Source organism: Sus scrofa, chromosome 14 (assembly GCF_054392235.1).
Source record: "Sus scrofa isolate SSC_HxYL_T2T_F1_AM1 chromosome 14, Sscrofa_HxYL_maternal_Yorkshire_Landrace_v2.0, whole genome shotgun sequence".
NCBI lineage: Eukaryota > Metazoa > Chordata > Mammalia > Artiodactyla > Suidae > Sus > Sus scrofa.
The window spans coordinates 21,872,076-21,944,164 of record NC_139396.1 but is presented as its reverse complement, the minus strand read 5'-3'; positions in this window follow the sequence as shown (position 1 = coordinate 21,944,164).

Sequence of the window (72,089 nt, the reverse complement as noted above, 5' to 3'; positions counted from 1 at the left end):
ATGGCAAGATGTCACTTTTTATGGCTGGTAGTATTCCACTGTGTAAGTATATATACCATATCTTCTTTATCCATTCTTCTGCTTATGGACACTTAGGTGTCTGTCTTATCGTGGCAACTGTAAATAAAGCTGCTGTGAACATTGGGGCTCATGTATCTTTTCAAATGAGTATTTTCTTTCTTTTTTTTTTGGATAATATATCTAGGAGTGGAAGTGCTGGGTCATATGGTAGTTCTATTTTTAGTTTTTTGAGAAAACTTTATATTGTTTTCCATAGTGGCTGCACCAATTTCAATTCCTACATGCAATGTACAAGTGTTCCCTTTTCCCCCACATCCACACCAACATTTGTTACTTGTGTTCTTTTTGATAATTAGCTGTTCTGACAGGTGTGAGATGATATCTCATTGTGGTTTGATTTGCATTTCCCTGGTGAAGAGCAGGGTTGAACACCATTTCATGTGCCCATATATGTTTCCTTTTTGGAAAAATGTCTATTCAGTTATTCTGCCCATTTTTTAATCAGTCAGTTTTTTTGATGATGAGTTATATAAGCTGTTTATATATGTGGGATAATAACTCTTTATTGATTATATAATTTGTAAATATTTTCTCCCACTCAGTAGGCTTTCTTTTTGTTTTGTGGATGGTTTTCTTTGTTGTGCAAACGTTTCCTTTTTTGTCTCAACATACTTCTAAAATTTTCCTTTAATTTCCTTTTTGAGTCATTGATTGTTTAGAAGACTGTTATTTAATTGCCATGTATTTGTGAATTTTCCAGTTTTCCTTTCTACTCCCGATTTCTGACCACCCTTGTGGTCAGAAAAAAATACTTGGTATGATTTCAATCACCTTAAATTTTCTAATTTGTGGCCTAATGTATGATTTATCCTAGAAAATATTCTTGGTGCCCCTGAGAAGACTATGCACTCTGTTGTTGTATGGAATGTTTTGTGTATGTCTGTAGAATCTGTCTGGTATATAGTGTGTTCAGATCCTCACATTGTCATCTTTAAATGCGACTGCTAAGCCTCAATAGTACCAGTCATTTTCTTAATATATTTAAAGAAATATTCCTATCTCACAATGCCAATCTAAGTTCGAGTTAACAAATATGTTATAAGAACAGTCTGTAAAATGCAATACATATCTTTCTAGGCATTGCCTCCAGGAACAGGAGTTGAAGGCCTCTCTGCCTTTCCCCCAATCTCCTTTTCACCTTTGCCAAGGGATTAAAAATACTTGAGCATGTCAGCTATCGTCACTCTCTCTTCTCTCTTCTGCTCAGCTTGAGTGGAGCACTGACATGGGTCAATATCCTTAGAGCCTGTCTATGTCTCTCAGGAGACTGGACAGGGCCTGCTTTCCCGGTAGTGGCTTATCAAGTAAGGCCAAGACTGGAGAGCCAACAAGTCCTCTTTTTCTCTGAGTTAAACATCCATGTTGATGACAGAAGACCATGGAATTCAACCTTTTCTTCTATAATCATTGAGAGATCTAAGACTCGTGATTGATGAAACCAGATAGAAATTACTGGCGTAGAGAAAATGTCTGGGTCTTAGCCCAAGTTACTGCAGCTCCAAACTAGGGTTGGGCCCAAATTCTAGTTAGTGGAGCCAAATTTGACTTCTCTTTGGCATTACTGTCCATTGAACAATGTCCTTTAGTTTGAGGACTGGGGTGGGAGGAGGACAGGTCCAGTAGTGTGCTTCATTGAGAGCATGGTGCAAGACATTCCAAGGTGCCCACTGACGAGAGTATCTTATCAGATGCCAGACTCCCCATTATTTTGGTGTGTGCCCTCAATGTATATATCTTGTGCTGCGTCTCAATTTCTCAAGTTCAATGGAGATTATAGAGGATTCCTAAAAATGAGATCTACATTGCTAGGCCCATCAGTTCTTTCTGAATGCAGTGTAAGTCCCCCTGTCATTATGAGATATTCTTCTTGCAGTTATGTTATAAACTCCATTTATGGAGTTTCTGCTATGGCACAATAGGATTGGTGGCATCTTTGCAGCACCAGGATCCAAGATCAACCCTTGGCCCAGCAGAGTGGGTTAAAGGTTCTGTTGCTACAGCTGCAGAGTAGGTTGCAACTGTGGCTCAGATCTGATCCCTGGCCCCGGAACTCCATATGCCATGGGACAGCCAAAAATGAAAAAAAAAAAATTCCATTTACTCTTCCCCTTTTTTCACCCTGTCCAAAAGATAATGAATTAGACCACAATGTGCTTTAGAAAAGGAGGATGATTTTGCAATACTTGATAAGGGAAACACATTTAAGGGTTTTGTTTTTATTCATTTAAGCTTTTAAAAATTGTCTGTACTCCTGGAATTTCAAATTATCTGCACTGGATAATAAACTTGGATTCCTAGCTCCTTAGTAAAATGATACTCGTTTTCTCTGATTTACGCAAGTTCTCTGTATACAGGAAGAGGAACAGATAACAAAAGATGAAGCCTGGAGACACTTGGGGTTGAGGAGCAACATTTTGACAACCTCTCATTAAAGTTGTAGGAACAACCTGCAAGAACACCTGCAGAAAACCAAATTCAGGAGTGAAGTAAATGTCATATCCGTTTTTATGACTTATCGCTTCCTATAATATTTGTTTCAAATATCCATATCAGAAAGTATAGGAATTATGTAACTGGAAACCTAGAAGCTATCTAGATGGGCTCTGTAGGCAACAGAAATACTATGGATATGTGTTTACTGGAGTGGAAAGATGAACAAAAGAAGTTTCTGAACATTAAAAAATGAATGAATGGAAGTTCCCATTATGGCTCAGTGGTAACAAAGCTGACTAGTATCCATGGGGATGTGGGTTCAATCCCTGGCCTCGCTTAGTGGATTAAGTATCTGGTGTTGCCATGAACTGTGGTGTAGGTTGCAGACATGGCTTGGATCCTGTGTTGCTGTGGCTGTGACTGGCAGCTGAAACTCTGATTTGACTCCTAGCCTGGGAACTTCCATATGCTATTGTGTGGCCCTAAAAAGGCAAAATAAAATAAAATAAAATAATGAATGAATTATGTAAAAGAATGAATGAATGTTGAGTAAAGATTTGTATTGCCTTCTTAGGAAAAAGAGTATTTTTATTATTTTAAAAAATTTTTTTTGGCTGCACCTGCAGCATGTGGAAGTTCCAGAACCAGGGACTAAACCTGCACTGCAGTTGTAGCCTTTGCCGCAACTGAGACAATGCCAGATCCTTAACCCACTGCACCACATGAGAACTTCCGAAAAGGGTATTTTTGAGATTGAAAAAAATAATAATACATAAACTTTCACTTGTCAAAATCCTGCAGCCTATATTTCAAAGGGAACTAAACTTTGAAGATGAGAACTCCTCATTTTAGAAAGATATTTAACTTTCCAAAATGATATCATTCGCATGTTCTTAAATTCTTACAACTATTGTAAAATGAGGCATTTCAATTGTGTTAGAGGCTCTGAAATATCATCTCACATCTGTTAAAATGGCCACTCTCAAAATAACAGACTATCACAACTGTTGTTGAGCATGTCAGGAAATTGGAGCACCTGTACACTGTCGGTAACCTTGTAAAATGTCATAGTCTATACGGAAAACAGTGTGGAGTTTTCTTCAAAAGATTAAAAATAAAATTGCATGCGATCCAGCAATTACAGCTAATTTGAAAACAGGATCTCAGAGATATATTCATATACATATTCGTAACAATAACCAAGAGGTAGAAACAACCCAACTGTCCATCAACAGAGGACTAGATGAATATTGCATGTACATCCAAACAAATATTATTCAATCTTCAAAAAGAGGTGAGGGAGTTCCCGTTGTGACTCAGTGGAAACGAATCTGACCAGGAACCATGAGGTGTGGGTTCAATCCCTGGCCTCGATCAGTGGGTAAAGGATCTGGCATTGCTGTGAGCTGTGGTGTAGGTTGCAAAGGTGGCTCAGATCTGGCGTTGCTGTGGCTGTGGTGTAGGCCAGCAGCTGTAGTTTCAATTGGACCCCTAGCCTGGGAATCTCCATATGCTATGGGTGCAGCCCTAAAAAAAAAAAAAAAAAAAAAAAAAAAAAAAAAAGAGCTGAAAACTGTCAATGCTGCACCATGGGTGAATCTTGAGGACATAATGCTAAATGAAATAAGTAAATCACAGAAAGATAAAGACTACGTATCTTCTTACGTGAAGTCTCTGAATTCACTTAGAAGAGGAAAGAGGAAAGAGGAATGCTGATTGTAAGGGACTGGGTGAGGGAGGTGATGAGGTTGGTCACTCAGTGTAGAGCTTCTATTTTGAAAGATAAAATAGTTCTAGAGATCTGTTGTACAACAATGTGCATGTAGTTAACAAGGCTGCACTGTACACTTAAAAATAGTTAAGATGGTAAGAAATACACTTTATAAAACTCTAGTTTTTTAGGCATTGAAGCTTTACAAATTCATGAATTTCTATTTTTTGGAATTTTCATAGACGTGCATATTTGTTTCTATTTTACTGTAAGCTTATACATGTATGTGCCTACCTGTATACTTACGTTCATACTTATGTATGAATGATAATCTCTCCACTGGTAAAAAAATATGTATATTATATAAAATTTTATACCACAAATATGTTCTGAAATATTTTTTTGCAACTATCTCAGTAAATCTCCTGACAACTTGAGCTGATTTACACATCAAAGAGATTTTCTTTTTACAATAAATAAAATCTTTCTTTATTGTGGAAATAAAATCTTTATTTTTACAATGAATAAAATCTTTCTTTCCCACACAAAGAAAATTATGAATTAAGAGCATATCTCTTTTATCCGGAAAATGACTCTATTTTTTCCAGCCTCCCTTTAATTATAGGAAATTATACTCCTAGTTTCTGAATTTTTACTAAATGAAATGTGCAAAGTGCTAAAGAGAAGCCAACTAAAAGCTTTGGTTCCAGTTCATCAAATTTATCTTTAATTATGAGCAGTTAATCAAAATAAGGCCCTGGAGGAAAGTCTCAAGCAACTGGGATTACTTAGATAAGAACATAGAAGGCTCCGGATGGTGCGCAACCCTAGGGTGATGATGAGAAATACTGCAGAGCTTATAAGGAGGAGAAATGAACCTGGGTCAGAGAATCAGGGATTTTAAGTTAGATTTAGAAATGGTGCCTTTGGGGTTCTTACTGATTTATAAAACTGAACATATTAGTCATTAATTTACTTGAATTTGTTATTATTCCTCTTAAAGAGAGCTCTGTAAGGTAAGTGTTTTTATCTTTCAGAGGCCAGGAGAAGCTAAGGAACTGTCCTAAGATCACACAGCTTCTCCATAACTGGGCCAGGAATTTTTTCCCAGATTACCTGATGCCAAGGCCTAAGATTAATGCTTTCCACAAAATCACCCATCCCCAGGATCTCCCCAAAGGCCGGAGAATGGATTAGTGGCCTTTCTCAATGAGCGAGGCTATGTTCATTGATGTGAGTTTATCATAACCTCTCTAGGAACCTCAAGACAGTTTGCATGGTCCCGGAGAGTTGACAGATGGGGGTCAGTACATATGGCCCCCACTTTCACCTTAACCCTGTTTATACCATTTGGGAAAAGACTGATGGACATTCTCATGGTCGCAGAGAATGAGAGGAGAATGAGTGAAAAAGGAGTCAAAGTGCTAATACTTTGTAAATTTTCTGACTCCTTTAAAATGGAGAGTGATCAGTTTCCATATAATGATGAATGAGTGGATATACCATTAAAATTTAGCACTCATTATTTTAGGGTTAAAATTATGATCAACTGATTAATAGATGTAAATTAAACTCACACAGTTACAGTCAACTAAGCTGTGACAAAAGAGGCAAGAATATACAACTAATCTATGACAAAGAGGAAAAAATATACAACTAGTCTATGACAAAAGAGGCAAGTCTTTTCAATAAGTGGTGCTGGGAAAACTGGAGAGCTAGCTACATGTAAAAGACTGCAATTTAAAAGATTTTCTGACAATATACACACAAATTAAAATGGATTAAAAACCTAAATGTAAGACTGGATACTCTAAAACTCCTAGAGGAAAACAGGCAGAACACTGACATGAATTGCGCAATATACATATTTTTCTGATTCATCCTGCAGAGTGATGGAAACAAAAGCAAAAATAAACAAATGGGACCTACTTGAACTTAAAAGATTTTGCCCAGCAAAATAAACCATAAACAAAGACATTTACATGGCCTATAAAAGAAGACATACACATGGCCTATGGGCATATGAAAAGATGCTCAAAATGGCTAATTATTAGAGAAATGCAAATCAAAACTATGATAATATGTTACCACATTCCAGTCAGAATGACCATCATCAAAAAGTCTATAAATAATAAGGCTGAAGAGGCTATGGAGAAAAAGGAACCCTCTTCACTGTTGGCGGGAATGTGTTGGTGCAGTCACTAAGGAGAACAGTATGGCAGTGCTTTAAAAAATTAAAAATAGAATTACCATATGATCCTGCAATCCCATTGTAGGGCATGTGTCAGGAAAAGGCAGCTCTAATTCAAAAACATATATGCACCTGTATATTTATAACAGCACTATTTACAATAGCCATTGATACGGAAGCAACCTAAGTGTCCATCAACAAATAATTGGATAAAGAAGATGTGGTGTATTTATACAATGGAATATTAGCCATAGAAGAATGAATTAATGGACCTAGAGATTATCATATTAAATAGTGAAGTAAGTCAGACAGAGAAAGAAAAATATAATATGATATCACTGATATGTGGAATTTAAAAAAGGTGATACAAATGAATGTATTCACAAAATAGAAATAGACTCACAGACATTTAAAACAAACTTATGGTTACAAAGGGGAAAAAAGGGGAATGAATTGGGAATTTGGGATTAAAAGATACAGACTACTATGTCCAGAATAGACAAACACAACAAGGGCCTACTGTATAGCACAGGGAACTATGTAGTCAATACCTTATAATAAGCCGTAATGGAAAATAATCTGAAAAAAAAGTGTAACTGAAACACTTTGCTATACACATAAATCAACTATACTTCAATAAAAAAAATTACCTCTTAAAAAAAAAGAAATCTCATACATCATAGTTTATCTGCTATTCTATATTTATATTCACACATGTATTTATGCCTATCCCTTATGCCTATTTAAGCCTAAATAATATGCTTAAACACTACAGCAACTTCAAAAATAATTATTATACTGTAAAAATAAATTTTAAAATGATTATTATATTGTAAATCAAAGTTATTCTCAAGCTCTTGCTCCATCATTCTTCTGCATATAGTTTCTCAAATCCAAAATACTATCTTAACTGATTGCCTATGTTTTGATTTTTCCTGATGGAATTTGGTTTCATACTGTTAAATGCTGGACACAGCTTTCTTGCCTATGTAAAATCTCATTTTGATTTTCATTTAGTGAGCAATTATTAACATTGGGCTCTAAGAGCTGAAGAAATACATGATTTGTTTACAATAATATAATGGCGTTTTTCTAAATTTTCTCTAAGTGTTCTGTGAAAAATAAAGACGCAGCGGTGGGAAAGGATAGCCTGAGTTACAAAGTGAAAAAGAGCCTGGTTGGCTGAACTGCTGCTGCCTCTAGGGGGCGTTGTGGGGGCACAGCGCAGAGCGTCCTTCAGGACAGGAAGATTCATTTGCCAGCTCCCAGCTGCTCTCTTTGGAAATGACTCCTTTGGAGAAAATATCCATGCTTGTGGTCACATTCCCCTTCCAGGAGTCCTTACAGGCGCATCAAGGCCCAGTGCCCTGTCCCAGCTTGGAACAGCTCTGAGAGGCCATCACCAAGTGGCCAGCTGGGGCCTCTGTTGAGGCAGATCACATATTCCCTGAGCCTTTGTGCAATTCTGCTTATTTCTTTCTAAATATCACACCTCAAGAAACTTTCCACACTCGGACCCCTGATTTAAGGATTTCTTTCTGGAAACAAATCTGCAGCAGTTCTACAGTGCTTGCATCGTCTCCCTCCAATTGTTGCCCACATGAGGAATTGTCTTAATCCATCTGAAACTTTTGCTGAGGGTATCCTTAGTTCTTCCAAAGAGGAATACGGAGAGGAATGAGACATAACTGTTGCCAGCGCAACCCTTAAGCTGTGGGTGAAAACTCATTTACTCACGTTCACAGCTCGCTATCGTTCCCATCCCTTGGTACCCCGAGTTGCATTTTCCTTCTACTGCTTACAGTTAAGGTCGCTAAATTCTTATATGGGTGCACACATGTCTTGCAAGTCCCCACTTCCATCTTTCTCCCCGTGGCAGCCCAGTAACCAATAAACTTCATTTTCTTTCTTCCTAACCTTCATTTCAGATGTAATTCTCACAAACACTCAAAAGACAACGCAAAGGAAAGTCATGAGAATCCACATCATCAATCTTGAAGCCCCTTGAGAATCCCCTTCTGTATCTCTGCCAATATGGTTCTGCTCTTATAATTTCTATGTACATTTCCTTAAGCAAGAATAGAGAAAATAATTATTTTTTATTTAGAAATTGTTTTGCTTTTGTCTCTTACCTTTAATGCAAAACACAGTATTTCACCATCTTTATGTAACAAATTGATGATGAACTAGCCTTGGAATATTAATGTCAGACATACGTGCGTGTGTGTGTGTGTGTGTGTGTGTGTGTGTGTGTGCGCGTGCGTGTGTTTAAATAAAGCAAATGATTTTAATTTAAAGTAAAAATAGTATTCTATTATGTGTGTATATATATACTGCATCCTCTTTATTCATTCATCCATCTGTCTGTGGACATTTATGTTGTTCCCATGTCTTGGCTATTGTAAATGGTGCTACTGTGAACATAGGGGTGTGTGTATGTTTTCAAATTATGGTTTTATCTGGGTATACCCCTAGGAGTGGGATTGCCGCATCCATCTTGCTGCAATGCCATTTGCAGCAAAGTGGATGAATCTAGAGATTATCATACTACGTGAATTAAGTCAGAAAGAGACAGACAAATACTATATGATACCGCTTATATGTGGAATATAAAATATGACACAAATGAACATATCTATGAAACAGAAAAAAGACTCATAGCATGAGAACAGACTTGGGGTTGCTAAGGGGGAAAAGAAGTAGGGGAAGGAAGGATTGGGAATTTGGGATTAGCAGATGCAAACTATTGTATATAGATGGGTTAAAAACGAGGCTCTATTATAAAATGCAGGAAATGATATTCAGTAGCATGGGATAAACCATAATGGAAAGTAGTATTAAAAAGAATTATACATGTATAACTGAGTCACTGCTGCACAGCAGAAATTAACATGACATTGTGAATCAACTATACTTCAATAAAATTGAGAAAAAGAAAATGTAAGTTGGTCTCTTCTTACAAGAACACTAATCCCATCAGATCAGGACCTTACTCTTATGACTCCTTCCTTATAGGCCCGTGTTCAGATACAGTCACACTGAAGTTAGGGTTTCAACACATGAATTTTGGTGGTGGTGGGGCAAAGCGTTACGTTCCTATCAGTGGACCATTCGACATTTGATACTGGAGCTCTGAGGAGAAAGCAGGACCAAAAAGGTGTCAGTCCTCTGCAGAGTTGGAAGTTATGAGAGTGAGTAAATTCACATGGGGAGAGTTTAGAAAAAGTAGAGAAGGGGAACTAGGCTTGCACATGAAGAAAGTTCGGTATGTAGAGATTTGCAGAGGAGGTGGCAGGGGCAATGCTGCCGGTGATAGAGGCCACCAAAGAACAGAATTCCAGAGGCATCGCTCATCAGAGCACACTGTTGACCTTCCCCTCGCCCGGCTTTGCCCTGGGTCTCGCCTTTCTAACCCAGGATCATTGAATATGGCATTAAAGACTGTGAAACTTACACAGAGGGAAATCTCTGTGTCCTTTTTGAGATCCAAGAGAGTTCTCTTTTTTTTTCCCCTTTTTATTCAACAAATTTATTGTTTATCTTTATTTTTTTTTTATCTTTTTAGGGCCACACCCGTGACATATGGAAGTTCCCAGGCTAGGGATCGCATTGGAGCTACAGATGATAGCTTATGCTGTTAGCCACAGCAACTTGGGATCTGAGCTGCATCTGCAACCTACACCACAGCTCACAGCAATGCTGGTTCTTTAACCCACTAGGAGGCCGGGGTTCAAACCCTTATCCTCAGGTATCTAGTCAGGTTTGCAACCCCCTGAGCCACAACAGGAACTCCTTCAATAAATATTTTTTTTTAATTTTTTTAAAGTATAGTTAATTTACAATGTTCCTTCAAGTTCTGCTGTACAGCAAAGTGGCCCAGTCATCCATATACATATACATTCTTTTTTTCATACTCTCTTCCATCATGTTCTAATCTAAGAAATTGGACATAGTTCCCTGTGCTGTACAGTAGGACCCTGTTGTTTATTCATTCTAAATGTGGAGTTCAGTGTTGACAGGTGCACGAGAGTTCTCTTTTAAAGAATTGTCTTGTTGGTGTTGCTTTTTATGGTTGAGCAGGTATTTTTTGCCAATGGGGGAAGTTTGATTAATGCATACTGCAGATACGCAATGCACAGGAGAGGAGACCAAGGATGCCAAAGGGCAAAGTTTTTATGTTTAAATTTCCTTATCTTGCCAAAAAATAGGAATTTTATGTCACCCTCTAAAACATCACATACATAACAATATAACATAATCTATAATTATTACACCTGATATAATGAACGGTAATTTCCCAAGAGAGTCCTCTTAGCATTCTCTCTTGTTTGAGTCTGGACATCCCAGCTCTTGGTAAGAATGGTTCGTGATGAGTTGTTTTGACCCATTTCTTGTTTTTTTTTGAACATACATGTTTAGGTTTTAATGTTCATTATTCTTTTTTTTTTTTTTCTCTAATAATTTCCCATGCATTTTAAGAGAAGAAAGTGAGGGGATATATCCTGACTCTACCATCTCTTCCTTCCTCTGGGTCTTGGTATTTTCAGATGTAATCGGAAATTGATCAGAGTACACATGAGCTGGATTGCTGTAGAGAGATTAATTATATAATAGACGTGTAATAGATGTAAATTGGTTGGGGAAATACACAGTTGAGTACTCAATAAATATTAATGCCAATTTACTCCATTGTTTTGGAGAAACCCATTCTACGATAATTTCTAGGAAAACAAAGAGTACAAGAGAGGATAAATTATTTAAGCATTGACTAAATCAGTCGGGGTGTTCTAACAGAAGAGCACAGACTAGGTGGATTATAAACAACAAAATGTATTGCTTACTGTTGTGGAGGTTGCAAAGTCTAAGATAAATGTGCCGGCAGATTCATCGTTTGGTGAGAATGCACTTCCTGGTTCGTAGATGGTCATGCTCTCACTGTGAGGTAAGGGAGCCCTCTGGGGTCTCTTTTTTTTTTTTTTTTTTTTTTGTCTTTTTGTCTTTTTTGTTGCTGTTTTGTTGTTGTTGTTGTTGCTATTTCTTGGGCCGCTCCCGCGGCATATGGAGGTTCCCAGGCTAGGGGTTGAATCGGAGCTGCAGCCACCGGCCTACGCCAGAGCCACAGCAACGTGGGATCCGAGCCGCGTCTGCAACCTACACCACAGCTCACGGCAACGCCGGATCCTTAACCCACTGAGCAAGGCCAGGGACCGAACCCGCAACCTCGTGGTTCCTAGTCGGATTCGTTAACCACTGCGCCACGACGGGAACTCCTGGGGTCTCTTTTATAAGAATATTCATCTCATGCAGGAGGACTGCAACCTCATGACCCAATAGCCTCCTAAAGGACATGCCTCCCACGGCACAGGGTAGTAGTATTTAAAATATTAATTTCGAGCAGACACAAACATTCAGACCACAGCAAACACTTTGTAATTCTACCCTCACTCTTTTTTTTTTTTTTTTTTTCCTGGTCTTTTTAGAGTCACACCCATGGCTTATGGAAGTTCCCGGGCTGGGGGTAGAATCAGAGCTATCGCTGCTGGTCTACACCACAGCCACAGCAACGCGGGATCTGAGCCGTCTGTGACCTACAGCACAGGTCACAGCAATGCTGGATCTTTAACCCACTGAGCAAGGCCAGGGTTCTAACCTGCATCCTCATGAATACAAGTCAGGTTTGTTAACCACTGAGCCACGACAGAAACTCCATCTACCCTCACTCTTAATTAATGTATTGAATAGGACTGGAATTCTAGGTTAGAAATTATTTCCTCCTGTAATTTGAACACACACTGCTCTGCTATGGTCTGGTTTCCAGGGCTTTTGTTTAGCTGTTCAATGTTATTATAATTCCGGAGACTTTGTATTGAAATGTTTCCCTTCTCTGGAACTTTTCAACCTTCTTTTTGACTTTTTGACTCTAGCATTTTGGAGATGACGGTGGAGAACTCCTAAAATTCATATTGGGAGCTTCTGAACTGTTTTTTTGTTTGTTTGTTTGTTTTTTCTTTTTTCTTTTTAGGGCTGCATCCTTGGCATATGGAGGTTCCCAGGCTAGGGGTTGAATTGGAGCCATAGTTGCCAGTCTATGCCACAACCACAGCAATGTGGGATCTGCACTGCATCTGCGACCTACACCACAGCTCATGGCAATGCTGGACCCTTAACTCACTGAGTTAGGCCAGGGAACAAACCCACGTCCTCATGGACACTGGTTGGGTTTGTTACCACTGAGCCACAACAGGAACGCCACAGGTTGATTTTAAACCATGTAGAACACAGTGGGTGTCGACACAGAGCACACAGGCAGTAGCTTCAGCCTCTCCAGAAACCTCACTAAAATAGCAGTGAAAAGTTGTTAAATGACTTTTAATTGTAAATAAGACAAACAAATTGGACCAAAGACCACATCAAACTTATATTGGGAGATGAAAACACATGGATAAGAAATAACAGACCACCCCATAGAGATTCTATAGGAAATGCCATCCATATATTAGTACCCTGCCAATGATGTATTTGGCAATGAGGACTTGGGGTGGGGGGCTAAAAACAAAGAGTATAAGGTGAAAGTCTCTTTAGGGAGCAGTTACATTCTCATACTGTCTTTCTCAACTTTGAAAGGAGAGCTTTAGATAAAGAGCTCGTGTTTCCTAACACAGAGCCTCTACACCCACAGAGAAGGACTTCTGGCTCAGAAGTCCTTGGGACCTCCGTTATTTTTTTTTTTTAATTTCATTTTTGCATATTTCTAAGTTTACCAGGGGGACAACTCTTTCAGTTTTTGTTTCCTAAAACCTAAAAAATGTTTTAGACTAAATACTCAAGAGAACAAACTACTGCCAATGTAAGATAATGCAGGTGAAATCCAGTGAATGGAGTTACCTATATATATTTAATGTATAATATATATAATACTATACACAATATAATATTTATATATAATATATATTTATATGTAATATTTAATCACCTTGAGCCTGTTTTGTCCTTTGTTAACTAGAAATAACAAATAATGGGTGCTTCATTGGATTAATGTGAGACTCAAACAGGTTTAAATGAAATTGTGTGTGTGAAAGGATTTCCATCGAAAGCTGTCATAGGGTCGGGGCTTTGTCTGAATTGAAATCTGCAAATATGTCAGTAACATCACAGTACATCAAAGATGTCTGCAAATCCTTTGCTGTTTCTTCCTTTGAAAGGCAGAGTTTCATTTCTGCCCCCTTGAATCTGGGGAAGCTCCACAACTGCTTTGACCAATAGAATAAAGCCGAAATTGACACTTGGATGGTTTCCAGGATGAAGCATTAGGATTCAGACAGCTTCCAGCTCTCTGTCTCTTGAAACACATGCTTTTGACACATGGTCACTATGGGAAGAAGCCCAAGCCGCCATTTGAAAAGAATCAAGGCCCCTGACAGAGATGAGTTTCCAGACAAGGACCAGCACCAACTTTGCCACCCAAGGGAGGTGCCATCCAGAGAGTGGATCCATTGGCTAAGAAGGGCAGAGAAGGGCAGAGATTGAGGACCAGTGTTTCACCTGAAAAGCTTAACTTTAATAGGATTATTTGTAGAGCATCAAAAAATCAGTTAAAAAGCAAATCTTTTTTTAAAAAATTAAAAAAATAATAAAAAAACTCTTGATAGCAGCCGATTGAGGGGATGTAATTCAGATTTTAAAGTGAACTAATTCTGGGTCTGCCAGCATTTCAGGAATGCCCACCAATTGTCTTATACTTGGACCCAAGCCAAAGGTCGGAACTGTTGGTCTAATTTTGATGGCATGAACTTGGCTAAGCACTTTAATTTTCTGGGCTTTAGATTTTTCACCTAAGATTATAAGGGGAATTCTTTCGGAAATTATAAAGGAGATTAAGGAATTATCAAGAAAATATAAAGCAAGTCAGTTTACACCAGCAGCTGTTCCTAAAACCTCATAGAAGCACATTTTAAACAGGCTGTAAATGCTTTGATGTATCTATTCCTAAATTTATTTATGGTTTTGCATTTCTCTCAGGTCTTTATATACAAGTTTATACTTGAAAATGCCTGTGAATACTGAGTCAGTGACAAATTCCAGGATAATGAAAACTGTCATTTGTTGATGAAAGCTGGAAAAAAAAAAAAAAAAAGATTAAGCGAGGGTTTTCAGGGTTATTCTATTCTCTTCCCATTGAGATTGATTCAAATTTTAATGCATTCCTTGTCCAGCTTTAAATGTGGCAATGGATTAGACAAAGTAATATCTGATTGTTTTATCTGGGTTCAGGACTTTTGCATCCAGTGTTCTGGAACCATCTGTGGAAACCACCTCTGGATTAATGCTCCTCCACAGCGCAAGCCTGTCTTATGCATATTATTTGATCTTTTGAGATGATTCTGATTTTTTTCATGACAGAGTCATAAAAATAGCAGGGGCCTGTGGCGAAGCTGAAGGGACAGGCAGCCAGGGCCCTGCTGACAGTGAGGTTTTGTCGGGTCCAGATGGTGTGCTGCTTTTCAGATCTGGCCCTGCGTCATCCTGTGAGCTTGGAGCACCATCCCTCCCACTTCCCAACGCCGCCCACCTGCTTCCTGACCTCAGACATAGAGGATCCTGATGCTGGGTTTACTTTCATCAACAAATCATGGTTATAATGGGGTAGTCTGAGCTCAGTAAGAAAGCCAAAGGGGGCAGCTTTTCAACTGTAGACAGCTTTCTGAGCTCCTGCTATGTACAGGCAATTCATTGCTGCGATCACGAGTAAACCTGCTCCCTGGAGCCAGAAGTTTAATAGTCTAAAGGGGAAGAAGCAAGAGTTGAGGGCACATTAAAAAGAAGGGGACATGGGGTCAAAATTATGCCTGGAAGGTCTGGAGGGAACCCATCAAGTATCTTGTGGACTGCTGACTTCCAGGGAAGCCAACTCTGACCAGTTTCTATGCAGCTCTTCTTCTTCTTCTTCTTCTTCTCTTAAATGATTTTTTAATTTTTTCCATTATAGCTAGTTTACAGTGTTCTGTCAATTTTCTGCTGTACAGCAAAGTGACCCAGACACATACATACATACATTCTTTTTCTCACATTATCCTCCATCATGCTCCATAAGTGACTAGATAGAGTTCCCAGTGCTATACAGCAGGATCTCGTTGCTTGTCCATTCCAAAGTCTATAGTTTGTATCTATTAACCCCAGACTCCCAGTCCATCCTACTCTCTCCCCCTCCCCCTTGGCAACTACAAGCCTGCTCTCCAAGTCCATGAGTTTCTAGATGAATGATTAAGGAGATGTGGTATATATACACAATGGAATATTAGCCATAAAAAAGAACAAAATAGGAGTTCCCATTGTGGCACAGCAGAAACAAATCTGACTAGGAACAATGAAGTTGCAGGTTTGATCCCTGCTCTTGCTCAGTGGGTTAAGGATCTGGCATGGCTGTGAGCTGTAGTGTAGGTCACAGATGTAGCTCGGATCTGGCATTGCTGTGGCTGTGGCATAGGCTGGCAGCTGTAGCTCTGATTAGACTTCCTGCCTGGGAGCCTGCATATGCTGCAGGTTCGGCCCTGCAAAGCAAAATAAATAAATAAATAAATAAATAAATAAATAAATACAATTTTTTAAAAAAGTACAAAATAATGCCATTTGCAGCAACATGGATGGAACTAGAGACTCTCATACTAAGTGAAGTAAGTCAGAAAGAGAAAGACAAATACCATATAACTCCTATCTGGAATCTAACATATGGCTCAAATGAAGTTTTCTGCAGCTTTTTCTTTTTTTTTTTTTTTTTGTCTTTTTGCCTTTTCTAGGGCTGCACCTGCAGCATATGGAAGTTCCCAGGCTAGGGGTATAATCAGAGCTGTAGCCGCCGGTCTACACCAGAGCCACAGAAACATGGGATCCAACCCACATCTGCAACCTACATCACAGCTCATGGCAATGCAGGCTCCTTAACCCACTGAGCAAGGCCAGGGATCGAACCTGCAACCTCATGGTTCCTAGTCGGATTCGTTAACCACTGTGCCACGACAGGAACTCCTTCTGCAGCTTCTTGAACACGGTCTCTTCACCTTTTATCTTAGCACAGTCCTGCCTGCCTTCTCAGCTCTCCACCATGCCTTCCATATTCTCAATTCCAGCAGACCTCATTAGCTTTTGACCATTGCGGGCATCTTCAGGGAGGAGTCATCAGGTATGTTCCCTGCACTCTAGCAGCTGAGTAACCCAGTTTACATCCTCCAGCAGCCAGTGAGGACCGTGGCCATGGGAAGCCTGACAGGTATGTAGAATTCTGCACTAACTCCTGAACCCAACTAATTTTAATTTTATCTGCTCAGAATAAAGAGATTGTTCTTATCCAAAAGATGAGGCCATTGCCTTTGCTTTCTTATTAGAAAAATAATTAACGCTCAAATCAGTTATGTAATTTCTTAAAATGAGCATTAAAAATAAAACTGATAAGACTAATTACATTTCCTTAACATTTTTTGGCTGGCTCATTTTTTAATGCTAACATTAAGCTGTGATAGATCATTTCATTAACAGCTGGGAGAGCTTACATATTTGAAGGATCAAGATCTTTCCTTTTCTTAGAACTAGCAAAAGAATAAAAGGGGCATGTCATCATTTTTTAATGAGAAAAACTTTTTTTTTTTTTTTTTTTTTGGCTTTTCATGGCTGCACCCATAGCATACAGAGACTCTCAAGCTAGGGGTCGAACTGGAGTTACAGCTGCCGGCCTATACCACAGCCACAGCAACAGCCACAGTGAGAGCCAAGCCTTATCTGTGAACTACACATCGCTCAGGGCAATCCAGATCCTTAACCCACTGAGTGAGCTCAGGGATCGAACCAGCATCCTCATGGATACTAGTTGGAATTGTTTTTCAGGAACTCCCCTGAAAAAATTTTGATGAAAGAACTATTGAGAGCAAGAGAGACGGGGTCCTAACAACAGGAGAACATGCTATGGGGTTTCTTTTTTTTAGCAGGTAGGCCCTGTGGATGTGGCTAAGCTGTAGTCTGACCAGAAGCAAAATTTTTTTCCTGTACCATTACATCTCTCCCATGGTCTTATCTATGTTGATTTCAGCAAGGCTCTTTTTTTGTCTGAAAAAATACTATAGTACTTTGAATGGTTATTTCTTTGTTTCTTCTCCTGCATCACACAGTGCTGTGAGATTCATTTCTTCCGTGTGTGTTTTAACGCATCTTAGTTCAGCGGGTGAAGTGCACAGGGGATATTCTATGCATAGTTCTTTCTGAGAGAAGGAATATAATTGTGGTGTTTCCTTCTGGTCATTGGTGAATCAACTAGCGCTGGAGAGGGCGGTCACGCTATGCATCATGTGTTGAGTTTTCTGCAATGATTTTGATATTGAACCAGGTAAATGATGGGTGAACAGCATGTTAGGAGTCTTGTTAGAGTTATTGACAATAAGAAATGTACATCTGAAATCACTGGGTTAACATGTCTGGAATAAGCGACCTAGACGTTTTTCTTAGTGTATTTCTCAGGGATCCATGAACACAGGGGCAGTTAGTGATGCAGATAATACAGGGGGATGTATAAAAATTGAGAAATCTTGGTCATAAACACTTTCCCAAGAGTGGTTTAAGTTGTATATAGAAGGAACTGAAGAGGTAAAGAATATGGGACTGTGGGTGTGGGACACATTTTTTTTTTCTGGGGACAGGGAGCAGCTTTTGAGGAGGAGTTGGGAGAAAACTCTGAATCCCAAAGAAGAAGGAAGTATGCACAGCTGACAGGCAGATGGAGTGGAGACTTGGAGATGATTTTGGGAATGCTGTCTGCAGGTATACAAAGAAAACCTAGTTCGTCGGTCTTTTGATAAATTAAGAATTTTTAAAATAAGACTGGAAAAGTAAGGGAATATGTTAGAGCAAAAGACATCTCATGGCTCCACAGTTTAGCATGGAGTACACTGCAATGTGGGGAATTGACAGCAGCTGAGATTTCAGATGGTGCTACAGGGCACACACAGCAGAAAGACTTGTTCCTTTTCAAAGAGTACTGAACCAGTTCTGAGAAAAGAATTATGATTCAACAATGTGATCGAGAGTCTGCTAATAAAAGTGGCTCACAAATCAAACCAGGTTGACTGTGAAAACAATGATAACACCTCAGAATTAATCTCTATCTTTAGTCATTTAATTATAAAACTAACAAGATAGGGCCAAGAGTCATAAGGCCTTATTACTCAGAGTATTTTGCTTTTGCTTTTGTCTTTTTAGGGCTGCACCTGCGGCATATGGAAGTTCCCAGGCTTGGGGTTAAATCAGAGCTCTAGATGCTGGCCTACACCGCAGCCACAGCAACACCAGATCTGAGCTGCATCTGAAACCTACACCACAGCTCACGGCAATGCCGGATCCTTAACCCACTGAGCGAGGCCAGGGATCAAACCTGCATCCTCATGGACTAGTAGGGATCGTTACCACTGAGCCACGATGGAACTCCTACTCAGAATATATTTGAAATTTACCACTGTAATTCTGAAATTAATCTCTTTTGGATTTGTCGTTATTTTGGATTAAAATACAAGGAAAATACCTAAATTTTACGGAAGTAATAAGACAATCACCATGGAGAAAGAAGAGTGAATGGATGAGATTTCTGTTTGAACTTGGCAGGTTGGACTCCTAAGCCCAACTCCTTGACTTCTAATATGTTTAGGCAAAGTAAGATGGGGAAAGCATGGCACCCACAAAGAACAGGAGATGTGACTACATCTGGAAAATGTTTGCAAGTTAGAAATCAGAGGGAAAATTAAATGACAGAAAGCTAGAGCCCAGACTTGCCAAGGAGAGCCTGGAAGAAAGCTGACTCAAGCAATGCAACCCAAGATGGCTCAGCAACGGAGGCAGCAGGCTTCCTGCACTTGCATCTAAACCCAAGGGGATAATGTTGGATCGCTAGCCATTTGGAAGATTGTCCTAACATGACAGTACAAGGTAACAGCGTGGAGAACTTGGGAAAACAAACTGCGTATGGAACAGAACAAAATTACTTTTGAAAACTGTAATGAATATCTTCAAAGTAATAAGAACAGATGGAATTCATGAAGCAAGAAGATGTGGCTCTAAAAATAAATATTGAAAGAATAAAAATTAAAATTTAATAACACAGAAGTTTAAAAAAAATCTAATTGAACGATTGCAAGCCAAAGTTAAAGAAACTTTCCAGAAGTCAAAGCTAAAAGAAACAAACATACGTCTAAAATATGAGGAAAGTAATAACATTAGGTAAAATTTCTAGAAGGTCCGAGTAAATAATCAGTATTTCATAAAGTGAAAACAACAAAAAGAAACAAAAAAAGGTAAGACAAAAGTTAAACTTCTCATAATGGACACACATGAGTTTCATTGTTTTTCAGATTAAAAGTATGACTGAAAATGCAGAATAAAGAGTTTAAAAATGGCTCCAACAAAGCCCCCACTGGAAAATTTCAGAATATTAATAATAATGATTAGGTCACAACATTACTATGAGAAAGGAAAAGTCATCACATAGATACACTTTTGAGAATCTCAATGACAAAAGACTTGTCAACAACTCCAAAAGACAATAATTCAACATAACTATATATAGCTTAATACATTTATAAAATCTTTATACTATAAGCCCTGAATATCTAGCAACAACAAAAAAATCTATGATGTGATGATAACTTAGACTCTTTGTACAAAGGTATAAAAGACTTGGAGAAATAACTTTTTGTACATTTTTTGGAGGACTAGAGCAGTGTGGGGAGCAGAGAAGATACAAGGAGCCAAGGAAGGGAGATTGCCTAAATGGTGCAAAACTAAGGGCAGGCTCCTAATCAGAAAAAGGGGCCTGCCTGAATGGTACATGCTGAAGGTGGGCTTCTGGTCAGGATAAAAGCCTGCGTGTATGGAACAAGCCAAGGTCAGGCCGGGTTACACAGCTCTCATTTTGATGTTGATGGGGAAGAATTGGGGCTTTCCTGGGAAAACAATTTCCATGTTTGCGCTGGAGAACATGGATTGTTTCTCGGGTGACCTAGTCTTTCCTGTTATTTTATTTGTTACTCAGTTTTCCTCAGTCTTTCCTGATTATTTGCTTATTATTCTTATTTCCCATTCTTATTTTCCTGTGGTGATTTGCGATTTAACAAAATTACAATTATAATATAATAAGAATTTCATCCTGAAGGACTTTCCCCTATTTAAATACAACTTAATTAAAACATAGTGCTTATTTACTAACTAGTTATACAGTAAACTTTAGAGTTAGGATTTAATGAGGTTCATAGAAGTTAGACATATATTATTCTTGATCAAAAGAAACCCAGCTGTGAGTTTTGTCCTTGATTTTAGAAACTTTTAGTGGTAGCTGGCTAAGTTGATTTGTATTTTCTCACACTGTCTCTCTGCCAAGGACACTTTGAAGATAGACACTAGTCTGAAGGCAAGAATTGTTATGTGGCCTCTGCAGTTGGTAAAAATTGGCTGGCCATGAGATGGTTTGTGCTGGGTCTCCTCTTTCCCACATGATATGCTTTGCCTGTTTGTCCTTGAATTGTACTCACTAAATTTAGTTAAGCTGAAGATTTCAGAACATGACATATTGCTACTGTACCATGTGATCAAAAACCAAAGCCTAATAGTTAGCAATGTACTTTTAACACTGTGATGTAATCTGTAGTGAAAAACTGTCTATATAATCAACCACTGTTGCCAATAAAGTTTGAGCAGTCTAGCGCCCTGAAAGAAGGGACAAAGAGGCTGTCTCTGTTGCAAAAGCCGACGCCATTCATCTCCTCTTGGGACGTATATTCCTAACTGCTGGACCTGGTTGTTGGAGCTGGCCTCCGGCAGAGCAGTACCCCTCGTGTAGGAAGAGAAAAGATGTGACTTCTACTTGGTTCATCTTAGTGAGAAGGAATGTTAAGAGCCCAGTCATAGAGCTTTGAGTGGCCTCCTTGGACCTGCCCAGAGGCAGTCAGCCAGCTGGGCTTACATGTAAACATTTTCAAGATGAGATCTGTGGCAGTTCATTGGCTTAGGGACAAAGAAGAAAAAATTTACTTTAAATGGAGTGTACGCATCAGGTGCAGGTCAAAGGTGATATAGGATATTTTCAAAAAGTTAAGAGCAGGACTCCTGGAAAAGGGAACCCTCCTAAATGGTTGGTGGGAATGTAAATGGGTACAACCACCATGGAAAACAGTATGGAGGTTCCTCGGACAATTAAACATAGAACTACCATATGATCCAGCAATCCCACTCCTGGGCATATATCTGGACAAAACTGTAATTCAAAAAGATACATGCACCCATATGTTCATTGCAACACTATTCACAATATCTGAGACATGGACACAACCCAAATGTTCATTGACAGATGAATGGATTAAGAAGCTGTGGTACATATATACAATGGAATACTGCTCAGTCATAAAAAAGAACAAAGCAATGGCATTTGCAGCAATGTGGATAGAACTAGAGATTCTCATAGTAAGCGAAGTAAGTCAGAGGAGAAAGACAAATACCATAAGATTCCACTTATATGTGGAATCTAAAATGTGGCACAAATGAAACTATTTCCAAAACAGAAACAGACTGACAGTCTTAGAGAACAGACTTGTGGTTGCCAAGGGGGAGTGAGGAGGGAGTGAGATGGATTGGGAGTTTGGGGTTAGTAGATGCAAACTATTTAGAATGGTTAGACAATAAGGTCCTACTATACAGCACAGGGAACCATATCCAATCTCCTGGGATAGACCATGATGGGAAATTATATTTTAAAAATATATTAAAAATGATATTAAAATGATAAAAATGATAATAATGTGACAAAAATGATATCATGTTAATATCATCTTAAGTGATATTTTTAAAAAGCCACATGTTCTTGCTTCATGAATTCCATATCATGATGGAAAATAATATTAGTATCAGATTAAATGATACTTAAAAAGTCATATATGTATCTGATGGAAAAGATATATATATATATTTAGCAGTTCCATTGCAGCTGCTTTTTTTATATATATATAAAGATATAGACAAATGTATATATGACTGAATCACTTTGCTATACCACAAAAATTGGCATGACGGTGTAAATTAACTATATATTTTTTTTCCTTTTTTCTTTAGGGTTGTACCTGCGGCATATGGAGGTTCTCAAGCTAGGGGTCTAATCAGAGCTGTAGCTGCCAGCTTACACCACAGAAATGCCAGATCCGAGCTACATCTGTAACCTACACCACAGCTCACGGCATTGCTGGATCCCTGACCCACTGACCAAGGCCAGGGATCAAACTCACATTCTCATGGACACTAGTCAGGTTCAATACCACTAAGCTGCAATGGAACTGCTAAATCAATTATACTTTAATAAAAAACAAAGCAGGACACCTATATAAACAAGTTGATGAGTACATGCCAATGATTTAAATCTTGAGGGAACCAGTGAGATGATAAGACTAAGTCAAAGAACATTTAGAGAACTAGGTTTGTATGGACAACACAATATATAAGATTGCTGGGTCTCCTATCACACTGGTTAATGATCAATAGGACAATAAACTCTAACTTTTGGAGTTACTTTTTGGAAAGCATTTGCATCTCTACTAAACAAAAATCCATAGGTCTACACGTACATTCACTAAATCTGGGACCTTCAGAAAAAAACAAAGCATAAATCAATTGGGGTACATTTCCCCTAAGTGAATAAGTAACTCTTGACTAGGTCTGTGTTCCCATATGACATGGAAACACTCTGCTGCTCATCACTTCATTTTTTTTTCTTAATATGAGTGTATGTTTCCTATGGACAAAATGTGGGCTGCTCAGGAAGAAGCCATTGTAATGGGGGTTTCAAGTGGGAGCCACTCAAGAGGAAGATTATTTAGCGGAAGAGGCTGGAGGCTGGAAGGAGCTGGGAGCACTGAGAAGAGGAAGAGCACGGCCTACGTTAAAGGGCTGAGTTAGAGAAATATCAGAAACTCACCTTGGAGGCGAGAGAGTCGAGGGAGAGATGGAGGCACAGAGACAGCAAGACTTGACAGCCCTGCAAAGCTCCGCACCACTGTACTACTTGTAGGTCTTGTCAGATCAGCAAGACCTCTCACTTTCCTTCTCTTACTCATCAGTCCACCCCTCGGCAACTGATTAAATCATCCTTTAATCCTTTAATCCTTGCAGGAGTCAAATTGCATCCTAGTTGCAGGGGAGGTGGGGGAGGGGGGAAGAAAAATGAAGGATCAGAACCTGTTTCCCCTTCTACTGTAGGCTTGCTGTACTGGGAGAGAGGGTTTAAAAGGCAGAAACTCTGTACTAATATTTTAGTTGTTTTTTTTTTTTTTTTTTTTTTTTGGTGACAAGGAGTAACCAGGATTCATTTTATTACCTAAAATGACATGTAATGTCCTATGGTTACTCTAGATTACATTAAGGAGTAGATAGAAGCAAATGGCCCTGTGGAGTGAAGGGTCAGCAGACAGAAGGATAAAGAATTTGTCCTGGGAGTTCCCATTATGGCTTGGTGGTAATGAACCCAACTATGATCCATGAGGACATGGGTTTGATCCCTGGCCTCACTCAGTGAGTTAAGGATCCGGTGTTACTGTGAGCTGTGGTGTGGGTCACAGATGAGGCTTGGATCCCGAGTTGCTGTGGCTCTGGTGTAGGCCGGTGGCTACAACTCCAATTAGACCCCTAGCCTGGGAACCTCCATATGCCACAGGTGCGGCCCTGAAAAGACAAAAAAATAAAAAATAAATAAAAAATGAAAAAAATAAAGTGAAAGATTTTGATCTCTTACCCTATTCATCCACTTGCTTCTCAAAACACAGGATCTTTCTTTGCCCAATAAGTTTTATTTTTTATTTTTTTATTTTTATTTTTTTTTAAAAATAAAATACATATATTTAAACACAGTTACATTCACACAGATTATTATATCATGGATCTTAAGAAACAGATTAAGTGACTCCCTCTGGAGAAGTGGAATGGAAAATATTCTGAGACAAATAGGAAATTTATTCTATACTGTATCCCATTTTGTATGGCTTTCATCTTTACTATTTAGTATTATCTATTACATTTCAATTTTTCTTTAAAAATTAGCATTATATTAAAATTGTGTATATTATGCAACTGAAATGTATAAAAAAGAAAGCCTTATATACCATAAAATATTTTATGTAGCATAACAAAAAGAATAACTTAACTGGGAAGAATAACAAAAATAATACACCCTCTGAAAATAAGTAAAATATAAAATGCATAAATTGGTTAAAAAACAGTGTAACTATATAACTATGTCCTCACAATTTGTTACATCTTTTTGATTCTTCAATATAGGCATTACACCATTCTAGGTGATTGTCGTGAGACAGGTTTCTACAATATTTTCTTAGCCTCTTTGCTGAAAACTCTGTCTTGTCCTGCTTTACTTTACCCCATCTTCCCGCTTGAAAAACAGTCACAGTGCTGGTAAATGACTTAAGCTTAAGAACGAAGCCCTAAAAGCGTAAATTATTCATAGGGTCAGCTGAATGAGGACTTAATGCGTTGGTCTAGGCACGCTGGACCTGTGCAGATTGGCACGCCTTTTGCACAGCATGATACGTCCTCTTAAGAATAAAAGAGGAGCCCCACAGCCTAAAGGGGTTTATGAGGGGTCGTTAGCTGGATATACATTAGCAAAGAAGAACCGAGGTGCAAACCTAGGCACCTGGGTTGCTGCAGATGGGCACTCTGTCTGCAGGAGCACAATGGTGATTCTCTAGATGCTCTGCATAGATAGCTGACGCCAAGCTTCCTCATATGCTAATGATTGTTAAATGCCTAAAAGTCAGAGAAAAAGCTTAATCAGCAACCAACTCTGTGAGTTAAAATAACTTAAAAATAAAACCTATATCCTGCACCTACAACCCCCTTCTCACATGACATAATCCTAAAAAACACAATAAAAGCAGTGTGGTTTCTTAAGGCGGTGCTCTTGGTCCCTGAGACCTTGAGGCCCCCGGTTCCCAACTTTACTTAAGATAAATGTCTCTGTGTCTTGTTTTTTTTGTCTTTTTGCTATTTCTTGGGCTGCTCCAGCGGCATATGGAGGTTCCCAGGCTAGGGGTCGAATCAGAGCTGTAGCCACCGGCCTACACCAGAGCCACAGCAACGCAGGATCCGAGCCGCGACTGCAACCTACACCACAGCTCACGGCACGCCGGATCGTTAACCCACTGAGCAAGGCCAGGGACCGAACCCGCAACCTCATGGTTCCTAGTCGGATTTGTTAACCACTGCGACACGACAGGAACTCCTGCGTCTGTCTTGTTTTATGTTAACTTTTTTCCTTAAGTTTCACAGCACCCATTCTTCAGCCCCATCCTGCTGAGCTGGTCTCCATAGGAGATGTGATAAACAAAACATTACAGACTTTACATTGTACCATGGAAAGAAATGGTTATTAATAATACAATTATATTATTGTATATTATTTAACTGTATAGTGGCATTATTTAATTATAATTATCATAAATTCTTTGATGGAGAGGAAATCAAAATCAGATCTAAGAAGACTACAACATTCCAAGAATGATGTCAAATGACCCCCTTCATGGTGGATTATGCACTTATTTACTATGAGATATATTTCTTCTCCAGAGATTCCTTGTTTGTGTATCAATTGTAGATTTTTGGTTTGCAGTTATTCTGAAGTTTTGATGTAAGAGTCTATATGTATGTGAGATTGTTTTAAGTTGTTGTTCTCTTAATTGCAAGTTCATCTCCACTGTCCTGGCATTTGTACTCACCTCTTCTCATGATTTCTGATTTTGGTGGTATAATTGTGAATGGATGATTTCGTATCTTTACTGTATACATACCTTTACTGGTGAGCCTTATCATTTGTGAAATTTTTGTTTCCTGTTGCCGTCTTTTCTTTTCTGCATAGAGAAGTTCCTTTAGTATTTGTTGTAAGGCTGGTTTAGTGTTGCTGAATTCTCTCAACTTTTGCTTCTCTGTGAAGATTTTGATTTCTCCTTCAAATCTGAATGAGAGCCTTGCTGGGTAAGGTAATCTTGGATGGAGGTGTTTTCCTTTCACAGTGTTAAGTATATCATGCCACTCCCTTCTTGTCTGCAGAGTTTCTGCTGAAAAATCTGCTGATAACCTTATTGGGGTTCCCTTGTGTGTTACTTGTTTCTTTTCCCTAGCTGCTTTCAAGATTTTCCCTTTAATTTTGGTTAGTTTGATTAATATGTGTCTCAGTGTATTCCTCCTTGGGTTTATTTTACATGGTACTTGTTGTGCTTCCTGGATTTGAGTGAGTGGTTCCATTCCCATGTTAGTGAATTTTTTGGCTATTATCTCCTGGAATATTTTTTCTGTCCCCTTCTCTCTCTCTTCTCCTTCTGGAACCCCTATAATACGGATGTTGTTGCATTTCACATTGTCCCAGAGGTCTCTGAGACTCTCTTAATTTGTTTTCAATCTTTTTTCTCTTTTCTGTTCTGCATCCATAATTTCCACTAATCTGTCCTCGCTTATTCGTTCTTCTGCCTCCTGTATTCTGCTGTTAGCTGCTTCTAGTGAATTTTTTATTTCAGTTATCGTATTTTGCATCTCTTCTCGTTTAAGTTTTATATCTTGTATCTCCTTGGTCAGTGTTTCCTGTAAGTTATCCACCTTTGCCTCCAGTTTATTTCCAATGCCTTGCATCATCTTCAGCATCAACAATTTTTTCCTGGAGGCTGAGAATCTCCTCTTTGCTTAGCTGATTTTCTGGGGTTTTTCCTTTCTCCCTCATCTGAGTTATAGTTCTCTGTCTTTTCACTTTTATAGGTTTTTGGTGTGGTGACCTTTTTACAGATAATAGAGTTGTAGCCTCTGTTACTTCTGGTGTCTGCCCCCCTTGTGGCTGAAGTTGGTACGGGGGCTTCCTGTAGGTTTCCTGATGGGAGGGGCTGATGCCTGCCCACTGGTAGGTGGAGCCAATTCTAATCCCTCTGGTGGGTGGGGCTTAGCCTCTGGATGGGATTATAGGCAGCTATGTGCCTGAGGGGTCTTTAGGTAGCCTGTTCACTGAAGGGCAGGGCTGTGATCCCACCTGGATTGTTGTTTGCCCTGGGGCTTCTCAGCAGCTGACTGACAGGTGGGGCCAGATTTTCCCAAAATGGCCACCTCCAGAGAAAGGCAGCTGCTGAATATTCCCAAGAGCTTTGCTTTTAATGTCCTTCCCTCACAACAAGGCACATTCACCCCTGTTTTCCCAGGATGTCCTCTAAGAACTGCAGTCAGGTTTGACCCGGATTCCTATGGAGACTTTGCTTTGCCCTGGGACTCAGTGCATGTGAAAGGCCGTGTGTGCCTTTTAAGAATGGGGTCTCTGTCTCCCCCAGTCCTGTGGAGCTCCTGTGCACAAGCCCCACTGGCCTTCAATGCCAGATGCTCCAGGGGCTCTTTCTCCCAGTGCTAGATCCCCACACGTGAGGGTGAGGGTTCGATGCGGGGCTCAGAACTCTCACTCCTGTAGGTGAGTCTCTCTCTTTGAACCAGTTAGTTTCAGTCTGTGGAGCTTCCCACCTGGGAGGTATGGGGTTGTTTATATCATGAAATCGCCCCTCCTAACTCTTGATGTGGCCTCCTCTTTTTTTTTCTGGAGTAGGGTATCTTTTTTAAGGTTTCCAGTCAATTTGGGTGGGGATTGCTCAGCTTTTAGTTGTGAATTTTGTTGTTTTTAGGAGTTTAGGAGAGAAGTTGAGCTCCAGTCCTTCTATTCCCCAATAAGTTTTAAAATGTTAACTGTCAAACTTCACCTCATTGAGTAAGGAAATATATATATGTATATTTATACATGTACACACACACACACACACACATAAAATGTAGTATGTAAGGAGCAGGGTCTTTGAATATGTTAAAACATTTGACAATAATTTGTGAACAAAACTAACTGGATACAAAACTTACTAGAGCAATTTGATATTAGAATAAAGACCAAAAATCTATTAACAAATACCATGAACATTAGCTAAACTATTCACCATTTCCCTTATTATTATTATTTTTTTGTCTTTTTAGGGCTGCATCTGCAGCATATGGAAGTTCCCAGGCTAGGGGTTGAAACGGAGCTGTAGCCACTGGCACAGCAATGCCAGATCTGAGCCACAGCTGCAACCTACACCACAGCTCATGACAGCTCAGGATCCTTAACCCACTGAGTGATGCCAGGGATCAAACCCACAACCTCATGATTACTAGTCAGATTTGGTTCTGCTGAGCCACAACAGGAACTCCCCTTATCGCTTTTTTTAAACTAAAGTATAGTTGCTGTACATTACATGTTACAGATGTATAATACAGTGATTCGCAACTGTTAAAGGTTAAACTCCATTTATGGTTCTTATAAAATATTGGCTATATTACTCATGTTGTACAATATATCCTTGGAGCTTATTTTGTACGTATCAATTTTTACCTCTTATTCCTCCACCTCTGTATTTCCTTTCCTCCCCTTCTCTCTCCCCGCTGTTAACAGCTAGTTTGTTCTCTACATCTGTGAGTCTGCTACTTTTTTGTTATATTCACCAGTTTGTTGTAATTTTTAGATTCCACATATAAGTGATATCATATGGTGTTATCTCTTACTTATTTCATTTAGTATAATCTCTTCCAAGTCTATCACATTGCTGCAAATGGCAAAATCTCATTTCTTTTATTTTTTATTTTTTAGGGCCACACCCACAGCATATGGAAGTTCTCAGGCTAGGGGGTCGAATCAGCGAATCAGAGCTGCAGCTGGTGGCCTTTGCCACAGCCACAGCAATGTGAGATCCTTAACTCAGCGAGGCTAGGGATCAAACCTGCATCCTCATGGTTACTAGTTGGGTTCATTACCCCTGAGTCATAATGGGAACTCCCAAATTTCATTATTTTTTTTTTCCTATTGCATGTATGTGTGTGTGTACATATGTATATACACACCACATCTGAATCCATTCATCTGCTAAAGGACACAAGTTACTTTTGTATCTTGACAACTATAAATAATCCTTCTATGAGTGTTGGGATGCCCGTATATTTTTGAATTAGTGTTTTGGGGTTTTCTTGGGGTTTTTTGGTTTTTGTTTTTATTTTTATATTTTTTGCTACATACCCAAGAGTGTTCTTAAAACATTTTGCCTAAACCTCCTTAGTGCTTCCATGTAGGCTTGGCATATCAGTCAGCTTTTCATTGCAAATGATTTTAATGCCTCCAAAAAGAAATATTTTTATTTTCTTAACTTCTGATCTTCTGTACCTTCAGTCTTAGAACAAGATAAAAAAGGATTTGTTCAAAAGTAGAAATGTGGCTTTTGGATAATGCTGATAATACTGAAATAAATCACCCCAATATACTCCAATGCTGGACAGAATTTAACAGGAAACAAAGAAGGGTGTCATGAAATGCAGCAGTGGAGTTCAGAACTGTGTGTCAGTAAATAACACCATTGCTGTGTTCTCTATTTGGGGGAGACCTAGTGAAAAAAATCTACATTATAGAGGGAAATGTGGAGAATAAATCTGTTCTCTGTCCCCTAAGAATTTATGCCTCAAATTCACACTCATTCTCTTGCCTCCAGACAAGTGGGGTTAGGTCCTCCCAGATTAGGTTTCACAGAGTCTGAGCCACTATAGATGGTGAATCCACTCTCACCAAGGGACATGTGCACAGCTGACACTGCCCAGCTGAAATGGGTCGCATCCACCACTGCTTACACTGCAATGAATCCATGAGCTTGGCCTTGGCTTCCTCTGCAGCTAGGAACATAATGGGCTTATCATGAAGGGCTGAATACAGTTTAATTTATGGGTGCTTTGACTTTGTGGTTCTATTATTAATTGTGTATCTATTCCTTTCTCATAGGTAAATGAATTAATCATGCCTTTTTATTTCTGCATTTTCAATGCTTTGATATCTAAAGGCTTGATCATGCCTTCCCAGGGCTAGGTAATCCCTAGAGATAGTAAAGGACTTGCCTGGGAGCACACCTTTCATAGTCAAACAAACCAATCCAGAGCCTGCTCCCACCACACTATCACCTGCCCTAATCACATCAGGTCCTGGACAAGAAGACTAGGGATGGCTCTATACTCCAGAGCCTGCTGAAATTATTCAAATTAGTAGATCCTAAGCCTACTCATCCTGCCTCACCCATTGCTTCCTAAAGAACCCACAGTGAAAGCTCTGGTCCACGTTTCCCCTACTCTCTCTGCTTTCCATGGCGCCCCCTGTGTATGGCATGGCCCCTCCTCTTGGGAATTGTGAGTATCAACTACTTTTTATTTATTTTTTCAGTCTTTTTAGGGCCACACCCTCAGCATATGGAAGTTCCCAGGCTAGGGGTCAAATTGGAGCTGTAGCTGCCAGCCTACACCACAGCCACAGAAACGCCAGATCTGGTCCTTGTCTGTGACATATACCACAGCTCACAGCAATGCTGGGTCCTTAACCTGCTGAGTGAGGCCAGGGGTTGAACCTGCATGCTCATGGATGCTAGTCAGATTCATTTCCACTGAGCCACGATGGGAACTCCTGAACTACCTTTTTCATGCCAGTTGTCTCCTGATCTGTGATCTTTACTCTACGTGGATAATAATAAAACCTACAATTTTAAAACAATGAACTTAACCCAGTCCTTCAGCAACATGTAATAAAACTTCATAGGTGCTGAGAATGAAAATTCACCCCTTTCCTTAATCTATGGAAATGGAAATAAAACATCAAACATTTACCAACCCAAGGATGGATTCTACCATCTCCAGGGAACTGATGGAATCAAAACAGCAGCACCAACAATAATAACTTTTTCAAGAAATTTGTGTTACATATTTGGTGATGTTTTACACACATTGTTCCATCTTATGCCGGTAACATGATCCTGTGAGTGTTATTGTCTCCATTAAGCAGAAGTTAAGCATTTGCCAAAGCCGCACAATTAGATCCTGGAATTTCATGTAAGTCTGTATGAAGTCGTGAGGCTGTATGACTTACACATGATGCTATGGAACTCTTGGAAAATTTAGGTCAAGAGAACCCACTTTACAGAACTGACCATTAATCCATATTCCTATAGACTGTTTGCAGTGGCACTAGGACTTCTGGATATAATAAACATAAGGACAAAAGGGAAAGTGACTATAGATGAAAGGAAAAAAGTGTATACCTCTCACAAGTGGGTGTTTTTTGCTCTGTGTATCAGTCAGGGTTCAGCCAGGGAGATGGAACAGTAGCATATATACATACACTACTGTGTGATGAAAAGTAAAGGAACCCAATAGGTTCCCAGGAGGATGGAGACAGATCCCTACCCCCACACCCTGAATGTGGCTGTTCACCTTGGAGACCTGCTGTGGACGCCCTCCCCAGAATGTGGATGCTCAAGTTGGGCAGCAAGAAACAATGGCCTGCGGATAACAACTGTTTGCAAAGAATTAACTACAAGAATTAACTGCCCTTGGTCTCAGGACTCGACCGCCACCCCTCCCCTGACCTTCCTCTCCTTCTTTGTCATTCCTGCCACAAGTTCCCACCATAGATCCTTTATAAGCCTAGCTCTTCCTCACAGTCAGGGCCGGGGTCATCTTGAGATCAGCCCATTCCCCGCTGATGCTTAATAAATCTTTCTTGCTTTACCAACTCGGCCTTGCGTGTTCCTCCCTCAGCAAACCTAACAGAACTTATTATAGAAGGGGATTGATTCCAAAGAATTGGCCTATACTGTCCTAAATCCAAAAGCAGACACGCAGGAGAGAAGGGTCATTGGCAGTCTGGACAGCAGCCTGAATGAAAGTCCAGAGGGAGAGGAAGGATGGAGACCCAGCGGCAGTTTTGAGTTTCCAGATCAGGGAAGCTGAAACTCTTTTTAAAAGACCTTTCAACCGATTAAGTCAGGCCCACCCAGGATCATCTCTGTTTGGATTAATTTTTTGGCAAGTAATTGGAGATTTTAATCACATTCGCAAAGCCCCTTCGTAATAGCACCTACTTTAATGTTTGAGTGAATGACTGGGAGACATGTCCAGGCTGCAGAATGGCACTGCTTCCCTCCATTCTCCAGTTTTCACCAGAGACTCTTTTGGATCATCTTAGCCAGAAACATACTGGAAGGTTAATTCTGGGGTTTGTACTTCAGCAGAGCCAAAGTGACATATCAAAAAGCCACTACACCATGTACTAGGAGGTGTGTTTCTTACAGCTCATGCATAATCTGTCCACCTTATAACAGCTCATGAAATAAGGGTGGACAGATCATACAACTTGTTTACTACCTGGAAAGAGCCAACCCAGGAACAGAAGAGAGCAGTAGACCATCTGCTAGATAGAAATTCATTTCACAAAACACCGCTGGAATGGGTCATGGGGCTCGCTTCTTTTCCACATGGGCTTCCTTTCAATGCCATGCATGATTATCGGGTCTACATTTCCAGACCACTGCTTGTGTAGGAAGATCCGCAGCAGCCTTCACATAGAGAAAGTAAAGATTTCTAGGATTTACAGAGGGGGAACTATCTAGATACTCTTATGGGAGTTCAAATTACTTTTATCTAACTCTTGAAGGGAGCAAGATCAAAGGAAAATGTTTTTCACTCATTTCCAGCCATTGCTAGATTTTTTTTTTTTTTTTTGGTTTCAAAAAAGATTTTCTACCTGAACATGCTTTTGTTTCCAGCAAACATTATGTGTGGGAGTAGGGACTTTGCAGAGAAAGAGAAAGAGAGAGAGATGCTTTAAATTGTAGTTCCCAGCACATTGTCTGCCTGCAATTCATTTTATAGTCTCTATCTCTAGTAGAAAATTTTTTCTGAGGTGTAACTTATAATGAGAGATGAATCATGGAGCCCACTCATAATACAGACTGTCAACTCCCTGTCAGACGCTACTATATTTTTATTTTTTATTAGCTATCAAGTTAACTTTTAAAATTCCTGATGCATACTTTTCAAAATTCCATAGTTAGTCAAAGCCTGCAAGCAATGATTTGGGGTACATCTCTGGGGATTTTATTTTAAGGAGGGGTTCTCGGAATAGCAGCCTTCTCAGAGGCTATTAGTAAGAGGAGTGGGAGAAACGTTTGCCATTGTGGATGTGTTAGCTGGTAGTTTCCTAAGCTGTTCCTCGAATCTGGGGTTGGAGAAATGCCTCTGAGGGAGAAGCATCGGGGTCCTGATGGCCACCTCCTAGCTAGCCCTCCTGGGGGTGTGCCCCCTCCAGACTCTGCTTATTGATCATGAGGAGGATTTCTGATATGTACAGCAACGTGCTAGGAAGGGAACGTCTTCCCTGTAGCTGACTCCTGTGTTCTCCAATGTGTTGCAAGGAATTCCATTTCATGGTAAGTGTATTGAGCCTTCCGTACTTATGTTCTAGCCACACTAGCCTTCTGGCTCCACAGATGGTTGGCAGGGCAGGGTCATGGCTGTGGGGGACTGAGTTCATGGGGAAGCAATCATCATTGGCAACAAGGAGGTCCAGGAAAGAGGGACCATATCTTGATGCCACTGGCATTGATGCTCTAGTGACGTGATGTGGCAGGGAGTGTCCAGGAGGTCAGTAGGATTGCCACGCAGAAGGGCAGGAGGTGATAGGAGGGAGTGGCCTGAATCTGAAAGTAGCCTTGTGTAATGGTGGGGGAAGACAATGGGGGAAACGTAAACCTCAACCACATTTCCTTTGCTAGAAGTAGGGAAAGTAGGGGGAGAAGGCTGCAGGAGAGGTGACCCAGGAAGGGAGGATAATCAGGACCCATGGAGGACCATCAGGACTCATGAAGGCCAGGAGATGACCCCTGAGAGAATAAATTGGGAGCAGAGAGGAGTTTCTAAATGACAGGAGTTCAGAGGCCATAGTGCAAAAATTTGGGAGAAACTGGAGAGCAAATGTATTGTTGGGTCTGATTAAGAGGGCTCATCACATTTGATTCCATCTCAAACATGAGGGGAAGTTGCAAAGACTCTTTGAGAGCCATTTCCCCACTGATAGCAAGGCCAGAGACCAAGGGTGTCCACATTCTGGGTTAGGCTCCTCACCACCTCATGGTAGGTGGAAGCTACATCTGAGCACTGTAGGTAGGGTTGCAGGGATCCATGTCTCAGCACAAAGGGAACATTCACTGTTCCTGGATGCAAGGACAGGGATGGAAGAAAAACGCTGTTTCTTCCTCAACATTTGCTTCATTTGGATTGTGCCTTATTAATGGCAAAATCCACATACAAATAGTGATCAATTACAAGAGATTTATGAACTCAGTTGAGAGAGCACCAGCCAGCAAGACAGAAAAGAACTTGTTCCAGGATCATTTGAGAAACATGCATACACAGTTGAGGAAGGAAAGTCCTAAATAAGAATGCTAAACCACTTATGAGATGGTTAAATCTCTCAGGATGCTAACCCTATAACAATTCTGGGGAAAACTTGTCTACCGGGTTGTAAAATTGACAAACTTTACCAGTCTCTTTGGATGGATCTCTAACTTGCCAGGCTATAATCCAACTGTATTTTGGGGTTGTTGATTGTAGACAATTGGAGAAATATATACTTCAATTGTCTCTTCCTAGAAATCCTGCTGCTAAGTGAAAAGCCATTCAATGAAAAAAGAGTTCCATTAATTTTAAGAGGAGAAATTAATGAGGCATCCTAAACCATTTCCACAGAGAGAAATTACACAGTTATTGAACAAAGGGAAGAAGTTCATGCATGTATTAACAATTGTGAGTGGTAAATACCAACATGAAGCCCTTTTCTTCAGTGCTTGAATGCAATGAAAATTCTTGTGTTCTCTGCAATGAGAAGACAACATAGCCACATAGAGCATGGTGAGTGGTGTGTAGGGAGTCATCCTAAAGAAGGTATATTCTTCCTGCATCATTTCTTAATAATTTTTACCTTCAAGTAGTTTGTGATTGTCTAACACTCAGATCAACTGATGTTAGAGCAAAGAATAATGCTTTCAGCACCAGAATACTTATGTCAATAATACACTTTGCAACACAGACCAAAAGTCCTAGAAGATTCCATTACTTCATCACTCTCTGAGCTTATATAATCAGAGCAAAACACCTTGGGTTCATGTAAACATGGCAAAAACTCACCTTGACTCCATACAGGGTGTCCTGGCTAGAAAATGCTGCTTCTAATAAATTGGTAAGGATGTCCATGCCTGAAACTATAACACTGAAACACCACTTCGTGTAGTGTGATTTTGTATGAAAATGACATTATATTACCCCCCTCAAATTGTCATCCAGAGAGTGGTCTGGTTTTTCCAAGAGCTGTTACATTAAATCATAGTACTGTGACATACAGTCATTCTTCAAAGGAATTCCATGTACTCTGACAACACAGATACATTTCCTGGAGATGCTCACTAGGGGTTAAACAGGTCTGATAGAAAATGCCTGAGTATATCAAAATATCAAAACATCAAATAATCAATAAAATGAAATAATCATCCTTTGCCTCTTCCCAAGTTTGATCAATTATTTTTTTTCTTTCACATGGTCGAGAATCAATTTTGAGACCCAACCTGAACTTGGAGACCCATTTCCAACATCTCATAAAGATGATAGTCCTTTCTTCTGTTGGAGACTCTGCAGCTGGATGGAGGTGGACTAATTCTCATTGGAAGGACCATAGGAGCTGCTAGACCTGAGGACACAGGGTGGAACCGAGGAGTGAAGCTGACTCCCAGGCAGGGTAGAGGCTCTGTCCATGGGGAGCAAGATCATCTGACCAAGGAACTTCCAGACGGGGTCTATCTGAGGCGGAGGTCTGGAAGAGATTTGGGGTGACTGAAGAAAACAAGTGCCTTTGCCAGAACTGCAAACTTCAACCTTTCTGCTTTACCCCCTTCTTTACAGGTCTTTGGAGCTGATCACCAGCACTGGCCCATCACTCGGTGTATCCTGAAAAAGATCCCCATGGGAAGAAAGCAAGCAAAAGCTTCCTAATTGGCTGATGAGCAATCTTTTTTCTCTGAGAAAAGGGTCATGGAGGGGGCAGCAACACCCATGTTATATATCAGCAAGTTGTGAGCAGTGTGTGAATCTCAAAGAAAATTTATCATGAGTGTTTTTGTAGCTTTCATGGGGTGTGGTAGACAAGGATGGATGACCCAAGCTTTGCCCTCTGTGTAACCTGCAAGCCAATCTCTCTCTTTAAACTTGCTTATTCTCTCTGGGTACTGAGATGTTGACCGGTCACTTATCCTGCAACCTCCTCCAAAACCATCTGCTAAATAAGGCTTGGGTAGGGGAGGGGCGGGGGAATCTAATTAATTAGAAAAATTTCTCTTATCTCTTAAAAAACTGTAAAAAAGTAATATCATACCAATGCTCAGTTTCTGCAGCAATCTTCCAATTGCTGATATGAGTTTATCTGTTACCATGACAACTAAGTGCTTTATAAATTTGTTCTAGCCTCTGATATTTTCCAGAGTATCTGTGTTTCTGTACTTCTTTAATAATTTTGAGCAGATGGTAGTCACATAATTCTCTCTGGATTTCATATATGCTTGCATATGTGATTGCATATATGTCAGGGAAGGGTAATTGCTATTTTTCAATGTGAGACAAAATAAACCCTAAGAAAGAAAAAAAGGAGATAAAATGCATGGAAATGAAATGATTGAATAGAAAATCAACAAAGTAAAGTTACTTCTTTGAAAATATGTACAAAATTTGGGTTATCGTATACCTGGCTTATCTGAGATAGTCCCAGTTTCCCTCTGTTGTCTGGGGTCACCTTCCATTTAGCTTATGTTTCAGATTATTTATTGTTACTATTTTACTATTTTTTACTTTTTTTTCCATTATAGCTGGTTTACAGTATTCTATCAATTTTCTACTGCACAGCAAGGTGACCCAGTCACACATACATATATACATTCTTTTTATTGTTAATTAAATATAATTATGAATAGTTGGATTCTCTTATCCAGCACACATTTGGTAAATCTTCACTTTGTATTTCTAGCTTCTTCCATGGTCTCACCTAGTAGTATGTGCAATTGAACAGATTTCCCATTTCAGCATGTGTTTTATTCTGAAATATAACCTGTGATAACTTGCTTCTCTTTGCTTCTTTTTGACTACACTTTCCAGATATGACATGACTAATTCCTCCCTCAGAGGGACAACAAGCAGTGTTTGCTGATAAATCGAAGTGTGCCTGGACATGAACTATAAGGGAAAACTAACCTTTTCTAATTATGGGAGGGATACTTCACCCTGCGCTCTTGCTCCCTGCTTCTGTCACAACCAGCTAGTTGTGGCATGGCCACCAGCTGCCTACTGGTGGGGTCAATGATTAAACATGGGAAATTAAAGCTTAGGTATATGTGAAATACATACAACAAACAGAAGTAGACCAATCCTTCCATGAAGTATATATAGTCTGAAGATTCTTGTTACAGCCTTTTTTTTTTCATTTACAATGTATTATCAATCTACAATTACTTATTATATAAAGTATTCAGCAACACTAATTTTTGCAGTTACTTATTTTGTTTTGCAATTATTTTGCAGCAATGAGAAATTTTGCTAAAAATTTCATGTTTGGGGTTGGTAGATGCAAACTATTACATTTCGAGCGGATAAGCAATGAGGTCCTTCTGTACAGCACAGGGAGCTATACCCAATCTTTTGGGATAGAACATGATGGAAAATAGTATGAGAAAAAGAATGTGTGTATGTGTGTGTATATATGTGTGTGTGTGTGTGTGTGTGTGTATGACTGGGTCCTTAAGCTGTGCAGCAGAAATTGACAACACTATAAATCAACTATATTCTAATAAAAAATATTTAAAGTCACACACACACACACAGAATTTGTATGTGTCAAGAAGATTGAGTGTTGGCACTGATCCTCCACCATGGGGACCATGGAAATGAGAAATGACAACACGGAAATCTTGTTAGAGTTATTCTAAGAAGATATACCTGAAAGTGAAAATTAAACACATCTTGAGAAAATATGATTACATCACATGCTGTGAAAGAAGAATTTTCATTTATATCCAGTAACTGTTTTTCACTTTGAATTCCAAGTTTTCTTGGAAAATATGCAAATTGAGGCAATAGCTATTGATGGGGACAAATCATACATTTCTCTATGTAGGGCAATCAAACGAAGTTAGAAGTAAAAAGCACATAACAATGCCCCTACAGCCCTCATTTGTGGTGGATGTCTCCCATTGTGCAATGGGCATCATTAACCAGACTTCCTCGAGGCAGGAGAATACAATCAACCCACATGAACAGCCCCTTTCTTCAGAGGCCTGCATTGTAATTTTAAGGTTAATCTTTCCTTTTTCATCCTGTTCTGAAGCTCACAGCGACCTAAAGCCTTGATTTTTTTCTCGTTGCGTTTCAGTTAGCTGACAAACATGGTCAATAAGTAAATGATGTCAGATTTCTATCAGTGATTTAAATGCTGGAAACAGACCACGATTGACTCCCATACTGTTCTGATCTCTTCATTTCATCTGCATAATCCATAGAGGTCTTTGGAAGCTTGTTCTGTTGAAAGTAAGCATCTGCTATGTGAATGTTACCAGGATTTCAGTTTTCATGTTCAACTGGAAGGATAAAAGTATTTGTATTTGTGATTATAATAAGAAAAATTGGGGTGGTGCCAAAGTTCATGGTATAAACAATGTTGCTTCTAAAGTTAAAAATCCTGTGAGCAGAAATATACCGGAAATTAGATGGCACACATAATGTATAATTTTGTTCAAATGAACTGCATTGTTCTGCCAATTGAAAAAAAATATAATTTGCAAAATTTACAAATATTTTATATATACACAGCTGAGTAACCGAACTGCAAAATGTGGAAAAGCTATTTAATTTTCTAATTGCATAATGGAATTTGCTTTATATGTCATCTATATCATGTCATACTTCAAATATTTGAGTCTTTGAAGAAAAACTGTGTAAACTGATCAACAATGATGTTGATTTTCACAACTCTTCTAAATTTAGTTTGCATTTTATGCCAAATAAATGACGTCTTAAAAAAACAAGAATATCTAAGAAAGTACTGAATGAAAAGGGATGACTGACAATTTTGCAGAATCTAAATTTGGCAAGAATAGCCCCCCAAAATATAAGTAAAGACTGGTATTTGACGAGTTTTGTCTTAGAATATTTTTCAGTGATATGCATTCTGAATGAAAGTAAAAAGGTGATACTGTTGCAGGATTCTCCTACAGAGAAACAGGACACCAAGTCTTATTTCCAGGAAGCAGTGTTTATTTGTGCCTATACTGGCTCAGCGGATTCATATCCAAAGGCTGAGCCCATCATTGCCTTATATACCTCTGCTAGTTTTCCTGTTACATTTTGATCCCTTAGTCCCCCTTGTAAGGTAACATACATTCTGTAAATTCTGATTGGATAGTCCATGTTACATAGTTGCACATGCCCACATGGATACTGATGATGTGATATTGCCACAGAGTTATGTTAGACATGTACACACAGATGCTGGTTGTGCCCTGTTGCCTTTGCTCCATTCTGGGAGGCCCCCCCCCCCATTCCCCCCTTTGATGTTCTGATTCCTCTCTCAGGGTTAAAGAGCATCATCTTGGATTAGGGGGTTATATTTCCATAGCATCATCACATGTTTAGTTGTTTTTCTTTTGACCATGGCCTTCATGATGCTGGAGACAGACCTTATAGCTAGGGGGCTAGACGGGGTAGGATTAGGCAAGTCCCTAAAATTAAAAACCTATGAAGGTTTTGAATCCCCTTAAAGTTAAAAACCATCCACTAAACAATTCCTCAGGGTTCTAGCCTTTCCAGGTCTGGACTAGGACATGAGTGATTTTTCTCATTCAGTCTGGGATTTCTTCTATGACCTTACATCACTTACTTAGGTTAAATTTTCCACAAACCCCTCCTTCAGAAGCCAGCAAGTAATATAAGTCTAGGCAGTTTTGATAGATGACATTACACATTTTGGTCTGATGCTTAGCTAGTACATTAAGGGCTTTTGCAGTTTCATTGGTTATAATTTCAGCAACAGCTTGTAACCTGATGATACAGTTTAACATGTAGATAGGGGTACTATATCCCTAAGATCCATCCTTGGCCCAGGTGGCTGGAGCATAGTATTGGATTATACATTCTGGGGGCCACTCATCATCCTTCCAGTTGCCAGTTTGTAAGGCACATCATTCCCGTTGGATCCCCCAGCCCTCATATACTTGAACCCCCAGATATTTTCCCCTGGCAGGTGGGAGTAAGAAGAAAATGGGTGAATAGACCCTAGCACACAAGACCCTGACCAATATGGGGGAAGTATATTATAGGCTGTTCTCTCATATATCTGGTATAGTTCTCCTGGGCCCTGCCATTTGATGTTTGTATTGATTTCATCCCAGGACTTTAAGGGATGAGAGAAATTGGACAAAAGGTGAGGATTAGGTTCAGAATGGCTTGGGAATATCCACCATTGTGTCTTCTGAGCAGTTATATTATAGAATCTCTGGCGCAGGCACCTCAGTCTCCCAGAAGTAGTGTTGAATTATCCTCCACATCGGGCAAGACATTTCTTCGCTATGACTGACATTTTAAGAAGCCAAACCCTGGTGTCAGAGCTGGGGTATTTTGTTTCTTTGTAGGGTTCATGGGGATACAGTTCTCTAGCCTCCCAAGGCCATGGATCTCCCGTATTAGTTCCTCCACTCACATAGCAAGAGGAAACCTTTAGAGTCTGGGCTATAATCTCTGCCAGGGCCAGAAGCAGGTTTTTTGTCATGATGGGGATGGGAGGAGGGCTACTTCTTATAGTCTCATAAAAGGAATGAAAGATCTCATGAGTTGAGGCTTGAAGCAGGGCTGTGACCCTTTTAAAATACAATATGGTACCAGGGTCCTTGTCCTGTCCATCAATGTGTACTTTTACAACAGTGACCATTTTTACACTTTGGTACCCCAGGCTCAATAATAAAATTAAGGGGGTTGCAGTCTCCCGATTTACAGGTGGGGTCAGCTATACCATTTTGGAGGAGTGCTGTTTTATCTTTACCCTTCCAGGTGGCCGATGCAACATTATTCCAGGTTGGGCAGTGTTCACGGTAAGCATTTCTCCCACATTATTGGCACATATATTTGTCATTCAATCTGTATTCTCGCTCCCACTATAGACCCCCACATGGTGTATTGTAAAGTGACCAGGTGTTGCCGACTGCCTTGCAGGTATCAAATAATGTTGACACTGGCAGGTGGGGATTAATTAATTTGGTTTGACTAATCTTGGGAGCACAGGATTTCTAACCATTCCTCAGTTGGGGAACACTGTGGGTCGAAACAGGTGTCCTGATTCCCCTGCTGGCAGATGAAATAGGTGGCCCTATTGTGGTTGCATGTCCCCAAGACTCTTCCCTGGCAAGTGAAATGGGTGTGGTAAAGCAAAATCTTGGTGACACCCTGGTCATGTCTTGTAGCACAGATGTGTGGGTTGCAGTTGGGGAACTTAGGTCTGCAATGGGGGCCCATATCAGAGGCAACAAACGACAACAAAACACCCTACCCACAGGAGGAAAGAGAGCACTAGCAGGAACCTTTTGCCACATTTACATTTGGCCAGAGCAGTCTCTGCTAATCCTATGGCAAAGATGATGGCAAGGATTGCAATAACAGACAGGTACAAGTGGTGGCAGTGCATCACAGTAAGAGAACTAAAGTGGAGAAAAAATGTCTATTTATGGAGTTCCCATCGTGGCACAGAGGAAACGAATCTGACTACGAACCACGAGGTTGTGGGTTCAATCCCTGGCCTCACTCAGTGGGTTAAGGATCAGGTGTTGCTGTGAGCTGTGGTGTAGGTCGAAGATGCGGCTCGGATCTGGCATTGCTGTGGCTGTGGTGTAGGCTGGCAGTAATAGCTCTGATTCGACCCCTAGCCTGGGAACCTCCATATGCCTTGGGTGCAGCCCTAAAAAAAGACAAAAGACAAAAAAAAAAAAAAAAAAGAAAAAAGTCTGTTTATCCTGATGGGCGGCTGATTCTTCAAGCTTCTGCCATGCATAGATTAGACAGCTTTCAGAGTGACTAAAGCAGGGCTGCAGTCTTCTAGGGTCTCTGGGGTAGCAGTCTGTTTCCTCTGAATGGTCAGCTTGCACAGTGTCAAGAGATCAGGAATGCACTCCCAGTCTTGAGATGCTGCTTTTACTCTGCTGAATGCAAGGAGCCACCTCTGCCACCTTGACTGCAGTAGAGGTGGGTGAAATGACAGTAAATGGGCCCTTCCAAAGAGGTTTTAATGGCTGGATATTCCTTTCCTTTACCCATACAGCATTCCCTGGTTTGAAGAGGTGGGTGTCTGTGGTTAGGCTTACAGGTAACCGTTCCCTAACCCATTGATGGAGGGTGGCTAGGGTGGGTCCTAGCGCCTGCATCTGTTTTCTATGATGAGGTTTCCTAATTCCTTTAAGTTCCCCCATAGCCTTAATGAGAGGAGGTGGATGCCCATAGAGGATTTCATAAGGGGAAAACCCTGTTTGCTTAGTGGGGCTGGACCTAACTCTTAGCAAGGCTATTGACTAGAGCTGGTCCCAAGAGCTGTAAGTGAGTCTCCTGACACAGTTTGCTTAATTGTGGTTTCAGAGTCCGATTCATTGTTCCACCTTCCCAGAGCTCCGGGGCCAATAGGCCATGTGTAACTTCCAGGTGATCTTCACCCCTTTGGCCACCAGTTGTACCACCTCAGCCACAGATGCTGGCCTGGTGTCCAATCCAATGGTGATTGGAATCCCAAATGGGGAAGTGATTTCCTTTAGGAGAAATTGGTCCACTTCACGTGGCTTCTCTGTGCAAGTAGGGAAGGCCTCTCCCCAGCTGGAGAATGTATACTCAAAGACTAACAGGTATTTATAGCCTCAGACTCCAGGAAGCTTAGTGAAATCCATAACTATGTTTTCAAATGGGGTCCCTCCAACACTCTGTACTCCAGGGGCAGCCCTGGGTCCCTGATGTGGGTTATTTTGGACACACGTTTCACATTGTTGGCATATCACCCAGCTATGCTGGGGAAGCCAAGGATGTAGAAATATTGGCCCAATGTAGTCTCAAGGACCTAACGGCCAATGTGAGTCTCCTGGTGAAACTGTTTGACAGAGGCTGGGGCTAGGGCCTCAGGAATTGCTGTTCAGCCATCTTCAAATTGCCACCATCCCCCTGGAAGGTAGTTTCCATTTTCAGTTTTAAACCAGGTGTTTTCATGTTGTGAGTAGTTGGGGTCCCATTCTCCCAGTGGACTAGGGAATAGTGCCATAGTCAGGGCTGCTCATTCTATTACCCCCTTGGAGGCTGCTTGTCTTACTTCTCCATCTGCTTACAGTTTCCCCAAGCAACTCTGGTATCCCCCCTTTGAGTTTCCAACAGTGGATGACTGCCACCTTTCTAGGTGCCCACACAGCATCTAAAAGTTCAAAGATTCCTTTGCCATATTTTATATTCTTTCCTCCTGAGTTGATTAGCCCCTTTTCTTTATATAAAGCCCCGTGTACATGGAGGGTGGTGAAAGCATATTTGGAGTCGGTGTATATATTGACATGTATCCCTGCTGCCAGTGGAGGGCTTGGGTTAGTGTGGTGAATTCCTCCTTTTGCGCAGAAGTCTCTTTGGCAGAGTTTTGCTTCCACGGTGGAATGTAGGGTCACCAGGGAATACCCAGCAAGGCATTCTCCCTCTTTTACAAAACTGCTATTGTTGGTGAAATATTCAGCATCTGGGTTTTTGAGGGGCTGCTCTGTTAAATCTGGTCAGCTGAAAAATACTTCATCTATGACTTCAACACAATCATAATTTGGCTGGCCTGGCCCCACAGGTAGTAGGGTTGTAGGGTTTAGGGTCCTTGCTACCTCTAGGTGAATGCATGGATTTTCACATAATATTCCCTGATATTTGACCATCCCAGGCATTAGTTAGCCAGTATCATCCCTTATATTCCATTAATGACAGTACTGAGTGTGGTGTTCAGACTGTTAATTCTTGCCCCATAGTCAATTTATCAGCCTCTGACCCTAAGAGAGCTGTGGCTGCAAGTTCCTGTAGGCAGGGTAGCCATCCTTGGGCAATGGAGTCAAGTTGCTTGGAAAGGTATGACACCGGACAAGGCCATGACCCCAACATTTGAGTTAGGACACCTGCTGTGACATCAGTGCCTTTGTGCATGTACAAGAAGAAAGGCTTGGTGATGTCTGGGAGTCCCAGGCCAGGTGCGTTGGTGAAGGCTCCCTTGGACTCTTCAAAGGCCTTTTGTTGCACTCATTCCCACAGAGGTTCCCATTCCTCCCTCTTTGTGGCCTCATAAAGGGGCTTTGCCAAAATGGAGAAGTTGGGTACCCAGATTCTAGAGAAACGTGTGGCCCCAAGAAATTCCCAAAACTGACGTTGGGTAGATGGAACCAGGATCAAGCAGACAGCCTGCATTCTCTCTGGGCTGAGTTGATGTTGTCTTTGGGGTAGGTGAAAGCCAAGGTATTTGACTTTTTCTTGAGAGATCTGGGTCTTTTTCCTTGAAACCTTGTAACCAGCCTCCCAAAGAAGGATGAGGAGCAGACGTGTCCCTTCCATATGGTCTTCCTGAATTTGTTGGGCCAGTAGTAAGTCATCCACATACTGGAGTGGCATACAGCCACATTGGTTTGCTGGGAAGTCTTTTAAATCAGAGGCTAATGTGGTGCTGAAGATAGTTGGAGAATTCTTGAATCCTTGAGGCAGTCTTGTCACCATTTTCTGGATTTTCCCACTGGAAGGTGAAGATTGGCTGGCTTGGAGGGGCCAGGTGAATGCAAAAGAAGGCATCTTGGAGGTCCAGACATGTAAAGAAGGTAGCCTCAGCAGGTGTAAGGCCCAGGAGAGTGTAGGGGTTAGGGTTGACTGGGTTCAGGGTAACGGTGGCTGGGTTTACTGCTCCTGAACTGGCTGGTAGTCATCTATTCCTGGTTTTTGAACTGGCAGGAGAGGTGTATTCCAAGATGACTGGCAATGTTGGAGGATTCCTTACTTTCGAAGTCTCTCCAGATGTTTCTGGATCCCTATTTTTGCTCTGCGGAGAATGACACATTGTTTCTGACAGGCAGGTTCCACCCCTGGTTTTTGCTCTACTGTTATTGGGGGTATGTTTTGGGCCAGCCCAGGGTATTGTCTTCAGTCCATACCCCAGGCAGCTTAAAGGGAAGCTCAGGTCCCTGAGTGGCCTCTCTGTGACTGTAGAGTTGCCACTCTTCTCCTTGGGGGACTGGGAGAGTCAGGATCTTTGCCCCTGGCTTCCCTAGGGTCAGGACCATTTGGTCATGGGAGTTGAAAGTTATCTGGGCCTGTAGCTTTCCCAATAAGTCCCAACCCATCAAAACCACAGGACAGTCAGTGAGGTATAGGAATTCACGAACAACTTCATGGCCACCCAAATTGCATCATTGAGGCAGTAAGAAAGGGAGATGGGTTTGGTCGCCAGTGGCTCCCACAGTAGTGGTTTATCTCTGTGAGAGAGGGCCTACAGGTTAAGTCACCACAGAATGTTCTGCCTCAGTATCTACCATGAAGTCAATGGGCCAGCCCCCTGCCATGGGCTCCTGGGGGCCTAACAGAATGGAGCCCAGTCTGTCCTAGTCTTCCTCACAGTTTCCCATGGCAGCCAGATCAACAAAATCATTCTCAGGGGCCTCCTATTGTTGTTGTACTGGTTGGTATCATCCTTGAATCATCCTGCCTCTCCCTCTCTGTCCAGAAGCTGGATAACAATTTTCTGACCACTGGGGGCATTTGTTCTTCCAGTGGCCTTCTTGGCAGCAGTGAGAACACTGGTTTCATCCCAGTAACCTCTCAGGCCAAGGTGGTCCTTCTCATAAGTTTCTTCCCTGACCTTGGCCCTGGCCCAGCAGGGTACCTCTCCAGGAGTGTCCTGATTGATCCACTAGGGCAGCAGCAAGTAGATCTACCTTCTTCTTCATTTTTTGGTCTGCTTCTTATCTGGCTTCTTGGTCTCAGTTGACAAATAGCTTTGTTGCAGCCTCTAATATTTAGCTGGCATTCATTCTAGCAAAACCCTCTCACTTTTGCAGCTTGCATTGGATGTCTCCCTGGGCCTGGATGACAAAGGCTGTGTTAACCATTCATTGATTCTTGGTGGCTTCTGGGTGGAAGGGGGTATAAAGGCGGAACGCTTCACATACCTTCTCGTAAAATAGACTGGGGCTCTCTCCAGGTCCCTGGAGCACCTCTGTGGTTTTGCTCCTATTTTTAGCCTTTTCCGCCTTCCTTCATGCTGTTTAAAAGAGTCTCTTGGCAACACTCGAGCATTTGAAATTTCTGAGCATCATTAGGGTCCCAGTGAGAATCTTCCTCAGGGAATTGGCTCTGGGCAGAAGCCTGTGCATTTACTATCCCAGCCGGTGTGTGTTCTTCTAACCATGTTAAAGTGGTATTCCTCAGGGTTGAATAGGGCCAGGAGTAGTTGGCAACAATCAGCCCAAGAGGGCTTATGGGTCTGGATCAGTCACAGCCTGGGGTTTTTCAGTGACTGAGGGAGGATGGTTCTTCCAGTTCAGGAGCTCAGTGGTGGCAAAAGGTTGATATGTGCAAGTATATTGTACTCCTTGTATTGACCCTCCTGATCATAGTAGAGGGGCGCCTGAGTTTCCCTTAGGGGCATTTGTAGGGCATTTTGGAGCCTAGGAGGAAGTTGGCACCTCTGAGGAGGGGGCTGTCAGCAGGTGTTCCCATAGGGGGTCAAGATTGGTGGCTCTGGGATGTCTATGGCCAGGGGCATCTTGGGTGGCTTTGTGGGTGAGGTGGCTTCAGGCGTACAGGTGGTCTCTGGCAGGGTTTCAGCTGCGGCGGGGGTAGGGAGTGCTGGTGGCAGTGGGGGATACAGTGGTGCAGAAGGTGGAGGAACTTCCTCTGGCTCCCCAGATAAAAGTGGGCTTCTTGGGTACTGGTCTGCATTTTGAGGAGGCCATAATTCGAGTCATCAAAATTTTACAGTTCTCTTCTATTCAGGCTTTCAGCCAAGGTGGCCGAGAGAAGACTATGTCTTGCCAGCAATCAATGTAAGGGAACTGGTCAGGGTGCCCTGGGTCTCCTGTGATGAGTCTAAACACTTTGTGAACTAGTTTGTTATCTAGTGACCCCTTGGAGGGGCCAACCCACCCCGAACAAAGGCCAATCTATCTCACAGAACATCCAAAGTTTTCCAGGAGTCAGCTTAATTCCATAATCTCCTGTATAACCCTTCTTGAATTTTTTTTCTTTATCATACACCCTAAGGGGTATGTTTAATCTGTTTACCACCCACAGGACGACAGTCACACACAAGATGGGAAAGGAAAACAGTGAACAGTCACTTCATCCACCTCTGGCCATTCTCCTAGGGAAGGTATTTCAGGCACCTCTTAGCACTGGTGGGACTGTATAAAGTCCAATGTCAGGATCTCTCTGAAGAGAGCCACCATAAGCCATATGTGGACCACCACGGAACTACGGTTCGGGACTCCACACTTGCTTTGGCCCTTGGTGGAGTCAGAATTCTACCCTCATCTGTTTCACTCACTCACATTCACACAATGTCTCCAACCCACTGCCCACCCAGTGCCTTAGAGTTTCAGTTTCATCTCCTGTGAGACAACTTCAGCAACTCTGGGAGGTGATCCGGCTCCCCTTCTCCCTCTTAAGGGTAGGCTTACAAAACTGAATCTGGGTTCTTACCGGTGTGATGGGCGGGGCTCCCTCGGCTGGTTCCTGGGCCTCACCAGATTCTCTTGTGCTCCTAGGGTCCTTGCCCCAGCACACTGGGAGGGCTAGTCCCCTACAGATCCATCAGTCTGCTGACACCAGGCGAGGTCACCTCTCCCAGTGTCCCAGAGGTTGTACCCCAGTGACAAGGGAGGTGAAATCATCATCCCGGAAAGCCCCCAAGAAATGTTGCAGTAATCTTGCACAGAGAAATAGGACACTGAGGCTTATTTCCAGGAAACAGTGTTTATTCATGCTGACATGGCTAAGCGGACTCATATCCAAAGGCCGAGCCCCAAACCCAGTAGGGCATTGCCTTATATACCTCCGCTAGTTTCCCCATTATATTTTGGTCCCTTTGTCCCCCTTATAAGATAACATCCATTCTGTAAATTCTGATTGGATGGTCCATGTTGCATAGTTGCACATGAGCACGTGGATCCTGGTGATGTCCTATTGCTATGGAGTTACGTTAGGCATGCTCACACAGATGCTGGGTGTGCCATGTCGCCTTCCCTCCGTTCTGGTAGGGCACCCCCCAACAACACCTGTGAAAATATTTTGGCTAAAATATTTACAATTTCAGTACAAAAGAAAAATGAAAATATGTTCCATCAAGTTCTGCACTTTCTAGGTTCTTCAACTCTTTAGAAGCAATTTCACAATGAAAAAATATAGTCTACAAAGGAAGTCAAATTTATTAACCATAAGGTACAAATTTGAAGGAGACTTGTAGGGATTTTATGTTGAAAATTTAAAGCAAAAAGAGCATATATTTTATTTTATTTTTTTATTTTATTTTACTTTATTTTTTGCTATTTCTAGGGCCGCTCCCGCGGCATATGGAGGTTCCCAGGCTAGGGGTCGAATCGGAGCTGTAGCCACTGGCCTACGCCAGAGCCACAGCAAAGTGGGATCCGAGCCGCGTCTGCAACCTATACCACAGCTCACGGCAACGGCGGATCGTTAACCCACTGAGCAAGGGCAGGGACCGAACCCGCAACCTCATGGTTCCTAGTCGGATTTGTTAACCACTGCGCCACAACAGGAACTCCAAGAGCATATATTTTAAAATATTGTATTCTGAACAATGTCAATGATATCATCAGAGAAAGTTACAACGAAGAAGCTGAAACATGTGAATATTTACCAAGTATACTTACTCTTCTACAGTTTTTTAGTGTTTGAATATTTATTACCAGGAAGTACTTTTTTTCTAAATTTGCTTTAGCAATCATGTATTTTTTAGAAGGAAATATATTATTCCTAAACAGTTTTTAAAACTAAGTCGTTTAGTCTATGGTATAAAACATCTATTATATTGCTATATTTCATATAATTTTAATTATGTTGAGGGATATCCTTTTCTTCTCCTGGTTTGTGAGATAATTTATTTATTTATTTATTTAAATTTTTTTTTTTTTTTGCCTTTTCTAGGGCCACACCCGAGAATATGGATGTTCCCAGGCTAGGGGTCCAATTGGATCTGTAGCCACCAGCCTACACTACAGCCACAGCAACGTGGGATCTGAGCCACATCTGCAACCTCCACCAGCGCTCACAGCAACACCAGATCCTTAACCCACTGAGCAAGGCCAGGGATCGAACCCACAACCTCATGGTTCCTAGTCGGATTCGTTAACCACTGAGCCATGACAGGAACTCTGAGGGATAATTTATAGAGTCACTTATATCAAAGAGAGAAAAAGTCCGGCAAAATTGATAAAAGAAGTAAAGACATAAACAAATAATATTATGAATGAAGAAAAAGATATGGCCACAAATACAGCAGTCTTTAATAATATTCTAAGATGATGTCAGTAACCTACTGCAACACCATTTGAAAACTTTGGTGAAATGGGAAATTATTATGTAACTAAAAAAACCAACATAGGTTAAAACAAGATTGAATGAGAGAACTATGTCTAGATACTCATGTTGCAACAGAAGAAAGGGTGGGGGAAAAAACTGTAATTGCAATGTATACATGTAAGGATAACCTGACCCCCTTGCTGTACAGTGGGAAAATAAAATTAAAAAAAAAAAAAAAAGAGAGTCCCGAGACTAAAAAAGAAACTCAAAGGTCAAAACTTTTTGACAAACACAACTACTGACATATGATTTTCCAAGGGAGTTCTACCAAATTCCCATCTAACAGATGATCCAATGTACACAGGCTTTTTCAGAGAATAGAAAAGAATGACTTCATTTATTTTGTTAAGACCAGTACAGTCATGGAGCAAAATATAAGTATAGTACAAGAAAAGAATATTATAGGCATATTTCACTCAAACATAAATAGGTATAATTGTAGATGATGGACAGGTTATAATCATTCTAAACAATATTTTAATAGCCCAAATCCTACAGTGCAGAAAAAGGGTGGTCACAGTAATTTGTGACCAAGTAAATTGGGGGAAACCTGACAAACACTTAATTTAGCCAAATGATCAAAGTCACCATCATCTGTGATGTCATGATGAGAGGATGTACCCTTGATGTGATGTGTTTCCCTTCTGTGAGCTTCTTTCCCCAAACCCATAACCCCAGTCTTACCTTAGAAAAACATCTGACAAACTCAAACTGAGGGACATGCTACAAAATACCTAATCAGTACACCTCAAAACTGTCAGGGTCATTAAAAACAAGGAAAGTCTGAGAAATTCATAGCCAGGAGGACCCCCAAAACACTAAAGATAGCATAGTATCCTGGATGGAATCTTGAGACAGAAAAAAAGGACATCGGGGGAAAAAAACCTAGTAAAATGTGATTAAAATATTAAGTTTGGTTAATAGTGAGAAAGGAGCCCTATTCATTGAAACTAAATAAGAACCTTTAGAGAAAGTAAAAATATGAGTTTAAAATTATTAGAAGACAGTTGTGACACTGGTGGGCTGAGATCTAAGGTAGCTGCAAAATGTCCTGTCCCTAGTCAGTCAAACACTAATCTAGTGCTGCTGTGAAGGGGTTTTTCTGATGTGATTAAGGTCCCCAAACTCTCTAAGGGGAGAGGGGATTATCCAGGGGGACCTCACCGCACCAGGTGAGCTCATTCATTTTCCAGCTAGTTGTAGGAGGTAGGAAAGCAGACATGCACTCCGGCTTGACTGGACAAAAGCATCCACCCACCTCTCGAATTACCTGTGGGCACTGTGTGGCAAGGACCTCTGAACAGCCTCTAGAAACTTAGAGTGTTCCCTGGCCAAGAGCTGACATAATGATGGCAACATCTATCATACAGGCACAAAGAAGGGAATTCTGCCAACGAGTGAGGCTGAAAGAGGACTCTGTCTCAACTGGTAAGGGCTGACACCTGGATTTCAACCTGCGAGACCCTGAGCAGAAGATCCTGCTACACCTGCTGTTTTTCTAACCTACAGAAACTGTGAGGTGACAAATATGTGATGTTTTAAGCCACTGAGTTTGTGGTCATTTGTTATGTGGCAAATAGAAAAGTAATACAATAAGGTAATAAAGAGTGATATATAAATACTTAAAGAAAAAAACTTTAAAGACAAGAATGGCATTTCATGAAGGAGAACACAAACATGATCAGTAAACGTATAAAAGATATCTTTAACCACTTAAATGAGGTATGCAAATGAGATTATAATTAAATAATATCTAACACCTATTAAATTATCGTTACTTAAGAAATTTTCCAATACTAAGGTTTGTAGATGATATGAATGAAGACACTTTTATTCATTGTATATAGAAATGTAAATTGGAAGCAATTTAGAATTATGTTTTAAAGCTGAATTTTTTTTTCTTTTTAGGGCTACACCCTTGGTATATGGAAGTTCCCAGGCTAGGGGTCAAATCAGAGCTATAAGTGCTGGCCTACACCACAGGCATAGCAATGCAGGATCCGAGCTGTGTCTGTGACCTACCCCACAGCTCACGGCAATGCCAGATCCTTAACCCACTGAGTGAGGCCAGGGATTGAACCCACATCCTCGTGGATACTAGCTGGATTTGTTTCTGCTGCACCACAATGGGAACTCCTGAAGCTGAGTATTTGCATATCTTCTGATGACAGGGAAGTACCATTTCTGGAAATATATTCATGCAAGTGCTATATGGAGAGCATCTAAGGCTTTCAGATCCAAACACAGTATATAAAAAATGTTGGGAATTTAAAAAAAAGAGTTCAAGCTGACTTATGGATTAACATATTAGTGTCTGAAACTGCTTTGAGAATTTCACAAAAACTTTGAACTCTCTCCCTAAAACAATGTACATTTTATGCGCCTATTAAAAACTACTTTACTAGATTCTTGGAGGATTCTTTTCAAGGAGTTCCAGCTCTCTTGAAAATTGTGTTAAGAGAAGAGCAATTCTCACCCTCTCAGCCTAGTTATCCTTTCTATCCAGGATGGAAACTCAGATTTCTCCAGTTTATCCATGGAAATATAGCTTGCTAAGTACCCTGGAGCCTGGCCAGGAAAAGCCAAGATGAGAAGGCAAGCTTCTAGCAATAAATAATGCAGGCCATTTGCTTGGATCGTTACTCCTATCCTTGGCCCTCTTTTTTCCCTTAAACCTTCCACAACCTGAATAAATCATATTTTCCCAGAAAGATTTTTGGCAAAGCTGGACTCTTTTTCTTTTCCCTACAGTTGCTATCAATCTACTGTGAGTTCCACATGAAAACTCAAAAAACAAACTAGGTTCTGCTGTCTCAAGTAGATTTTCCAGAGTTAGGATAAAAGGTGTTTCTCTCAACATGGTGTTCTAGGAGCAGATGATGGCATTTTGGAAGCAGATTTACTTGCATAAACTTGTCTATTTCTTTCTTTTCAAAGAAATGTTAAGTTTAGGAAAAGATAACAGGAATGCATCTCATTCACCTGCCAAATAAGATGAAAATCCCTCAAGTCCTTAGCTCCGGTTATCCTTGTAGCAGTTTCCTTAGCCACTACCTTTTGTTGTTGTTGTATATTTGTTTGTTTTTGCTTTTAAGGCCATACCCTCGGCATATGGAATTCCTAGGCTAGGAGTCTAATCAGAGCTACAGCTGCTGGCCTACATCGCAGTGACAGCAACATGGGATCCGAGCTGCATCTGCAACCCACACCACAGCTCATGCCAATGCCGCATCCTTAAACCACTGAGTGAAGCCAGGGATTGAACCCACATCTGCATGGATACTAGTCAGATTCTTTTCTACTGTGCCGCCATGGGAGCTCCCAAGCCACTGCCTTTTTTTTTTTTTTTTTTTTTTTTTTCAATTCCCTCAAAAGCTTTCAAAGTACTAAAGAAAGATAGTGCGAAAAGGATGGAAACCTTTATGGAATAAAAATCCATATTTTTCAGACTACTCAGCAATTGATTTGCTTCAAACCGTTCTGTTTATCTGGTCTTTAGGTGTAATCAGAAGTAAGATACTGGGGAGAGAGAGGCAGAGAGAGAGGAAATCAGATTTTTCTTTTTTCCATACTCTGTATTTATCATACTTCCCAAATAGAAAACACTAACTCTAAGCACAAAAATCTCACCAAAGAACAGAAGTGTCAATGAGAGATGGGGAGCGTGCTGTGTAAATTACAATGGCACATCAACTTTAGGGCTCTGTATGTGGGGATGAATTTTCTTTTTTTCCAAAAAACATTTTCCTACATTTAATATCCTTAAAATTGGGAATGGCTTACCTTTTACAATCTGTGGCAACTTGGATTTTTTTAGAATATAATAGAGACCGTATACAGGCAGATATCACACATTCTTTTTTAACCCTGAGCACCTCATGTAAGTGAATATGCCAGGCATCCCATGAACAGAGTTGAGTGATCAACCCTGAAGCCGAGTACATTCATGCCTTGTTACTCAGGTTGTGGTCTGCAAGCCAGCATCATCAACACTATCCAAAGTCTGTTGGAAATACTGAATCTCAGGCTTCATCTCAGATCTACTGATGCCGAATCTGTATTTTATCAAGATTCCCAAGTGTTTTGTGGGACTTTGAGGCACATATTTGTGGCAACATTGTTGCCAAAATAGTTGTAAAGTCCAATTTAATAATTTGTGGTGTCTCTGAGCCACCACTACGCCCTAACCTAGCAAGTTGTTTTCTTTTCTTTTTTTTTTTTTTTTTTTCTATGAGTAAGGAGGTCCAGACACAGTTGCCCCCTAACTCGCTCCCATGATTATATTGGAGACACTAGAGTCTTTACTTTTTTTTTTTTTGTCTTTTTGCTATTTCTTGGGCCGCTCCCGCGGCATATGGAGTTTCCCAGGCTAGGGGTCGAATTGGAGCTGTAGCCACCGGCCTACGCCAGAGCCACAGCAACGGTGGATCCGAGCCACGTCTGCAACCTACACCACAGCTCACGGCAACGCTGGATCGTTAACCCACTGAGCAAGGCCAGGGATCGAACCCGCAATCTCATGGTTCCTAGTCGGATTCGTTAACCACTGCTCCACGAAGGGAACGCCACTAGAGTCTTTATTAACAACCATCCAAAAGTTTCTCCTCTTCAAAAATGCGATTATGGGTAGTCTGTATCAGTCATTCAATCATGAAGAAGATAAAACAACACAGGTCCCCTCAGGACAAATGCTAGTTCTAACCCAGACTTAAGAGTTATCACCAAAATTTCCAAAGAAACTACATTCAATACGTCCTCATGTTAGATCAAATTGGGGTTGATCTAAAGCAGTTCATAGCGGATGGGTGTTAGAGTCCCTAGGGGAGATTTCGGAGTGGTTTCCCTCCTCACTTCCGGTTTGTTGTCTTTAGGATGCAGGCTGGGAATCTGCACGGTTAATGGGCTCTTGTACAGATTCAGACTGGAGCAGATTTTGTACTTTGAGTACAGATTTAAAGTGTGACTTCACAGCTCCTTCATCCTTTAGCAAAGTTTCTGCCTTCATTCCACTTCACATAGATCCACCCCCGGAAGACATCCTAAAATATCAGAAAAGTTACGTGCCATTTCCTTTTAAGCTTAAAATCCATGTCATCTGTGACAGCGAGGATAGAAGTTCACACTTCAGATGAGAGCCTCCAAATCATTAGTGATCAACCCTGAAATAGCTTGAAATTCTCTCCTCTGCCTTATATCCCTGCAAAGAATAAAGCAAAAGCAAAAACCAAAGCTTTTCACTTTCCAGATGTTTGAGAACTATGTTTTACTCTTTTTAGTTCAAGATACCAACTGCTTTTTTAAACTCAGCTTATTCTTCTATATTCGGTGCTCTGAGCTCTTCCATGTGGTTCTCAGAACAAGACTATGTCATACATATTATTATTGCTTTGTGGCGGTAAAGAAGCTGAAACTCACAGAAATTAAATAAATTATTCAAAATCAGGAAACAAATGACAGAGGATTTTACTCTGAGGCCATCTGACTTGAATACTTAGATGCTAAACCTGGACTACGCCTTAGAAGGACCTCATCTATTGCATCTTGCCTGCTTCAAGTACCCGTGGATATTCTGTATAAGTCACTTGGTAATATGTATCCACATAGATAACATTTAGGAAATGCAAGCCTGTGAATCCCCTCCTTCACCTCAACATCAAATGCAAAAAAAAAAAGTGTATTGCTTTTTTCTCTCAGTCATGTGTAACATGGCTCTGAGTCTTTCCCTGACACAAAGCGGAGATATCCAACATCAGTCATCTTTGGAAGAGATATTTCCACAGGTTGATACACTTGACAGTCTCTGCTACTGAGTGGGCACTTTGATCGCTAATATCATCCGAGTGTACATGGTACATTTAAATAAAGGTGAGATAGGCAAGGCTTCCATCCCTCTGTTCCAAGCTGAAACACAGGGAATTCTGCTCAGCCTCCTGACCAGTGATGTAGAAGGAGTTCAGCCTTCTCTAGGTGCTTCACACACCTATTCTCCCATTCAATTACCTCCATGGATGCTGAGGTCCAAATTTTTCTGGTCTTAATTGAATTCTCATTTAGAGTGAGACAATTCAATTTTTCTCAATGGGACTGAATTAAAAAAAACTAGGAGAATAAGAACATAAGAAATTCTTTTATTTTCCATTTTAAAAAGTTTTATTGAAGTGGAGTTGATGTATGTTGTTGTGATAATTTCTGCTGTAGAGTAAGTGAATCAGTGATACATATACACACCATCCATTCTTTTGCAGATTCTTTTCTCACATGGATTATCACAGAATATTGGGTATAGTTGTCTGTGTTATACAGCAGGTCCCTGTTGGCTAGTCATTCCGTATACCTCAGTGTGAATATACCAATCCCAAACCTCTGGTCTATCCCTCACCCCCAACTGTCCCATTTAGTAACAAGAGTATATTTTCAAAGTCTGTGAATCTATTATATTTTCAAGGGGTGTTGGCTTTTTCTCTAGACATAGTATGGGAAAGAAACAGACATACTTTATTTTGACATAGTGAAGATGGCATTAAAAAAAGATAAGATTTATTTATTGATAACTCCATATTTTTAGAAATGATATATGTAAGAAGCTACTTAGACTATAAAAACTAAGATCAGTTAACCAATATGAAAAATGAAAGATATTATTTTACCTTTATTTAGTTATTGTCTGAACTTTACTCTTTTTTTTTTTTTTTTTTTTTTTTAAGGGCTGCACCCGTGACATATGGAGGTTCCCAGGCTAGGGGTCAAATCAGAGCTGCAGCTGTTGGTCTACACCACAGCTCAAGGCAATGCTGGATTCTTAACCCACTGAGCAAGGCCAGGGATTGAACTCTCATCCTCATGGATACTAATCAGTTAGCTGAGCTCTGATAGGAACTCCTGAACTTTTCTTTATACATATCTGACTTTCTGAGCGATATCTTTTTCCTTCTCTCTGAACAAAATCTTTGAACATTTTTTGCGAGAAGTTTGTGCTGAAATGCAATTTCTAAGTTTTTGTTTGTGTGAAAAAGTCTTTTATTTCTCCTTCACTTTTAAAGGATATACTGTTTCAGAGTATGAAATTATAGGTTGGTAACCTTTTAAGACTTTAAATGTTTCACTCTACTCTCTTATTTGCATAGTGTCTAATGTAATTATTTTCCTCTTTAGTTTTCATCAAGACTATGCAGTTTGAGTAGGATTCCCTAGATATGGATTTTATTTATATTTTGCTTGATGTTCTCTGAGTTTCCTGGGTCTGTGTTGTGTTGTCTGTTATTTATTTTGGAAAGTGCCAACCTATTGTTACTTCAAATATGTCCTCTGCTCTATTCTCTCCTCTGCTTCTGGTATTGAAATTCTGGTATTATACCTTATAAATTTTTTCCCAGTGCTCGAATGTCTTATCTTTTCAATACTTTCTACCTTCAAATTTTAGTTTGAGAAGTTTCTGTGGATCAATTTTCAAGCTAATTGGGTCTTTCTTCACTTATTTTGAGTCTAAGGATGAGCCCATCAAAGACATTCTTCACTTCTGTTGTTTTCTCTTTTTAGCATTTCATTTTGCTTTTTTGTTAGAGGGTCCTTCTCTCTGCTTCCATTATCCATCTAGCTGTCTACCTTTTCATTGGAGTCTTGATTATATTAAACATAGTTAGTTTAAATTCTTCCAACATCTGTGTCGTATATCTGGGTCTAGTTGTGATTGTTGCTTTGTCTCTTCAGACTGTTCTTTTTGATTTCTTGTCTCTTAGCCTGATGTAATTCTTGTTGAAAGCTGGACATATTGTACTAGGCTATAGGACATTAGGAAGATGGATCATTAGCACGAGGTTTTATGTTCATATGACTAGCAGATGTGTTGGTTTAAAGTACTGTGGATGTGGGAGCCAGAAACTTTATACCCTCCTATTGTCTTTATTTCTGTCTCTGCTGTGAGCTTTGAATTTCTTGAAGTACTTTCATTCAGAGTAAGAATACATCTTGTGGTTCTTTCATCTGCTGCCCTCTGAGTCATCACTGACCCTTCTCTTTTTCTTATACTCACATCAAGCACGTCAGAACATCCTACTGGCCTCATCTTGAACACACACCCAGTCTGAACTTGCCTGCATGTACCTTCATGTGATTACCAACATCTGCTGCCTGGATTTTTACAACAACTTCTTAACTGGTTCTAGGACTTTTTTCCTTGTCCTTTGAAGCAGATGTCTTTTTGATCCTCTAAATCTTCCCTCTGCTTTGGTTTATGCTCTGGCATCCACTGAGCTTCATTCTGCAAGGATCTCTGGCAGGAGATCAGTGGGAGAGAGGATAGTGTGGGGGCGTATTAGTCTCCTGGGGCTGATGTAACAAATTAATCACCAACCTGGTGACTTAAAAATAAAGATGGAGGTTGGAAGTCCCAAACCAGTATTATTGGGTCACAATCATGATGTCAGCAGGGCCATGTTTTCTCCAGAGGCAATAGGGGAAAATTCCTTCCTGGCCTCCTTACTTCTGATGATGCCAATGCTTCTTGGCTGAGGCAGCATCAGGCCAATTCTCAAATTCCCCTGGCTTTCTCTTATAAGGATACTTGTAAATATGCTTAGAACCCATGGGGATAATCCAAGATAATCTCCCCATCTCAATATTCTTAGTGTAATCCCATCTGAAAGAGCCTTTTTTTTTCCCCATATAGTGTAACATTTACAGCTTCCAGGAATTAGGTCCTGATAGCTCTGAAAGCTGTTTTCATCCTACTACAGGCTGGCTGTGTCCCTCAACCAAAAGTTATAACTATTATCAAGGCTGCCATCACCACACAACTTTCTTCACCCTGATTCTAGGGAGACTTCTAAAGAGGCTCTCCTTCACCCATTTCTTCAGGTCTAGGGATGACAATGTCTGCTTTCACCACCACCACCATGTTGCTCAAACTCATAATTGTCCAGTGTCTTGGATTTTCCCTCTTTTCCTGCCCATAGTACTTTCATTTTATTTTTCCTCAAATTTCTAAGTTCTGTATGCCATGTATTTTCTAATAGGATCCCAACAGAAGAAAATCCTACAAGTCATTTCAACACAACAGTCAAAATAATAATTTTCAAACTAAGGTCCAATTAAGAATAAAAGCCATTAGACCAGAAGGAACTTAAAAAGAAGAACAACAAAGCCCAAAGTTATAGAAGGAAAGAAATCATAAAGATCAGTGCAGAAATAAATAAAGACTAAAAAAAAACAACAGAAAAGATCAGCAAAACTAATAAGTGGTTCTTTGAAAAGATAGGCAAAATTGATACATCTTTAGCCAGATTGAAAAAAATAAATAAAAGGAGTGGCACCATAATTATGAATTTCTGCATTGAAAGTTGTTATGCCTTACAAAAATAATAGGAGAACGAAGCGGGCTTCAATTCCTCAGTGAATAAAAGAATACCAAAGAAGAGGTTAAAAGTGATCACCAGTATTAAGAGGGCACAAGAAATTACCTTCTTTAAGGCACATTTACTACCAGGCAGTGTCAAATTCCAAGTATTTAAAAAAGTGTCCAGATGAAGCAGAACAGGAATTAGGACCATTAAGCATTCTCCTTCCTTTGGGAAGTGAAGTTCAGTTCACATACCATGCACTAGCTGTATGGCTGAATCTAAGAGAAAATCTAATTGCTGTGTATATAAAGCCCTAACATTACTGCAGAAGGAAAATGCACATTTTATTGCATTTATATGATAAAACAATAAAATATAATGAATATTGTCTGCATAAGTATAGAAAAACACTAGCTGATATGAATCAAGTGCAGGTAAAATTACTTAAAATATGTTTGTTGCTATAATATCTATGGGTTATATCAAGAATCCTAAGTATAAAATAGCAGAAGGTATCTCAAAACCCTAAGATCTCATTGTACTCTTTCTGATGGGAAGTCTAACTGTTCACATTTGCTGTGGAAACAGATGCCCAAGCTCTAATCTCCTCCTCTCCCTCCTCTTCATTATTTCACCATGTTCTGCCTGTCAGTGTGATTCTGTCAAACAAATAAAGCCATAGAAAATATAGAAGATACAATCTCATGCTTGACCTTGAGAAATAAGTCTTCCTATGATTAAAAAATAAAAGTTTTAATTGTAAACTAAATGAGAATAATAACACTTAGCCCAGAAACCCCAAAGTTCTATGCTTGAATTTGTAGATAGCCAGACACAAGGCAAAATAGACCAAAGTTTAAAAATAAGTAAAGAATATGCACTTTTTTAACAGAAGGGAAAATTTTGCTTCATCCCTTCAGAAGTCACACAGTTGAGTGATTGTGATCTGAGCGTCCAGTATCAGCTACATACATAACAATGGGTTGAAAGACCATATCAACTCCTGTTGGGTACCTTTTGAGGAAGAAACTCAAGTTAAAGTAAGATACCTTGATTTTCAGGACTGGTTGGGACTGTGGATGCTAATAAATTCAGACACCACAAAATCTGGGACCACGCTTATGAGAAACAGATTCCCATAGCCACATGAAAGCCCAAAAGACATTGTCAAGTGACATTGAAATATTTTTGATATTGAAGACAATAACTTTCAACTCAGGAAGTGTGGCCCTGTCAAACTACCCATAAGTAAAATATAAGTATTTTTTGTATAAAATAACAAAAGTAATGATAATGATATCTAATTCATGGGAATAAAAAAATACAGAACTAAAACACTGGAAAATAGTATGTATGTATAGAAGGAGTTGGAGTCAATTTTCTCTAATGTTCTTATACTTTGGAATGGGGTTTAAGATCTTGACTAATTTTAGAATAGTGAAGTGTGCCTGGTATAATTTCAAAGATTAGCACTAAGAAATACAAATAAAAGTGTTTTAACTTCTAAATGAGAAGAGGGGAAAATGAAAAAAAAAGACAAAAATACAATTCTAGTTGTCTTAAAGACTTAACTGTTAAAATTTTTTAATGCAGCATTTATAAATAAGTATAAAAGGAATGTCTTTATGATACTAGGGTAAGAATATTTCTTAAACAAGATACCAATAATTAAAACTATTTCTAAAGTTGATTAAATCCAATGTAAAACTTGTGTCCTCAAGATACAAAATAAAGAAGATGAAAATGAAAAGACAAATGGTGAGGAGATGTTTGCAACATATATAACTCAAAAAAGAAATAAAAAGACTTAAAAAGAACTTCTATGAATCAATAAGAAAAAGAGAAACGACCCGTCCGAAACTGCACAAAATTGAAAAGTGATTTTTATCTAAAAGTAAACATGAAATGACCAAAACACAAGTCAAAAGATGCCTAACTTCATTTTTACTCAAAGTCTTTCTAAGAAAAAAACAATGAGATATCCTTTCATATCCACCAGGGTGGCTAGATTAAAAGGCCAGTCAATAAGTGTGGCTATCATTCAGAGCACTGGCAACACTTACTGGTAGATGTTAAAAGATGTAATCCCCTTGGGAAATAATTTGCATTGTGTAATCCAACGCTTGAGTATTTAGCTTGGCAAACTCCTGTACATTCGCACCAAGACGAAGTACAAAAACACTTAACAACTGCATATAGTCTGAAGCAAAACAAAAGCAACTCTGGGTATTTTGACTAAAAGAGAAATAAACGAATAAAGCCATAGAACATATAGAAGATACAATCTCATGCTTGACCTTGAGAAATAAATCTTTAACTTTAGGTAGATACCCTTTACTAGGTTGAAGTTGTTTCCCTTTATGCCTACTTTGTTAAGAATTTTTATCATGAATGGGTATTGAATTGTGTTAAATGTTTTATTTGCATCCATTAAGATGATCACATGATATTTTTCCTATTCTATTAGTGTTGTTAGTAATGTTTTCCTCTTCCACATTTTGGAATTTTTTCACAGTGCTCGTTTTGTATTCCAAAATCTATCTTGCAGCTACCATGCAGAAATGTGCATTCCTGGGAAATAATTTGCATTGTAAGATTCCACGCCTGAGTATTTAGCTTGGCAAACTCCTGTACATTCACTCCAAGATGAAGTAAAAAAACACTTAAACAACTGCATTGTAGTCTGAAATGAAACAAAATCAACTCTGGGTATTTTGACTAAAAGAGAATAAATATCTTCAAGGATATTAGGAACCTCAGTGAATGTGTGAAAACTCCTCAGAAACAGACTAGAATCACACTTGCAGAAAAGTCAGAGAGGTATACCGAAGAACTCATGAGGGAGGCCTCAAACACAGCCGAAGCCAGGCAGCAGCTGAGTCATTCTTGCCAGCTCCAGAAGCCCACAGAGGCTGGGCATGGGGAAGGCTGCTGCCACCACTCAGCCATCACTCAGACAGCAGAAATGGCTGCTGCTGCCTGAGGCCTGGCTGAGCATATTTCTCTAAAGGGAAGTCTGACACTGGTATATACTTGCTTCATCCAAGGCACACTCCTGCATGGTAGCTGCAAGAGAGATTTTGGGATACAAAATGAGCACTGTGAAAAAATTCCAAAATGTGAAAGAGGAAAAACATTACTAACAACATTAACAGAATAGGAAAAATATCCTGTGATCATCTTAATGGATGCAAATAAAACATTTAACACAATTCAATACCCATTCATGATAAAAATTCTTAACAAAGTAGGCATAAAGGGAAACAACTTCAACCTAGTGAAGGGTATCTACCCAAAGTTAAAATCATGCTTAGTAGGAAGAGATGAATGTTTTTCCCTAAGAGTGGGAATGAGGCAAGGATGTCTGTTATCATTGCTTTTATTCAATGACATGCTAGAAGTTCCAGCCACTGCAATAAAGCAAGAAAAAAAAGGCAAGATATTGAAAAGGAAAGAAAAAGTTTCTATTTGTATACAATATTCACAGAATACATAGAAAATTCTAAGAAACCTTCAAAGCATCTACTAGAAACAATAAGCAAGACTATTAAAGTTTCAGGATTCAAATTCTGTATACACATAATAATTATTGTTCTACCTACTAGCCACAAATGGCTGAAATTGAATTTTTTTTTAAATGTTACAAAATGATACCCAGGAATAAATTCTTAAAATATGTGCAAGGCCTATAAAATAAAAACTACATATTTCTGAGAGAATTAAAGACTTAAATAATGGAAAGAGACACAGTGATTTGGAAGTTACAACATCTTTAAGAATTCATCCTCCCAGATTAATCTATGAATTTATTACAGTAGACTTTTTTGGTAGAAATTGACAAAATGATTTAAGAATTTGTATTGCAAATGACCTAGAATAGCCAAGACAATCTCAAAAAAATAAGAATAAAGTAATACCTGATTTCAGACTTACTGTAATGTTACAGCAATCACTACAGGGTGGCAGTGGTGAAAGGATAGATAAGTAGGTCAATAAAAAGAACAAAACACTTCAATATAGTGTGACCAACAGATCTTAAAAATACAACACGTAATAAATGATTTATTACTTTTATATAACTGAACATTATAAAATAATATTGTACATGTCCAGACTTTATGGGCACCTTATAAATCCACACAAATGCAATAATTATTAGGTTTCAACAACATGCTAAGATACTTCCATGAGCAAAAGATTTTCCAAAACTTATGCTAGAAAAACTGGATATCCATAAAGAAAAGTGAAACTTAAACTAAAAACAAAAATTAATTTTAGATCATAGATGTAAATGTTAAAGCAGAAAGATAAAATTATTAAAACTAGAGAATATCTTTGTGAGACAGAACATACAAAAAACACCAACCATACAATTAAAAAGAAACTACCACTCATCAAAAATCATCAAGTAAACAAAATGAAAGCTAAAGACATGGAGAAAATATTCACTGTATATAAATGTACCAGGAGTGGTATCCAGAATATATATTCCTACAAAGCAATAATGAAAAGAAAAACAACCCAGTACAAAAAGAGAAGGATGCATGGGCCAAGACTTGAACAGACATTTCATTCATCATGTTGGATGAGCAATGGCATTAGTTTTCAGTAAGATAACTTAGTGAATTACCACTTCACTTACTAGAATGGCTACAATTTGAAAGATTGACAATTTCAAGTGTTAACTCACAGAATGGAATTTTCATGTAAACAAATGGAACTCATTCACTGCTGGTTCATGCTACAACTGCTTTGGAAAACCATGTGTCTGCTGCACAGGAAGTTAAACATCAACTAAAACTTGAGCCAGAAGTTCACTTCGAGATAATTATCCAGGAAAAACAAAAGTACATTTCCATACAATAATATGTACAAGAATTTTTATAACATTTCCAGTCCACAGTAGGAAACAGCCGAAATATTATTATCAACATGTAAATACATGCAGGAAAATGCCTTAAATCCACTGAATGGAATATTATTCAGCCATAAAAAGAAAAAAGCTACTGACACACACAATAATGTGGATGAATATACTGTAAAGGCACAAGGGTATATATTGTATGATTGACTACATGTATGTAAAGTTCTTGAATAGGCAAAACTAAACTATGGCAATAGAAATTGGAGCAGTGGTTGCCTATAGATGAGTGAAGGAATTGAATGAAAAAAGGCACAAGGGAACATGTTGTCATCTTAGCGTTAGTGGCAATAATTATGTCTCTTTAAATTGTGTCGGCTTTATTTACTTTAAATTATATCAGTATGTTTTAAGGTAGCCATAAATGCCCGATGTCCACTACATTTACACAATTTACATTACAGGGAACTTAAAACAGCTAATATGTCAGTTGATGGAAGAATAAAGAAATATTAGCATGTGAAATTGATGGAATAATATTCAATGAAATTGAATGTGTCATTATAGGTATCCACAGCAATGTGAACACATCTCCCAAATATAATGATCAAAAAAAACCAGCAATTTCAGAAAAAGACATGCGGTGCTAGTCCATTCATTTAAAGTTACAGAAGAAAAACCTAAAAAAGTATGTTGGAATATATATGTCATAAAGAATAACAAAGGTAAGATAGATTTAAAATTCAGGATCTTGGTTTCCTTGACCTATGGAGGAATATGAGAAGATATGAGCCTGTCTTCAAAACACTTCAAAACAGTTGATAATAGCCTATTCCTTAAGTCAAACAGTGAGTACACAAGTGTTTTTTCATTTAATTTACAGGTATTCCTTTGCATAAAAGATTTTGTTCATCCCAAGTGCATATGATGAAAAACGTAAGTTAGAAAAAAAGGGAGAAAATGCTTATGCAATGTATAACCTTAGCACATATTTCGATAGGACTGAAAATTAGGATACAGGTAGATTTAAGTTATGAATTTTATCATGCCTGTGATAGATGATATTTTCCAAAGATGGTTATAACATTTTCTTTCAATTTACATGCACCTCTGTCATTATTCTTAGTCATTTTAATATGCATGTAAAGAATCCATCCAATGAGCTAACGAACCTGTATGTCAATACCTCGATCTCCTTAATTTCAACCATCTAGAATTACCAGTGACTAAACCAGGTAGTAAACTTCAAACTTCTCAATTTCAGATCTGCAATTTCTGATCAATGTCACACTTTCCAGCTATACAAGTATAGTTACAAGTTATACAATACATGGCTGGCTGAAATAGTTATCTATCAGAAACATTAATGTTTGGCCTTCCTACAGCAGACCCACCCCTCCTTGTCCTCTGCCTGTCTCTTGTCTATAGAAAAGCTTTAGCCCCCTTGGCTTTCCTTGAGTTCCAAGGATTAAGTTTATTCAGAGAAATGAGAAAATGCAGGAAGCAAAGGAAAATAGTCAAGCAGAACATAATAATAATAGTTTAGCCATTAAACAAAATCAAGGACCTTTAGTTCTTCCTCTAGAGCTATAGATAGCAATATAGTTGAGCTATTTTAAAGATACTGAAACCCCCACTAGGTGGAAGAAATTAACTCTATGCTGACCACAAGCACTTAGATCCCAAACTCGTTGAAACCGGAAGGTTGATAATGCTGACTTCCAATATCTCATGACTAACCAATCAGAAGAATGTCCACAAGCTGATCACTGACCCTGCAACCCTCTCCCTCACCCTGTCGTTAAAGATCTTTTCCTGAAAGCTATCAGGGGATTTGGGTCTTTTGAGCATTATGCATCCATACTCCTTTCTTGCTGCCTGCAATGAAACCCGCGCTTTCCTTCACCACAGCCCACGGTTAGGTTGGTTTTACTGCATGCAAGCAAGTCAGTCTAAGTTTGGTTTGGAAACACTGGGTCCAAAGAAATATATGTGTGTTGTATGGATTAGCTATCCCAATTCAAACCATTATTATTCCTTTTTGGCTTATTTTAGATTGAGATGTATTTACTTGAGAGAGCAAAAGTACTGGTGAAGACAGGATCTATTATTATTCATAGCCCTGCTTCAGACGACACTGTTCTGCATTGCATGACTTATATAATAGAAATTTGTATGGTCCACCTTTCTAAAATGCAATAAAACTCACACAAAATTTCCTACAGAAAATAGGGAGCTGATTAAAGCTTTGCAAAAGTGGGGATTAAATATGAAGAGAAATGTCAGAAAAGTAGAAAATTAGCCAGACCCTCCCCAAATGTCCTTAACCAAGCTCCTCTAATGTATTTTTTTTTTTCAGAATTGGCTCTAACATCTCCGAAATATTTAATAAATATGGAAGCTCTCTCCCAAGCCACCTGATTGCTGCCGATTGCCTTATATTTACTGAAGAGCAAGATTTCTAAGAGGAGGAAGATGAACCTTTAATTATTATTCACACTTCATCAAACTCAATGGGGGATTCTAAAGTTCTTTCAAGTCTGCTGCCAGTAGGAGCTACTTTTTATGCTAGAAACATCTTCTTAATGGAAGTTACAGGCTGCAGAGAAAGAAAAGGCATGAACATAGATCAAAGTAAATCTGTTAGAAAAAAATGTTTCATCAAAAGAAGAAACATCACTTTGAAAGATGAAAGAAATGGAGATACAGGGACCACAGTCATAAAAGAAAGACAAATAAGAAAATCAGGAAAGAGGTGTCGAGTCTTCAGAAGTCAATTGAAAGAGATAGTGTGTGGGTGTGAATGTATGTGGGCCTTCATGCATATAAAAATTTGTCATGTTTCAGCAGCCAGATATGAAAGAGAATGCTGGAAATTCCTTGCTTTGAATGTTGAGTGTATCCATGTCAGGTACACTTGCATAATATATTCTGAATGTTCCAGAGAAAATTATCTTTTAATGACCAATAAGTCTGAATCAGAATAGTGAGAAATGATGGGCAGTCACAATATGCAAACACTTGGAAGCTATGCAGGCAAAGGCAACATGTGCAGTTACATGAGAATGTCAGAGGAACGGGGAGGTGGGAGACATTTCCAATGGAGATGAGACTGAAGACATGTCCATGGCATCTGAGGACTGACTTTATGAAGGGAAGATAGACTAAGTACAATGAAAGCTGAGTTATTCTTGAAATAAGGGCAGAAACAATATGCAGTGGAAGGTTCTTCTGATCATGGTTTTTTCACATCTTCTGGGGGTTTCTTGACTTTAATGTGCTAACAGTTGCCATCCTTGTGCTGCTTGAGGTCCATTTTTATAGCAGTCAATAGCTACCCTCGAATGCATTTGCATTTGATATTTGTGATAGGAAGAAACCCCATAAATACAAATTCTAGATTGACTCTGCAAGTAACTAAAATTCCCATGCTGGAAGAAGAAAAGAGAAACATTCAAAATCCAGGGGCAAATAACTGAACCCCAGTAGTTTTTTTAATACTTTGCTGTTATTTTTTTTCTACACTGGATGCCTACTATATTGGACAAATTCATTTACTCCGTGGTAGAATAATGGGTGTAAACCAAGAGTTGTCTTTACGTATGTGCGACAGGAGTGTCCGTCCTCTTTATTGCATTGTCCCATAAAGATAGCAATGACGGCAAGGGCTTGTGTGTAGTGCCAATCAGACTCAGAGTTTTCAAATCCCTATGTCTTTGATTTCCCCTGGGCAATACTTCTCAGACTCCACTCGTGGGATCGTGCCCATCTTTCCCATGAGATATTTAAAATCTGCTTTCTTAAAAGTTACAGTCTATGAGAAGACTGAAAAGAATGTCCAAAATGTCCCTATATTTTCTGATATATTATAAGATCCAAAGTTCAAAATCATTTTTACATAAAGCTATTCCTCAGTGCTCTATAATTCTTCTTAAATTTGATAGAAATTTCCCTCATTTTTCAACGACCACATGCAAAAAGAAATTATTTCCACCACAGTAAATTATTACTATATCCACCACAGAAAGTAAACAGGGTAAGAGATTTTTATGCTAAATAATTATTCACCATCATTCCTCTTTGAAGTTCTCCTCCTCCTTTACTAAATTTTGTCTCTGAACCAGAGTTATAATCTGTAAAGAAAGCATTACTCATAGCCCCGCTGGCTGAGAAACCAGTTTCTTTTTCCTTTTTCTAATGACTTCTCTTTTTTTCTACCCTTAAAAGTATGTTTAGGAGTTCCTGCTGTGGCACAGTGGGTTAAGAATCCAACTGCAGCAGCTCAGTCGGATTCTTAACCCACTGATCCCTGGCTTGGAGCAGTGGGTTAAAGGATCTGGTGTTGCTGAAGCTGTGGTGTAGGTTGCAACTGCTGCTCAGATTCAATCCCTGGCCTGGGAATTTGCATATGCCACCTGTGTGGCCTTGAAAAAAAAAAAAAAAGTGTGCTTAAAGGAAAGGGACTCTATTCCCAATATATAGTAGTACTTCCATCTCCCTTCTATTGGAAATGAATGTTTCTATTCTGTAAACATCTATCATAATATTCAGCATGAGTTCAATTTTGTCAGATGTAGGAGCGTCCCTGATATTGCATTTACTTCTTTGTGTTACCTTGTTGATTTCATTTTCCTATTACATACTCTGCACTGATACACAGAGACTTAAAGCCGAAATTAATGTGTTTGGTCCACATTTCTGCAGTTTTCTACTGATGGCTACAGCAAAGCTAAATGAAGAAATTAAAAGAAAGAGTTGAAGCCTTTAAGAAATAGAGTTTCTTTTTATTAACTTTCTCCTAATGTCCCTGTATGATTCCCTGAATGAGAGCATCAATCTCATGACAACATGTTCGTCCCAGTTTTTATAAATGCACTGTACTATCTCCAGAACCCATCATTCTAGTCTGGTGAATCTGAAAAAAAAAAATCATATTTTATATAGTCTTGGTGGAAGGGTAATCATTTTCTACATCTCTTTTCAATAATCCAAAACTAAAACTTCTAATTAAAAAATAATGATGGCAACTGTTCAATTTATAATGAGATTTTAAAATAAAAATATACCTCACATTTTTATTATTGTGTTTATCCTGTTTATCAGTGAGATTTTGGAGTCCTAGTGTTAACTTTTAGGGAAATGTAATAAAGCTTCTAGTTGCATTTGCCAAGAATTAATTGTGGAATGAGAGGTGGAGAAATATATCAAGGCTGTGAAAGAAAAAATACAATCACGTCCTTGGTGACGCATTCAAGTGTCAATGTGGTGGGCCTCCGGTTATGTTATAGATACTTTAGACACTATTTATTGTTTTTTTTTCCTCTTTTTTATTATTCTTTTTTTATTTTATAATTTTTATTTTTTCCATTATAATTGATTTACTGTGTTCTGTCAATTCCTACTTTAGAGCAAAGTGACCCATTCTTTTTTCTCACATTATCTTCCATCACGTTCCATCACAAGTGACTAGATATAGTTCCCTGTGCTGTACAATAGGATCTCATTGCTTATCTATTCCAAATGCAATAATTTGCATCTATTAACTCCAGATTCCAGTCCATCCCACTCCTTCCATCTACTTCTTGGCAACACAAGTCTGTTCTCCAAGTCCATGAATTTCTTTTCTGTGGAAAGATTCACTTTGTACCATATGTTAGATTTCAGATATAAGTGATATCATATGGTATTTGTCTTTCTCTTTCTGACTTACTTCATTTAGTATGAGAGTCTCTATTTCCATCCACCTTGCTGCATATGGCATTAGTTTATTCTTTTTTATGACTGAGTAGTATTCCATTGTGTATTTATACCCTTGTCTTCTTAATTCACTCTTCTGTAGATGAACATTTACATTGTTTCCATGCCTTGGCTATTGTGAATAGTGCTGCAATGAACATATGGGTGCATGTATCTTTTTCAGTGAAAGTTTTATCAGAATATAGGCCCAAGAGTGGAATTTCTAGATCATATGGTAGTTCTATATTTATTTTTCTGAGGTACCTCCATACTGTTTTCCATAATGGTCATACCAATTTACATTCCCACCAACAGTGCAGGAGGGTACCCTTTTCTCCACACCCTCTCATGCAGTTGTTATTTGTTGACTTGTTAAAGTTGGCCATTCTGACAGGTGTGAGGTGGTACCTCATAGTAGTTTTGATTTTCATTTCTCTAATGATTAGTGATCTTGAGCATTTTTTCATGTGCCAGTTGGCCATCTGTATATCTTCTTTGGAGAAATGTCTATTCAGGTCTTTGCCCACTTTTCAATTGGGTTGTTGATTGTTTTGCTGTTGAGTTGTATAAGGCATTTGTATATTTTATATTTTAGAGATTAAGCCCTAAATCTCTAAAACCTCTTGTCAGTTGCATCATTGGAAATTATTTTCTCTCATTCCATAGGTTGTCTTTTTTTTAATGGTTTCCTTTGCTGTGCAAAAGCTTGTCAGTTTGATTAGGCCCCATTCATTTATTTTTGCTCTTATTTCTGTTGCCTTGGGAGACTGACCTAAGATAACATTTGTGCCATTGATGTCAGAGAATGTTTTGCCTATGTTCTTTTCTAGGAGTTTTATGGTGTCTTGTCTTTAAGGCATTTTGAAGCTTAAAGAAAGCTTTCCCACTAAAATTTGGAACAAGACAAGAATGCCCACTCTCACCATTTTTATTCAACATAGTATTGGAAGTCCTAGCCACAGCAATCAGACAAACAGAAGATATCCAAATTGGAAGAGAAGATGGTAAAATTATCACTCTATGCAGATGACATGAAATTGGTTGCATTTCTGTATACTAACAATGAAGTATTAGAAAAGGAATATAAAAATACAATACCTTTTAAAATTGCACCCCCCAAAATAAAATACCTAGGAATAAACCTGATCAAGGAGGTGAAGGACTTATATGCTGAGAACTATAAAACATAAATCAAGGAAATTAAAGAGGATTCAAAGAAATGGAAAAATATTCCATGTTTCTGGGTTGAAAGAATTAATGTCATAAAAATGGCCATACTGCCCAAAGCAATCTACAGATTCAATGCAATCCCTATCAAATTACCCATGACATTTTTCGCAGAACTACAACAAACAATTCAAAAATTTATAGGGAATCATAAAAGACCCAGAATTGTCAAAGCAATCCTGAGGAACAAAAATCAAGCAGGAGGCATAACTCTCCCAGATTTTAGGCAATATTACAAAGCTACAGTAATCAAGATAGTGTGTTGCTGGTACCAAACAGACATACAGATCAATGGAACAGAATAGAGAACTCAGGAATGAACCCAGACACCTATGGTCAATTAATCTTTGACAAAGGAGGCAAGAATATAAAATGGGAAAAAGTCTTTTCAGCAAGTGGTTCTGGGAAAACTGGACAGCCTCATGTAAATCCATGAAACTGGAACACATTCACACCATGAACAAAAATAGACACTACTGTAATTTAGATGATTTTGTTTGTTTGTTTGTTTGCTTGCTTGCTTGCTTGATGTTTAGGGCTGCACCTGAGGCATGTGGAAGTTCCCAGGCTAAAAGTCGAATTGGAGCTACAGCTGACCATGCACACCACAGCCACAGCAGCACAGGATCTGAGCCGCATCCGAAACCTTTACCACAACTCAAGACAACGCCAGATCCTTAACCCACTGAGGGAGGTCAGGGATCAAACCCACCACATCATGGTCACTAGTCGGATTCATTTCCGCTGCACTACAACGGGAATCCGAATTTTTTTTCTTTCTTTTTTTTTTTTTTTAGCAACACATAGTATATTATGATAAATTTACTAAGAATGTCCTCTGAATGGAGGTTCACAAAATGGGATTAATACATTTGA